The 68606-nt window shown below is 55.5% G+C and overlaps 3 protein-coding genes across 7 annotated transcripts; 2 read left to right on the plus strand and 1 right to left on the minus strand.

Annotated features, from left to right (window-relative positions):
• Positions 1-1478: 1478 nt before the first annotated feature.
• On the minus strand, positions 1479-27478 carry Nadsyn1 (NAD synthetase 1). 5 transcript variants are annotated; one of them, XM_090347175.1, is made up of 21 exons: positions 27315-27478; positions 26280-26340; positions 24546-24662; positions 19743-19796; positions 19408-19497; positions 19080-19131; positions 18230-18318; positions 17983-18100; positions 17002-17133; positions 15099-15173; positions 13637-13761; positions 13221-13269; positions 12069-12171; positions 11247-11415; positions 10564-10699; positions 10264-10370; positions 8208-8339; positions 7453-7522; positions 3824-3952; positions 3127-3236; positions 1479-1624 (listed from the first exon to the last, which is right to left on the minus strand). In XM_090347175.1, the coding sequence occupies exons 1-21, from the start codon at positions 27397-27399 to the stop codon at positions 1504-1506; spliced, it is 2124 nt and encodes a 707-aa protein (XP_090203301.1). In that variant the 5' UTR covers positions 27400-27478; the 3' UTR covers positions 1479-1503. The 5 variants fall into 5 exon arrangements, with proteins under 5 accessions (XP_090203301.1, XP_090203302.1, XP_090203303.1 ...); XM_090347176.1 differs by having other exon boundaries at positions 3060-3236; XM_090347178.1 differs by lacking the exon at positions 1479-1624 and having other exon boundaries at positions 3206-3290.
• A 2683-nt stretch (positions 27479-30161) lies between these two features.
• Positions 30162-42363, plus strand: Dhcr7 (7-dehydrocholesterol reductase). Its single transcript, XM_090347180.1, has 9 exons — positions 30162-30226; positions 34697-34788; positions 36937-37040; positions 37615-37837; positions 39285-39375; positions 39942-40155; positions 41013-41217; positions 41312-41443; positions 41885-42363. Exons 2-9 carry the CDS (start codon positions 34783-34785, stop codon positions 42347-42349), a joined length of 1440 nt encoding a protein of 479 aa, XP_090203306.1. The 5' UTR covers positions 30162-30226; positions 34697-34782; the 3' UTR covers positions 42350-42363.
• A 2287-nt stretch (positions 42364-44650) lies between these two features.
• On the plus strand, positions 44651-60089 carry LOC150052247 (actin, aortic smooth muscle-like). Its single transcript, XM_090348643.1, has 10 exons — positions 44651-44824; positions 45946-46024; positions 49393-49529; positions 50243-50371; positions 52920-53030; positions 54213-54297; positions 55647-55805; positions 57044-57232; positions 59001-59182; positions 59848-60089. The coding sequence occupies exons 3-10, from the start codon at positions 49413-49415 to the stop codon at positions 59989-59991; spliced, it is 1116 nt and encodes a 371-aa protein (XP_090204769.1). The 5' UTR covers positions 44651-44824; positions 45946-46024; positions 49393-49412; the 3' UTR covers positions 59992-60089.
• The last annotated feature ends 8517 nt before the right edge of the window (positions 60090-68606 follow it).

The raw sequence follows: 68606 nt of genomic DNA on the forward strand, positions 1-68606 counted from the left end.
CCCCAGGGACCGCAGACCCTCCACTGGGCCCCACCTTCTAGAGGCGGAGTTGGGCTGAGCCCTAACACAGGTCTCCTTCAGGGCCCAAGCTATCTGCTCCAGGACCAGGAGTGAAGCGAGCTTTTGGCATCCTGCACGCTAAAGGCCCATTTTCTGCCTCCCAGGGAAAGTCCAGATCTTAGCTAGGTGTGCTGGGCCTCTCCCCTGCCCACCCCTTTCTGTCTCTCCCAGTCTGGACTTGTGTCAGGTGCCCATCTCCTGTGGCCAGAGGCGGGCAGAGCGACTTCCCCATCTGTGGTCTCGGGCCATGGGTGTAGGCGCTTGGATCCATCCCACCTAAATTCAGCAAGGGAGCTTTCTCTCCAAAGTCTGGCTCCCTGGAAGCACTTTCCAGGAAGACAAGAGGACGTGGAACAAATGCAGGGCCCGCCCTTCCCTGTCCTCTGCTGATGCTGGCCACTCCTTCCCAGATGCTGAGGGTGGTTCTGCAGGCCCGGGTCCCCAGAGTGCCTTCTGTCTGGGTCTGAATTGGGCCCTGGCTCCTTGTTTACTCGGTAGAATGGAGAACGCTGGGATGAGGGCCATGGTGGGGGCTTCACAGACACGCTCACCCGTGGATGCACTGTCACAGCCTGACCCCAGGAGGTGGGCAATTCACCAGTCCATTTCTTAATACCATTCAAAGCTGTTGTGCGAACATACAGGCCAGAGCCCTCCATGGCTCCTGACTCCCGGACTCAACATTGAGGGCCTTTGTGCTCATTTGCTAATGATAGAAGGTGGAAGTTCCTCTTCTTATCCCCTCTCTCTCCCTTCCCGGAGTCCGTGACTCCACTGGTGACAACTCCCATCCCCAACCCTGCCACCAGGGGCGCTGTTTCTGCACAGCAGAGCCACACACCACCAGATGGGGAAATGGGGCAGTAATCCTTAGCCAAGGGCAGGAGCCAAGATGGGGCAGACAGGCACCGGGTGGTGAGGCCACACAGGCTTTGCCTGTGCAAGAGAGAGGAGGCAGAGCTTGGCACAGCCCAGCGGGGAGCCGGCGCCAGCTGGTCCTGGACCAGCTCTGGTCCCACACCCCGCTGGGGCCCACGGAGACTGGGGCCCCAGTGCAAGGGGGTGGTGCCACGTGGCCTGGGCAGAGCTGGGCACAGTCCGTAGCCTGGGGCCTGGTGCCAGGACCTTGGGAACCTGAGAGGCCTCCCCTGCCTTCTCCATCCCAGCCAGGAGGGGCTGGGGACCTGGCGTGGAGTCCCGTGAGCAGGAGCACGAGCTAGACCCGAGGACAGCAGCTGCCGAGGGCGTGGGGGTGGGCGGCCATGCCCACCCCACCCTGTGCCCTGTGTGCAGCAGGACATCACGTAAGGCACAGCCTGTCCGATGTTGGAAAGGAGAAAGAGCACTGGGGGACAGCAGCCATGCAGCCCGGGTTCTGCGGGGTGAGGAGGCTAAAGGACGAGGACGTGGAGGGCCGCTTCCAGGCAGGGGGAGCAGATCACTTTATTTTAGTTTACTGAAGGAGCCAGCACCACACGATCTCTCTCGCTCGTAAAGAAGATCCTGTCCCACCTCAGTCCAGGTCGTCCGGGTCCTGCTGCGCTTTCTGCTCCAGCTGCAGAACCTGGAGAGAGAAGCCATGAGAACCGGAACCAGCTCCTCCAGAGCTCGACTGCTCAAAGACTCAGGCAGCTAGGCGTGGCTGGGCAAGCCAGGGATCCAGCAGCTACAAGGCTGGCTCCAAAAACAAAACAGAAAAGGTGACAGAGAACAGAAGGCTGCCTCGGGCTGGGTGAGCAGAGCAGGGGGAGGTGCCAGCTGAAGAGGCTCACTACCCCCCAACAAGGTAGATGCCCGGAAATCACAAAAACCCTGAGCCCGAGTGTGCCCAGCCCACCAGGGGCAAGCAGCCAGGCCTGTCCCAGATGAGTATTCTCCCCTCAGCATGTGAACTCAGGGTCTGGCACTTTCTCTCCCAGGCTGGTGGTCTACCTCCTGAGCCCCCCTCCCTCTCCCCCAATGTGTATTTGGAGTATCACACAGCACAGCATGGAACCTACACATCATTAGGTGTGTGTCTATGTCAGTACTGGGACTTGAACTCGGGGCCTTAGCTAATAGCACTCCATCACTTGAGTCACAGCTCCACTTAGGGCCGGAGATAAGAGTCTCACGGAGGGCTGGAAGTTTGGCCTAGTGGTAGAGTCCTTGCCTAGTATGCATGAAGAAGCCCTGGGTGTGATTCCCTGGTACCACATACTCAGAAAAAGCTGGGAGTGGTGCCATGGCTCAAGTGGCAGAGCGCTAGCCTTGAGCAAAAAGTGTTTGAGGACAGTGCCTAGGCCCTGAGGTCAAGCCCCAGGACTGAAAAAAATAAAAAGGCAGGGGGGGGGGGGTTGGGAGTTTGGCCTAGCTGTAGAGTACTTGCCTAGCATGCATGGCCAGGGTTCAATTCCTCAGTACCACATACATAGAAAAAAGCTAGAAGTCGTATAGCATTAGCCTTGAGAAAAAAGCCCAGGGACAGTGCGCAGGCCCTGAATTCAAGCCCCTGGACTGCCAAAAAAAAAAAAAAAAAAACCACAAAAAAACAAAAATCAAATGCAAGCATGTGCTGGCTTTGAACCACAATCCTCAGGCCTCAGTCTCCTAAATAGTTGGGATTACAGGTATGCAACATTGGCATCCAACAAAATTTTTTTTTGCCAGTCCCGGGGCTTGAACTCAAGGCCTGAGCACTGTCCTTGGGCTTTCTCAAGGCTAGAGCTCTACTACCTGAACCACAGCACTACTTCCAGCATTTTCTGTGTATGTGGTACCAGGGAATGGAACCCAGTGCTTTGTGCATGCTAGGCAAGCACTCTACCACTAGGCCAAACTCCGGGCCCAGCAACACAATCTTTATCATCTTTATCAATTACAGTAACAAGACCTCCAGGCAGAAGCTTTAGATACAAGTCTCTTGGCAGAAAGAGCTGGTAAATGGAAAGCTACGGACACAAAGCTTTCCCTCCCAGGGAGACAGGCCTGTGCCGGGGGCGAAGGTGGTACCAGCCCACCTGGGAGTTGATTCTCTGGAACTGCCAAGGCCAGGCCGCGTTGTACAGGAAGGGCCGCAGGTCAAACCTGTTGTCCTCGGGGCTGTAGTCTTCTGCGTGGTAGGCAGGCGTGAGTGTGGTCATCTTATGTCTGTTCATGGAGTACTTGGAGAAAAACCTCTTCACCTTTTCAGCCACCTAGTGGGTGGGTGAGTGATACATGGGGTCTCAAGATGGCAGGGCCAAGAAGTCCTGAAGTGAGGTGTTTAAAAACAAAACAAAAAACTCTGGCTCTGGGACTTGAACCCAGTACCTCACATTCTCTCCTGGCTTTTTCACTCAAGGCTACCACCTCCACTTTCAGCTCTTTGCTCGTTACTTGGAGGTAGTCTCAAGGACTCTCCTCACGGAGCTGGCTTCAAACGTTGATCCTCAGATCTCAGCCTCTTGAGTAGCCAGGATTACAGGGGGAGTCACCAGTGCCAGGCCAAGGCTAGATTCTTACTCCGGGAAAATCCTTTAAATGATCAGCCTGCTCAGGCCTTTTCTAGCACAGGGCTACTGGGGACCAGAGTCCCTGGCTCCATCCCCTAGCGCCCTGCACCAGGCAGCCCAGAGCCGCCCCATGGCTCCGTGGGAGAGGCCCTAACAAGCCTGGGAACCAGGAGCAGGGCAAGGTAACTGATCCAAGCTTGTGTGCCGCCCCCGGCAGGCTGCGATAAGTCTGCGGTAAGTCAGCGGCCCACGCACAGCAGGCTCGGCCCTTGGCCCCATCCCGGCCTCACCTGCCTGGGGGTGCAGGTCTCACTCCACATGTGGAGAAGCTTGCAGAACATGCTGTAGGGCCCCGCCTTCGCGGTCTTCCTGAGCCTCCCGAAGATAGACAGCTCTGTGTAGGTCAGGCCCATGTCCTCCTGAGGGCGTGCAGATGGGACAGGTCAGCTGGCACAGAGCGGCTCGCTCAGCACTTGTTGGGGAAGAGCGGCTTCCTTCCAGGGCTCAGGGCAGAGGGCAGCCTCATTTCCCAGCGCCTCGCACTTGGTGTGACTTGGTGTCTGGGCTGAGGGCTGCAGGGAGAAGGGTAGCCCCTGAAGGGGCCATCAGAGAGAGCTGACTTGAGCAGCTCCTCTGCAGGGGCTGGTAAGTTAAGGGCCTCAAGACCTAATAGCTATGGATGTCAGCAGATTCCGATCAGGGGACAAGGAAATCTTGAAGGACCAGAGGTCAAGTGAGACAGAGGTGGGTGGGAAGGACGTAGCCCCGGGACAGCAGACACAGAGCCTCTGGGTGCTAGGGAGGCAAGCTGGGCCTCTCTGGAGTCCCTTGGGGCATCTGGCATGTGACCCCTGTGGTCACATCCTGTTTGTCCCCTTCCCTGTCGTCACATCCTGTCGGTCCCCTTCCTTGTCCCATATGGTCTCTCCCCTTCAGGTGACTCTCATCATCAACCCCACACAGATGCCTGGACAGCAGCTTCTGCAGTTTCATTTGCATAAAGTGGTTATTTTCACATATACTTTTCTTGTGTATGTGCCAGTCCTGGGGCTTGAACTCAGGGACTGGGTGCCATCCCTGAGCTCTTTTGGTTAAGGATAGGACTTTACCATTTCTGGTGTTTTGCTTATTTCCTTCCTTAGAATGGCTTTGAGCTATGATCCCCAGATCTCAGCCTCCTGACAGGCTAGGATTAGAGGCATGGACCACCAGTACTAGACTCTGGTGTCATTTCATATTAATAGGTAGACTTAACCCTCCAGTTTGTCCTTCTCAGGCTTGGCTTTCTTGCTGATGACTGGTCTTCTACCACTTGAGTCATACCTCCAGTCTGGCATAGTATACATGGACTGTGTGTGTTTCCAGGAGAGTGGAGTGTGAGTTGGAGGCTGGGAAAGACCAGTGTCTTTGTGGCGGCACTCTCCAGTCAGGTGAGGGCCTCAGGTGTGGGTGGGCACCACGGCCCTGGGGGGAAGCCTTACTGTGCCTCCAGCTCACCTCACAGGTGACCTGAGCAACTTCCCAGCCTCCAAGTCCCCAAACAATTCTCTCATCCATCAACCTACACATGTATGCGTGTATGTGTGTATATGTGTATGTATGTATCTATCATCTATGTATGTATTCATCTATGTATCATCTACATACTTATCATCTACGTAAGTATGTTTCTATCATTTATCCATTCCCCATCATCTACACACACCTACAGCTCCTCCCTCAGGAGGGACTGACGGAAACAGATCTTATTACTAATGCAAGCACGAGCTGTCCACATCAGATCACACCCTAGGATGCCTACCAACATTTCTTCAAACTCTTCCAAACCCCAGAAGAGCAGGGAATACCTCTATTTCATCAAGAGAAGAAAACTACAGAAAAAATACCCTTGTGAATAGAGAGCAACAGTGACTACACCACGACCAGGGTGGATTTGTCTCAGGAATGCAAGGTTGGTGTAACACCAGAATGTTATTGAAAGAAATTTGGTGAGGGTCAGAGCCCTTTTATGACTTGAAACTAGAAACACAAGGGGATGTCATCAATATGATACAGGTGATTAATTATGCACAATCCACAGCAAATGCCATACTTAATGGGGCTTGGCCCCTAAGAGGTAAGACAAGACCCGCTGTGCCAAGTCACCTAGCTACCGCTCGCAGGGCCACACCAAGGCTCAGGACCCTGGGCAAGGGAGCCGGACATGCTGGGGCTTCAGGACCTGAAAGACGATGGCAGCTGATGGGGCCCTGTATGGAGCCCTCTCTGTATACCAACACCCTGGGTGAGGAGACTGGAGGTTGTTCATGTCTATTCATGGCTATACTGCAGCACTAGCCAGGAACGAGAGAATGAAACAGAAGGTATTTGGCAAGGGAAGGGAGATGCCAAACTATCTGCATGTGCAGACAGCATGACCTTCAAAGACCCCAACATGCTCACTAAGAAGCTACTGGAACTAACAAAAGACCTCAGAAATGTGTGGGACCCAAGATCAATATATAAAACTCAATCGTGAATCTACTCTCATGACAAACCATCCCAAAACAAACGTATGAAACCATTCAATTTATAATGATATGCAAAAGAATAAAGTAGGCCTGGCGCCTGTAATCACAGCTACTCGGGAGGCTGAGATCTGAGGATCACAGGCTAGCTTTGGCCAGCATGGGCACACAGGTCTATGAGACTCTTATCTCCAATTAACCACCAGAAAACTGGGAGTGGCGCTGTGGCTCAAAGTGGTAGAGTGCTAGCCTTGAGCTGAAGAGCTCCGTGACAGCACGCAGGCCCAGAGTTCAAGCCCTATGATGGCCCAAAAAATAAAAAAAAAAGGCAAAATACTTTGAAATAAGCTTTTAAATAGAACTGAGAACCAGAAAATATGGCTGAAATGCAAAAAGTTAATTAATGAGAAGACACTTGGTGCTTGTGGATCAGAAGTCATAATACTGTAAAGATAGGATATGCTCACGGATCGACAGGTTCAAAGCAATCCTTAGCAGGACCCCAGCTGGCGGGGTTTGTTTTGTTCTGCTGGAATTGACAAAGGGATCTCAAAATTCATAGAATTCAGGGTCCAGAAGAGCCAAAATGATTTCAAAATAAAAAACAAGGGCTGGGAGTTTGGCCTAGTGGTAAAAGTGCTTGCCTAGCATGCACGAAGACCCGGGTTCGATTCCTTGGTACCACATACATAGACAAAAGCCAGAAGTGGTGCTGAGGCTCAAGTGGTAGAGCTCCATCCTTGAGAAAGTCCAAGGACAGTGCTCAGGCCCTGAGCTCAAGCCCAGGACTGGCAAAAAAAAAAAAAAAAAAAAAAAAAGTGAGAGCATACACTATTCCTAACCTCAGAACCCATTACAGAACTGCAGATCCATGGAATATACCCCGAGGCCCCCCATTTTCTTACAGTTAATCGATTTTCCACCAGGCTCGCAACACAACTCAATGGGACACATAATCTATGCACATAGAATTAACTTGGTGAGACCACAGATCTAAGTGTGGAGCTAAGATTGGGGGAAGAGAGACAGCAGCAAGTTTCTGGGACCCTAGCCGGGGGGAGGGTCTAAAATGAGGTCACTGAGCCTCCACTGAGCCAGCACCACAGCAGAGGACTTAAGAGTCAAAGGTCAGTATGACCAGGGCAGGAATGAGGCTTCCCACAGGTGACTCTGGGGCACTGGGGAGATTCCGTCGCCAGGAGCCTTGTGCTTCTCAGTCAGCCTTGCTCTCCCCTCCCCAGCCATCTCCTCACCCTCTTCCGAGGCTCCCAGCATCAGAGGACCCACGGAGGCTGACTCCACGGGTCAAAGGCCAGCCATGACACTGACACAGTGGGGCCCAGGTCCAGAGCCCAGATGGCTCCTAGGTGCAGAAAGGTCAGGAAATTGCCCAGTGCAGGAGAAGCCGTTACCTCATCTGTCTGGGACACCTGTCCGTCAACCAAGGGCTCCAGCTCTGCAGTGGCTGGCGCCGAAAGAATGCTGTGGACAACACACAGAGACCAGTCACCAGGGCCACATGCACGGCTTTCACAGAAGACCCCAGACCCACTGTGCCAAGTCATCTAGCTGGCAGAGCCATACCAAGGCTCAAGACCCTGGGCAGGGCAGCTAGACATTGCCAGGGCTTCAGGACCTGAAGGATGATGGATGGTGATGGAACCACCTCTGCACACTGCCGTCCTGGGGTCAGGTGACTGGGTGTCCTAGGAACCACAGGCCCTTTGGGGCATACCCTGGCTCTGCCCACTAGTGGACGGACACACATGTCATGACGGCTAATCATGGCCACACAGTGCCAATGTCCCTGGGCACACAGTTGCCTGTGTGACAGTAAGACAAAATGTTCCTACTTCTGAGAATGATGCAGCAAAAACCCCGGTGGGCTCAGGGACCCAATGTATCCAGCAAATGCTACCTGGAACTAGTCCTACTCTGCACTGCCCGGTCCTTCCTGCCTGAGGGTGGTAGCAGGGCAGCCAGGCATCGGGGAGGGGCCACCACTGCTCATCGGGAGCCGAGTATGGCCCGTGGAGCTGCCCACGGAGGGCCTCGTGCCAGATGGGGGCCAGGACTGTGTCTCCCAAGCAACAGGGAGCTGCAGGGGGTGGCTGAGCAGGCACAGCTGTGCCTGGCCACGCGAGGAGAGGGGTGTGTGCTCACTCACCCCTGCAGGGCAGGAATGTGGAAGCGCTCCATGCAGAAGTGGATGAAGGCTCTCAGGTCGGTCTTGCTGATCCCGCCTATGGGGTTGATGTCCGCACTGGAGCAGTCATACTTGGTCAAGTAGCCGAGGAGGCTGCAGAGGAGAGAGTCTGACATTCCCCAGGGCCTGACAAGGCCCCACAACTCATGCCAACAGTGGGTGACTGAGGTCTTGCTTCCTCCACGAGTCCGGAGGTCTGGTGAGATCCAGTTCCGGGGAAGCTGTAGGGCTGGGGAAGACTACGAAGGGGATAGAGCTGCAGGGCTGCAAGGAGAGGACTGGGCACGCCAGGGAGGCACTGGGGTCAGAGCCCCCCCTGAAAGGCACCAGCACCCAGCCGGAAGCAGCAGCCTGAGCGGGAGGACACGGGTCCTGGAGGGGCAGCCACGGTACCCATCCTGGACAGTGGCAGCAATCCAGTGTCCAGAGTCACAGGCTCTGTTACCTTCCAAGGAGCTGGAGGTGAGCAATGGGACTGGATTACAGGGGACACGGGTCCTCCGAGGGGACACAGGCCGGGAGTGAGAGGGCGGTGGCTGAGCAAGGCGCCTGGATGCTGCTGACCCCGGCACAAGGCGCAGGGGCTCCATGGCTGGAGAACATGAGGAACGGGGCTCGGCCCAGTGCCCAGGGGACTGCAGAGCAGAGCCAATGCAACAGAGCCAGCGCTGTGGCTCAGGCCCTTGCCGTCACCTGTGACACACGTCAGGCACAGGGCAGGGCTGGGGAGGCCCCGCCCCGCCTGGCCCACTCGCTGTGGCTGGAGCCCAGGCCACCACGTTATCTGCATGAACACCCACTGCCCATAGCATGAGTGCAGAGGACTGGAGCACAGCCTAGGACTTGCTCCTCTGCCAGGCAGGTCCTGGCTGGCATCAGGCACTTGGGAGGGGGAGGTTTTCCACCACTTCCCAACTGATCAGAAGTTTCACAGTGCCTCAGCTGCCGGCCCACAGAGCCTCACCCCCTACCCGGACAGAACAAGACCACAGCCTGGTCACAGACTGAGCTCAGTCCACTGACACTGTGCCCCACTTAGAACTTCGTTCTCTAGTTATTTCTGAGATAGGGTTGGGCAAAGGACTGGGTGGATGGATGGGTGGACGAATGGATGGATAGATTGGTAGATGGATGGGTGGACAGATGGATGGTGAATGGTGGAGGATGGACAGATGGATGGATAGATGAACAGGTGGATGATGGGATGCATTGGTGGGTGGTTGATGGATGGATATGTAGTGGGTGGATAGATGAATGGATGGATACACTGATAAATGACACACTAACAGATGACTAAAGGACAAAGTTTATCGTGACCAGTGATGACAGTGCTCTGAGACCTCTCCACAAATAAGGTCTGAAGTAATAGCCAACCAGGTCCAACCCGCGGCTCCAGTTCTCTATCTGTTTAAGTTTATAGCTCCTATCTGAAAGTGCTCTTCCCATGGCAGGCCTGTGCCCTTCAAAAAAGAAGAGTTGCCAGATGCCAGGGGCTCATACCTATAATCCTAGCCACTCAGGAGGCTGAGCTCTAGGGATGGAGGTTTGAAGCCAGCTGGGGAAGAAAGTCCAATTAACTAGCAAAAAGCTAGAAACGGAAGTGTGGCTCAAGTGGTTGAATACCAGTCTTAAGTGAAAAGGGAAAGGAGAGTGCTGGACCAAGCCCCAGGACCCGAACAACAAGTACAAATGACAACAACAAATAGCTACATGGTTTTGAGGTGAAACCTACATGCAAAGAAAAAAAAAAGCACAGTCCAATCACCAAACAGGCAGGCGGGGGGCTGGCTCCTGGGGGGACCAGCACAAAGGCGGCAGAGGATGGGGACACGGACAGCAGTGGGACAGCAGGAGCCCAGAGAGCCCAGTCCACCGGCCGCCTTCTCCGGTGTGCTGGAGCTGCCCTGAGGACACAGTAGCCACACTTCCACCCGACACCCTGATGGCCCTGCTCACACCCGAGGACGGGCAGATGCTGGGGGAACAGCCTGACCCCCGCCCGAGGGGCCCCACGCACCTTTCATCCACATTGGTGGTTCCGAGAACAAGCAGACCCCCACGGGAGCCCCGGGACCAAAGGCTCAGTTGTGCAAACAGGTATGCAATGACCATCCTGACCCGAGCCTGGACGAGATGGGGATGGGGTTACCTGGGGAAGGGCCCCGGAGACGAGACATGGGGAAGAGCACGGCAGCTCCAAGACCAGAAAGTCAAATTTGGGAGCTCTGCTGCCCCCCTGGCCCCCCCGCCTCTCCCCTTGTGGTCAGCGTGCCCAGCGTGGCGCCCCCGGGCAGGGCCTCGCCGAGGCGGGAGGCACCTGCACGTTCTGCAGAGCCAGGTTCTCCCTGCTGCTCCCTCCTCGCGCAGTGAACTCAGGCCTCTTCCCTGTTACCAGGCTGAAGAGGCCCACAATGGCCTTCACGGCTGGGTCGATGCTGAGGCCCACGTGGTGGCTGGAGAGAAAGAGAAGTGTGTCCACATGTGAGAAAAAACCCACAGAACCCCCCACCCTGGGCGCACCCCACCCCTCCTGTGGCGCTCTGGGGCTCTAGGCACATGCAGCGTGCCAGTTCTAGAACCTTCCTCCCTGAGAGGGCGCCCTGGCCCAGTAATGGCCACTCCCTCCACCTCAGCCAGCCAGACACTCATCTCCTTTCCAAACCTCTGGTCTGATGACCTGGCTGCTTTCTTTCAAGAGAGTTGTCCAGCATAAGGGCACAGGACAAGTGTGGGGTGCCCATAAACCCACGTCCTGCTGGCCCATTCCTCCCCTCGCCCAGCAAGCCCGACCTGGCTGGGTCTCAGGGACAGGGTTGGTACAGTCTAGAGTAGGGGTGTGCAGGCCTCCCGTGCAGTCTCCCTAAAGTCTGGCTCAGACCCAGCAGAGGGGGAACCACCCCGCTCCCAGGTGCACCCCCAACTCTGAGGTCACCAGGGCATCCAGAGGGCTCTACGCTATCATGGCCACCTACCCAGGCTCCCAGACCAGGACTGTGCTACCTTCCAATCTGCTGGGCCAGCTCTTGGGCCCTGAGGCGCGTCTCCTGGGAGGAGTTCTCGCTGGCCATGTAGCAGGTGGTCAGCAGGCGCCCGCAGAGCTCCCGGGGGTCCTGGGGGGTGTAGCTTCTCTGGTCCACCATGACCCGGACATCAGCCAGCACGTCCTCATCTGAAAACCCGGAAGGACACAGAGCATGCAGGACGCTCCTCCACGCTAACCCCACCTGGGCCCAGAGGCCGCGTGGCTACCCCGCCCCCTCCTAGGCACCGGACGGCCTGCCCTGCCCAGTGTTCAGGGCTGCAGGGCTCCTCTGGGTCTGCGTCCTTGGCAGCCTTGTCACGAGCCCCTGGGCACGCTCTCCTATGCACCCTAAAGCTACTGGCAGCTGGGGGCCAGTGGCTCACGACCATAATCTTAGCCACTCAGGAGGCTAAGATCCGAGGACTGAGGTTCAAAGTCAGCCCAGGGAGGAGAGTCAGTGAGACTCTTATCTCCAATTAGCCCCCAAAGCCGGAAGGACTGTGGCTCAAGTGACAGAGTGCCAACCTTGAGTGAAAAGGCCAAGAGAGCAGAATTCAAGTCTCCAAATAAGCACAAGGAGAAAGCTGTCTGCAGTGCCATCCGCACACTGTGCCAGGGGCTTTGGCTCCACCATCACGGGCTCCCAGCCCAGGAAGGGGCTCCCTGGCTTTGTGGTCCCCACGCTCTGGCCTGGGGCATGGAGGACAGGTGAGCAGAGCCACAAAGCCTCCCTCATGCCATCTGGTTTTTATTGGGCTCCCCCTGGCTCGAAGCCTCCTCAGCCCCACAGTGTCACCTACTTCCTTGGGTCACAGCCTGGCACACCTGGCAGCACATGGAGTAGACGATGCAGGCGGAGGCCGCGCTGTCCAGGCCGCCACTCAGGGGCAAGAAGAAGCCGGCCTGCAGCAGAGGACCACGCATGAGGACCCACCCTCCACCAGCCCCACCCAGGCCCAAGAAACGCCCAGGCTTGTCCACCACCCCTGGGCGCTGGAAGAGAATGCCCACGCCAGAGGTTCCCTGGAGAGAGGAGGCCAGTGCAGTCCTAGTACTGAGTTTCCACAGAAGAACTCCCAACAGGCCTGGCCACCAACTGCAGCAAGATGGCGGGGCGGCAGCGTGCACTCACTGGGCATGTGGCTAGTGTGGGTAAGCTGTCCTCAGAGGCAGCTCGGCCAGCTCTCTGTATGCGTCAAAAACACACACCTGAGGCCAGGCTCACGTTTGTTACCGAACTACTTGGGAGGCGGAGATCTGAGGTCTGAGGTTCAAAGCCAGCCCACGCATTAAAGTCCATGAGACTCTTATCTCCAATATGCAAAAAAAAAAAAAAGTGTCCAAATCAAAGCTATGGCTCAAGCAGCAAGCTTTAGCCTTGAGGACATGAAGCTCAGGGATAGTGCCCAGATCCTGAGTTCAAGCCCTGACTAGAATCACCCCAAGATTGGCACCACATTCACACACCTCCTCTACTTCTGCCAAAGTCAGGGGTAGTGGTTCTGGCCTAGAACCTTGGCTACTTCGGGGCTAACAGGAGATCTGTGGTTTGAGGCCTAGCACAGTGGTGCACTCCTGTCTCCCTAAGCTCAGGAGAAGCTGGGATTGGAAGGATCACAGTTCTAGGCCAGACCTAGACAGGGAAGTCTGTGAAACTCCATCTCAACAGAAGAAGCTGGACAGCGGGCACACGCCCGCCATCCCAGCAACTGCAGGAAGCCTAGACTAGGTGAATGGTGGTTTACACGGGCACCCGGAGGAAGGGAGACAAATACCTCAGAAACGACCGGCAAAAACCAGGGCTGGATATGTGGCTCGGCCGTGAACACCAGCCTAGCAAACCTGGCTCTAAACAACAGTACCACAAACCAGTAAGTGAACGAACAGGTGGGAAGTCCCCGAGCAGACTCCACCTAGAACACGTTGAGCTGGCTACAAACAGGGGACCTTACCTGTCGGCTTCGTCTTAGAAAGTCCCAGAGCCAGCAGGCAGGACCAAGGCTGTGGGGAGATCAGAGCACGTGTGGAATGGGCCAGACTGGCTACTGTGAGCGGGGCAGCTGCCCTGGGCAGGCCCCCGGTGGCCAGCGCGTTTCAGCTCTCGAGCAGGTCTGGCAGTTACCCTCAGTGAGCATGCTCACAGCACAGGGACCCAGCTTGCCAGGACCTACGCTGCCAAGCTCAAGGAGACAATGACTCAGAGGCTGGCAATGGAGAATCAAGACTTGAGGCCTGCCATGTTAGAAGTGTGACACAGTGTGAGTCCAGGGTCCTCCTGGGAAGGTGCTGAGGCCCTGCTGTGCCCACTTAGTATCCACAGAAGCCCCTGGGAGGAAGCCCACAGCCACGTGACCATTGGGACACCCACCTGATCTCCTCCTGGGGGCTGTGGTACCTCCATGGCACGGGGGCAGAGACGGGTTGCAGCAGGTCATCACAGCTCGAGAGGGCAAAGTCCACCTTGACCCGGGGATAGGGGCTCACCCTGCTGGCCTAGGAGTGGACATCAGGAGGGACACATGACATCCGCGTTGCCACGCCCGCATGGCGCCTGGGGCCCACCTAGGAGCCAGGCCCTGGGCCTGTGGGAAACTGAGCAAGCATGTGGGGAACTGGAGGCCCCTCGGAATCACAGCCACAGGCCAGGGCTGCGGGAGGCTGCATCGCAGCCCCGTCCTGCGGCCAGGATGCTGCACAGCTCTGGGAAAGGCAGCCTGGAGGCACGGACACAGGCCAGACACGGGGACACCTCCTTCTCCTCCTGGACACAAACCAGCAAGCCCCCAGCCTTAGTGCAGCTCCTGAGACAGCAAGGATGGGGTTCTCGCTGCCCAGTGGCACAGGGATGATACGTGCTCTGTGCCGCCCCCTCTGCAGAGCACTATGGAGCCATGCCAAGGACTAGAGCTCAGACGTGGGCAGCCTGTGCAGGGAGGGCAGCTGGACACACGCTCACCATCTGCAGTGGTCCAGAACAGGTGAAGCTCTAGCATGTGCACACATGTGTGTGCACGTGCATGAGGGCTGCGGGAGGGAGGCGGGGTGCACACAGCTTGGGGTGTGTGAGTCTCATCCTGACTCAGGAAGGCCTGGGAGGTGTGGAAATACCCGACACCTGTAACCCTGGCTACTCCGAAGGCTTGAGAGCTGAGGGCCATGGTTTGAAGCCAGCCTGGGCAGGAAAGTCCTTGAGATTCTTATCTCCAATTAACCACCAAAAAGCTGCAAGTGAAACCGTGGCTCAAGCGGTAGAGCGCTAGGCTTGAGAATAACGCTTAGGAACAAGGCCCGGTCCTACCTGAGTTCAAGCCCAGGACTGGCACCAAAAAATAAACAAAGAAAAAACCCAAAAAACAGTTCTAAAGAAAATGCCTGTGGGCCAGGAGCATGGCCTAGTGGTAACATGCATGAAGACCCGAGTTCAAGTCCCCAGTACCACATACAGAGAAAAAGCCGGAAGTGGTGCTGTGGCTCAAGTGGTAGAGCTCTAGCCTTGAGAAAGCCCAAGGACAGTGCTCAGGCCCCGAGTTCAAGCCCTGGGACTGACCAAAAGAAGAAGAAAATGCCTGTGTGACCCCAGGCTTCTCACCTCAGTGCGCTCCCTCGATCCAGGCCCGTGCCCGAGGCCTGCCAGACTGCGGCTCTGCAGGGATAGGGCTTACAGACGGGGTTCTGGGAGCTGGACAGCATGAAGCTGGGCACCGGGGGTCTCTATGCACAGACCTAGCCCTGGACCTCCGTGTGTGGGCATGCTCCCTCCCAGGACAGGAGCCCAGGTCTGTGTGCGGTCCCTCCTCCTCCTCACCACCCCCCCGCCCCGCCCCCCTCACCGCCAGGTTCCGAGACGAGATCTCCGCCCTGTAACTCCTCACGTCCTCCAAGTCCAGCGTGGCTGTCAGGACCTCCTGTGGGGAGAACAGAGGAACAACGTGGACTGCCACATGGGGCATGCACATGAGCCACAGCCCAGAGACCGGGGACACGGGACGGACCACACGGCTGCATCCTAAACCATCTCCCCTCTGTGGCTGCTCCACTGCATTTACATGTTCTGGAGAGCCAGCAGCCACTGCACAAACAAAATTCCTGCACTAAGGGTCTGCAGCAGCTTCCGGGAGAGCTGCTCTTACTTAAGACATACAGAAAGCAAGGCTCCTTTTCTGCTTATGAATCTGGCTGTGGAGACAGGATGGCTGGAGGTGCTGCAGCCACCCTGTGACCATGAGGAGAGGCACGCTGAGGGGCTGCAGCTAAAGGAAGGCTAGAGCCACGCTGCCGGTGGTACAGGAGGTGACACCAGCCCAGCTCTGAACCTGCCCACAGCGGGAGGATTCTATCACATAGAGCACAACAGGAAAAAAGGCTTTCCCCTACAGTCACCATTACGATTACTGTTCTTATTTGGCAGTGCTAGGGTTTGAGCTGGCCCCTGCACTTTTCAGCCAGGTGCTCTACCACTTGAGCCATACCTCCAGCCCTGCAGGTCTTGATAACTGATCCTCCTGCCTCTGCCTCCCAACGAGCTGGCACTGACATTGCATACCAAGGTGACTGACCCCGGGCCACCTGGCTGCCCTCTAGGGCACACCATCCTTCCAGCTGGCCCAGTGCAGGTTGGGAAGATCATGATGAGCAGCCAGGGCCCTGCCCCTGCTTTGGATTTTGTTTTCACTTAGCTGGTGACGTGGTGGTGGGGTTTAGTGCAGCTCTTCCAGAGCCGCAGCCCTTACGCTTCTCACTGTTTCGGACTTGGGCTTTTGTTTTCCAGCCCAGGACCAACCTGGACTGTGCTCCTCCAGTTACGGCTTGCTGTACCGCCAGGATGACGGGCGTGTGCTCAGCCCAGCTTGTTATCAAGCTCCAGTCTTACCAGCAGTCTGCCCTCAACCTGTGATCCTTCCCGTCTCTGCCTCTTAAGTAGTGAGGATTGCAGGCAGCTTACTTCAGGTTTTTCTCATAGCAGCAGCGACAATAGCAAAAATCATCAAATATGCCAGGCGCGGGTGGCTCAGCCTGTGATCCTAGCTACTCAGGAGGCTGAGATCTGAGGAGGGAGGGCCAAAGGCGAGAAAAGCCTGTGTGATTCTTATCTCCAAGTGACTGCCAGAAAGCTGGAAGTGGCACTGTGGCTCAATGGGTAGAGCACCAGTCTTGAGCTGAAGAGCTCAGGGACAGCGCCCAGGCCGACTTCAAGCCCCATGACTGACCAAAAAACAAAACAAAACAAAACCAAGTGCCACTATTTCAAAAACAAACATGGGCTGAGTAGCCTTTGTCTGAAGTGCTCGGGACTCGTGAGTTAGGCGAGTTCAGGCCACAGTGCTCATTGTAGTGCTTGCTGAATGCAGAGCCTGAGGACTCTGTGTGAACCCAGGGGCTGGAATGACAGACATTTCTACCACAGCTCTGGTCAGCCTGGCCTCCAAAGGCCTCCCAGTCTCTTCCCTTGTCCTGAGGCTGGGCTCTGCACCTGCTCAGCCTGAGCCCAACTCCCCTGCCAGGCCCCAGAACAGCTGGCAGGAGCTGGGCAGCACCCAGCACCAGTCCCAGGACTCTGCCCATGCCCACTGTCCACCACACTCCCATGAGGCTTGGGGCTCTCATCCCCAGGCTGAGTCTGTGCCAACTGCCGGCTCCTCCCCACACGGGCCCACAGGACGGGACCACAGGGCGGGGACCCCTGGGAGGGGAAAGGGGGGAGAGCACATGGCGCCCATCAGCAGAGCCCATTACCACATCATCCAGCGAGAACTGCACCCCCTGGGCGAAGATGCTGCCGTTCATGGCGATCATGGCACAGCCGTCGTAGTAGAGCCGGTCACCGTCGCAGCCCTTCTGGTTGGCAAGCAGGTAGATCCCGCCGTTCTGCACATGACAGTGGTGGCACTGTTAGAGTCATGTCACTGTCACGTGACATGCATGAAGCAGGGACACAGAGCCCAGGAGCTCTGATCTGTGTCCATCTTGGAGCTGGTGTTCCACGGAGCTGCCAGACACGCTTACCCCAGTCCTCTGTGTGGGGCCTCCACACAGGGTTTCCACGGGGCCCCTCACCCCAGCCCTCCACTCACCCCAGCCCTCCACTCAGGACCTCCACGGGGTCCCTTACCCCAGTCCTCCATGTGGGGCCTCCACTCAGGACCTCCACGGGACCCCTCACCCCAGCCCTCTGCGCAGGATGCTGACCTCATGTGAGGAGATTCAGAGTGGAGTGGAGCTTTGGACCAGCTTGCCACACCAGGGACACACAAAGGACCCCAGCACTGTCCCTACTGCACCCACACAGCCCAGGGCCCAGGAAAGCTGTGTCAGTGCTGGGGCTCACACCCGCAAACCCAGCTACTCAAAAAGCTGAGATCCAAGTTCAAGGCTAGCTCAGGCAGGAAAGCCCTTGAGGCTTATCTTTGACGAACCACCAAAAAGCCAGAAATGAAGATGTGGCTCAAGTGGTAGAGCACTTTGAGTAAAAATGGTAAGAGACAGTACCCAGGCCCTGAGTCAAGCCCCAGGACTGGCACATACGCATATCTACACCCACATGCACACATACATGACACCCAGGGACAAGGGGATAGGTAACCTCACTTCTGGCCATGTGGAGTGGCCACGTGGCTGCAGGCTGGTGGCTGAGGTCACCCAAGGTGTGAGGCTGAACCCCCCCACAGTGCGTAGGCTCTCCCGACAACCCCCCCCGGCAGTCCACTCGGTGCCCACCTTGGTGGTGGCCATGGTCACCAAGTCCACCCTGGCGTGGGCCTTGCGCAGCACGTGGTGGCTGCCCGAGGCGTTGGTGAAGACCTCCACGCCGTCCAGGCCCATGTCGATGTGTGGGCTGCAGATGGAGGCCGGGGCTGAGGAGACCGCTGGGCCCCCAGCCACTCCCGTCCCCCGTGGAGTCTCCGAGCCCCAGTGTCAGCACCCCGGAGCCTCTGCTGGCTGGGCCCCACTGACCCCGGCTGACCTGTGCGGCGTCCAGAGCTCCTCACAGATCTCGCTCCCGATGCACGTGTCCCAGGTGGCCAGCACCGCGTCCCCAAAGGGCACCGTCTCCTGCAGTTGAAGACGAAGGTGCTCAGGGGGCAGTGACCACCACACCTGGACCTTGTGCCCACCCTACAGCCAGGAGGCCTCCACACAGGCCAGGTGCCACCCCATGTCTGCAGGGGGACCCTGTGCCTGCAGGTGCCACGGGGAGAAGCCACCCCGTGCCTGCAGGGACAGAGGCACCTTCGTAGGCCATGGGGGTGAGGCACACAAGGGGAGGCCCCGTGTCTGCTAGGGCGCTGAAGCAGGCCGGTGGGGCACAGCAGGGGTGGACCACGCTAGCCAGCACAACTTAGCTTGATCGTACTTTGTCCTTTTCTCTCAAGGCCAAGGTTACGTTGCAGGGTTGCGACGGCAGTCCGGAAGTCAGCCCAGGAGGCCTGGGCCCCGTCTCACGGTCATGTTAGCCCTCCACCACCTCAACCACCACAACTCTACTTTGAGCTTTTTGCTGATTCGTTGAAGATAAGACTCACAGCCTCTCCTGCCCAGGCTGGCTTTGAACCTCAATCCTCAGGTCCCAGCCTCTGGAGTAGCTAGGATTATAGGAGTGAGTCACCAGCACCAGGCCAAGTTCAAGTTCAACTGATACCAAGAGTCCTTCCCCAGGCTCCACCTGCTGCCGGCATGGCAATGGCCACTGAGCACTGGCTAAGCGCCTGTTCAGAGAGCTAGCCCTCAGGTCACTTCCAGAGCCTTCTGCACGTCTTCCCACCCCCACCCCGTCATGGAAGAAACGTGGAGGCACCGTGGTTGGCAGAACGCACCTGGTTGGTCACATCCTGTAACATCCGAGGAAGGAAGTATTCCTCTGTCTGCCTGGGGAGAGGGTGGCATGGTCAGGGACGACCCTGCTGGAGACAGGACTGGAAAGATCCCACCACAAGCTCACGTCCATACTCCTAGCCACTCAGGAGGCTGAGATCTGAGGATCAGGTTCAGGTTCAAAGCCAACCTGGGCAGGAGAGTCTGTGAGACTCTAATCTCCAGTTTTGAACTGGCAAAATGCTGGCGCTGGAGCAGTTGTTTGAGTAGTGCCAGCCCTCATGGAGGCAGCTCAGGCAGGGCCGCTCCTCCCAGAACACCCGGACTCACCGGCTCCTGGCCCAGGGCGCGAACCAGCGCAGCTCTTGGTAGTTGGCCTGGTTGGCCAAGGCAGTCTTGGGCCGGATCAACAGGATCCTCCTACATCAGGAAAGGCGTGCTCACATGGAGCCCCATAGCCCGCTCGGGAGGCAGCCCCGGCCAATGGCCGCCCCTCCTCGAGCCTCAGCGCGCTGTCTGCACGCCCGTGCGTCTACTGTGGCTTGATGTCAGCTGAGTACTGACTTCCCCGCCCAGCCCTAGGGTGCCCGGGTCAAGACATTGGCCTCCCTAAGGTGTCCCGGAGGAGGGCACTGCTCGGGGCAGAAGCACCGATGCTCACCCACCTGTTGAGAAAGATCACCCTGCAGTTGTAGCGGACATTTCGATGCATCACAGGCCTGTGAAGAGAGGGGACACGTGTGTCTGCCCCGGGGCAGCCCACCAGCAAGTGCATGCTGGGGGGTTCTGCGTCCTCAGCGCATTTGAGAAGCCCGAGGCCCTTCTGTGGCATTCTCAAATCAAAGCATATATTTTTAACTTTTTTTTTTTGCCAGTTCTGGGGCTTGAACTCAGTGCCTGAGCACTGTCCTTGGGATTTTTCCTCAAGGCTAGAGCTCTACCACTTGAGCCACAGCACCACTTCCGGCTTTTCTATGTATGTGGTACAAAGTAATTGAACCCAGGTCTTTGTGCATGCTAGGCAAGTGCTCTGCCACTAGGCCAAACTCCTGGGCCCTCAAATCAAATTTTAAAATGCTCATGTTGCCAGGCATGCTCGCTCACGCCTGTCATCCCAGCTACTCAGGAGGCTGAGATCTAAGGATCAAGGTTCAGAGCCAGCCTGGGCTGGAAAGTTCATGAGGCTATTAACAATGAACCAGCAAAAAGCCAGAAATGGAGATGTGGTTCTGGTGGCAGAGTACCAGCCTTGAGGGAAAAAGCTTAGAGACAGTGCCCAGGCCCAGAGTCCAAGCCTTAGGACCAACACAAGCAGGTGTGTGTGCACACGTGCACGCACACGCACGCACACACACACACACACACAAACACACAGTACTGCCATTCGTCAGGTAATAAAACTCAAAGCAGAAAGACAGTCTCCAGATGAAGTGCGTCAGCCGGCTGTCCGCCCACCTCCTCGCAGGAGTCAGGATCTTTCCTGTGGCCATTTGATGTAGGCACTGCCATTTTAAGGATCGTCACCATCTCACAGGGAAGGATTTCAGTTAAGCCGCATCCTGCTCCAAGTATTGTTTCTGGGATCCAGAGGCGTGGCTCAAGTACCAAGTGGGTACGACTTGTTTTTCTGATACCTGTGTGCTCTGAGGCAGATGTCCTGGTTTGTGGATTGCTATGGCAGGCTTTTTTTTTTTTTTTTTTTTTTTTTTTTTTTTTTTTTTTACCGGTCCTGGGCTTGAGCTCAGGGCCTGAGCACTGTCCTTGGACTTTCTCAAGGCTAGAGCTCTACCACTTGAGCCTCAGCACCACTTCCAGCTTTTTTCTATGTATGTGGTACCAAGGAATCGAACCCGGGTCTTTGCGCATGCTAGGCAAACACGCTACCACTAGGCCAAATTCCCAGCCCCATATGGCAAATTTTTAACTCCTTAGCCAACTGACCAACTGAGCAAGACTGTGAACCCCAGTGCTGATCAACCAAAGGGCAGCGACATGGTAAGAGTCAGAAGCTCACCTTCCATATGCAGAAATACACCTTGCCAAGTTGAGTTCCTGCCAAGTTGATGTCCCTATTTCCAACGACACATAACACATCATCTCTGGTTTTTCTAGAGCTCCAGACAACTGCTCCTCTCCTCTGTACACACTCACCTCCCTGTGTGCTGGCAAGCCACCTGCAGCTCTTGCCCTGATCATATCTGCAGGTATCACCTCTTGGGCAACCTATTATCTGGCTCTCTATAAAGCTGAAGAGGTCAGGCCAAGGTCAGGGCCCTGGGCTGCCTCAGGAAAAGCTAGGTAGATGTGGCACCAGACATTGCATCCAACTCCAGAAAGTAGCCAGGAGGCTCAGGGCACAGCTGAGCAGAAATCAGGAGACAATGATCAGCAAGGCGAGCACATTAAGCCTGCTAGCACAGGCACAGGAACAAAGCTCCCACAGGGTTTGGCCCTGGCTACCTATCACTGGCCTAGGTGTTACCTCTCAAAATGGGGTCAAAGATCTGGATGTAGGGTGCCCAACCCTTTGCAGAGCCAAGTTCTGCAACCATGGCATCTTACACAATTGGCACCTACTTGGATTGAGCTTTTCCACACAGTAGCAGAAGACCAGATGGGAGCTATCCACCCATAGAAACTGAAATGCTTCACACACAAGCAGAAACATGCAGCCAGCCACCCACCTACAGGGAAAACACTTATCATCTGTGGGGACAAGGTGAGACCTTTCACGCATGGCAGGGCACCAGTGGCTCACACGGTCATCCTGGCTACTCAGGAGGCTGAGATCTGAGGATCACGGTCAAAGCCAGGCACTAAAGTTTGTAAGATTCTTATCTCTAATTAACCACCAGAAAACCAGAAGTGGTGCTGTGGTTCAAAGTGGTAGAGCACAAGCCCTGAGTTTTCTTAGGAACAGTGCCCGGGCCCAGAGTTCAAGCCCCATCACTGACATGCACAGGTGTCAGTGGGCAGTGCTTCAGCATGAACTCACCATACTGTGTGTTGAGTGGGAGTGAAGGTTAGGAAACTCCAACCAGAGGTAGGCCGAGACCTGTCCCTGCCTCTTGGAGGAGACCAGCTGTAGGAATTCAAAGTCAGGATGACACCATTGTTTCAGCTTGTCAGTTCAGACAAGAGTCCGGCTTCCAAAGAAAACTACCTTCTATGGGAATACGGCATTCTAAACTATCTTGTATGCAATTGTGACATTTTACAAGAGAATTATAATAATTTGTGAGCTGGACAGGCATGAACCAGTGACTCATGCCTGTAAACTCAGCTACTAAGAAGCTGAGATCTGATGTACGCAATTTGAAGCTAGCCCAGGCAAGAAAATCCATTAATCAGCAATTAACTGCTATTTTGTAAGTAGTGGAGCTGTGGCTCATGTGATAGAGGTATAGTTTTGAGTAAAAATCTAAGGGACACTGGTTAGGCAGGCCCTGAGTTTGAGCCCCGACACACACACATTTTGCAAGCCAGGGAGGTCTGAACAGAATGAGCATGGCTGGGTGACTTGTGAGCAGTCCGGCATCCTCACATTGGATTCTACATCTGGAAGTAGGCCAGGTCAGGGGCTTTTCAGGTGGGGTGAAGCTGAGATCTTGAACTGGGGAGACAGATTTCCCGGTCAGTCCAATGTGAGGAGCATAAAGGTCCTTCCAGGAGGAAGAGGATGAAAACTGGGCCTGAAGAACCCAGGAGTGGGAAGAGCTTTGGCCTGGGAGAGCTGGGAAAGGCAGGCCCGTGGGAACCAGACATGTAGCTGGCCCATCTCCCCTGACCGACAGGCCCCCATGTGGGACATCAGGGCTGCTTCTGTGTTTTTGGTCTGTGGTCTTTGTCACAGCAACCATGGGGAACTGGGGCCACAATTCTACCATGGTAAGTAGACGACGCTAGAGTGCCCTGCTGCTCACAAATAAAACACAGTGGATACCGCTGAAGCACAGGGCCTAGGTGACAGCAGGAAGCTTGGGCTGGTGGTGGCGGGTCAGTCTACCAGCCAAGCACTGGTGGCTCACGCCTAGCAACTCAGGAGGCTGAGATTTGAGGATTATGGTTAGAGGCCAGTCCTGGCAGGAAAGTCTGTGAGACTTTTCTTTTTTTTGTGGGTCATGGAGCTTGAACTTTGGGCCTGGGCGCTGTCCCTGAGGTCTTCAGCTCAAGGCTACCGCCCTACCCTTGAGCCAAGTCCCACTTCCCATTTTCTAGAGATTAACTGGAGATACATCTCAGGTCCTTTTGTGCCCGGGCTGGCTTTGAACCTTGATCCTCAGATCTCAGCCTCCTGAGTAGCTAGGATGACAGGCGTGAGCCACTGCACCACCTGTGCCCAGCTAAGTCTATGAGACTCTTCTCTCCAATTAACCAGCACAAAAGCCAGAGGCAGAGCTGTGGTTCAGATGGCAGAGCACTCGCCTTGAACAAAAAAGCTAAGGGAGACTAGGAAAAACCTCTGAATTCAGGTCCTGGTCACTGGCACAAAAAAAGAAAGTATGGAGGGGAAAGAGGGAAGAGGAGGGCGAGTGGGGGAGGTGATGGGAGATTTGTATGCATGTATGGAACTGTCACAAGGAAATCCCCTTGTTCAACTAAAATTTTCTAATACAAAATGCAAAGAAGACAAAAAGAGAAGAAAGACACCTTGCTAAACAAATGTCTTAGCAGGGTGGAAGATGAAGAATGAGAGAAGGCACACAAGGCAAATAACAAGAAACACAAGCTGGGTACAGTAGCTTAGGACTGAAAAACTAGCTACTCAGGAGGCTGAGATCAGGAGGATCACAATTTGAGGACATTTCCTAGATTCTCTAAAATAACCAGAAAAATGCCAGGCTGGAGACATAGGTCAAGATTTAGAGTGCCAGCTAAGCCAGCACCAGGCCCTGAGTTCAAACTAGAAAAGAGGTTTCCCCCCACCCCGCCCATCATGGGGATTGAATTCTGGGCCTGGTCATTGTCCCTGAGCTCTTCAGCTCAAAGCTAGTGCTCTACCACGTGAGCCAAAGCACCACTTCCAGTTTTCTGGTGGTTAACTGGAGATGAGTCTAACAGATTTCAGTGCCCAGGCTGGCTTTGAATCGTGATCCTCAGGTCTCAGCCTTCTGAGTAGCCAGGATTATAGGCATGAGCCACCGCACCCAGCTCAGAAGAGGATCTTACACCAGTATCTATCTACCATATGGTGCTACATCGTCAACGTGTCCTCAGGCAGCCAGCCCTGCAGCCCTCAAGGAGAAAGTAAATCTGAGTGTGATGTCACAACCCCACGTGTACCAACCATACTTCTACGCCTGGAAGCTTCCAGAAAAATCTACACAATCTGTTTCCAGGAGCTGCCTCCTGGGTGTATTTGGTGGTCACAAGACTGGGAGGTGGGCTGGAAAGACATGCCCGCAGTGGGGGAGGCCTGGACACAGCATGCCCATGAACCCCCCACACCTGTCCACGCTGCCACTCACATTCCCACGTCACAGATGATGTCCTGTGTGACCGGAGACTCCAGGAGGGCCTTCAGGACCTCAAGTGAGTGCAGGAGCGTGTCGGACTCATAGTAGTGATCCCAGCACCCGTAGCCACTAGAGAAAGGGGGAGGGAGGGAGAGAGAGGCCCAGGCGGGCAGTGAGGATGAGGCAGGGTGGGTTACTGATTTGTTCCAGTGTCTCTAGGGTGACTCTGAGGTGCAACCTATCAGAAGTCGGGGCTACAGCACACAGATGTAGAATTTTACAGAAGACACAATGGGCCCTGCTCTGATCTTAGCTACTGTGAAGAATTCTCTCCAGTTCACCAGTGCCTGCCCTTGGATTTTATCTTTATTTTGGTGCCAGTCTTGGGGCTTGAAGCTAGGGCCTGGGAGCTGCCCCTTAGCTTTTTCTGCTCTAGGCTGGTGCTTTGCCACTTGAGCTAAACATCTACTCTTGACTTTGGAGTGGTTAGTTGGCGATGGACTGGCTTCAAACCATGACCCTCAGATTCCAGCCTCCTGAGTAGGCCTGTGGGTATGAGCCACTGCGCCCAGCCCACCTGAGATTCTTAGTAACCCTCACAGCTGTTTTCTAGGTCCATACAGGTCATGAGACACTTCTACCACAAGAAGCTCAGTTCAGGGCTGGCGTAAAGGTGGTATTTGAATGGTCATTAGTGATCGTTCTGGCCCCCAAATGTTTGCTGTGGGTCCAGCATTACTGCTTTGGGATCTATGTAGATAAGTGTGATTGTGGCTACACGAAGGCTCAGGGACAGTGTCCTCATCAGAGGCGGCAGGAACAAAGTATGCAAAGATGGAAGCAGATTGGAGTGACTCGGCCAGGAGCCAAGGACATTGAAGGGCCTCAGGCAGAGGATGCAGGAAGCACAGTGCCCTCCAGCTTTCAGAGGGGGAGCAACACCTGGCTTTTGGACTTCTAGACACTCAAGCTAAAGACAAGAGACCTGCACTTTCCTAAATGACTCAGTTTGTAGTCCTTGATTCCAGCAACTCCAGGGATTCTCCCACAGTGCTCCATGATGTCATAAAACAGGAAGACTCAAAAGTCGGTCGGGTGGCTCACGCTTATCATCCTAGCGACTCAAGAGGCTGAGATCTGAGGACTGAGGTTCAAAGCCAGCCCTGGCAGGGAAGTCCATGAGACTCTTCAACTAACCAGCAAAAAGCCAGAAGTGGAGCTATTGCTTAAGTGGTAGAGCACCAGTGATCCAAAAAGCAAGGGGCATCACCTAGCACTGGCATAAAACCACAATAAAACAAACCGAGTACCATAAAGACCCAGCTCAGAGCCAGCTCCTGGTGTTAAGGGGGAAATGGTACTGAGGAGATGTCCCACCCATGAGCAGCTCTGGGGTTCCCTTCTCCCCTGTTCCCAGAGTCCTCGCTCCCCCTTAGCTCTTAGAGCCAAGTATGACACAAAATGGAGGAATGACGGAGGACAAACATTCACACGGCAGCGCAGGGTCAAGGCACTGATGTAGGAACAGATTTGCCCAGCCTTCCTGGGCCTGCTCTGGTCATAAACCAGGTCTGATGTCATCTTGCTGACCACCTCCTAAGGGGGCTGGGCTTTTCCACAGCTCTTGGATCCACACATTTCCCACCCTTCCAGCTGGAGAAAACTGACATGGCCACTACTACATGCCTGCCACAGGCACTACCCTGTGCCAACTACCACCTGAAGTATGGATGGGTGTCTTCTCACCATATTTCCAGTTCTGGTCCAAGCCTATATCTTGCTCCTTTGCTCTTGGCAATTTCAATACCTACATGACATAGAGAAAGGTGGTGGGGTAATTTCAGTATCCAGGACGTGATCATAGTTGTCAAGGCACCATGTTGTAGCGGGTACGATAAGAATGCTCAGAGAGTTGGGCACTGGTGGCTCACACCTGCAATCCTAGCTACTCAGGAGGCTGAGATCTGTGGTTTGATGCCAGCCTGGACAGAAAAGCCCACAAAACTCTTATCTCCACTTAATTGCAGAAAAAACTGGAAGTGGTGCTTATAGGTCAAATAGTCAGGGAAAGTGCCCAGGCCCAGAGAACAACCCCGTCCCCCTGATGCTCCACGATGTCCCCTCCTATTGCAGTCAGGGCTCCTGCCAATTGCCAAGCCTCAGAGGACATTGCCTGTATGTACACACAGGTGTGGAATTGATCAAGAAGTTTATCAACAACTAGCTGCTAAGACTAGCTCCAGGGAAAAGCTGTGGGTGGACCTTGAACAAGAACCGCCTGTAGTGGTGCTAGTACGGGGAACCCACTTCCTAATGCAGGCATGTAGTTTGGGCATGTTCCCGAAGCTGGATACAGTTAAGGAAGGGGAGAGACAGCCCTATTCATTTGCTCTGATGCGACGACACAGGCAGATGGATGTACTGGGATTTAAAAAGCACTGGAGTATGGCTGCTGGCAGACCCTCTTGCTGCTAAGCAGACCAGGTCAGGACAAGCTGGGGTGACACTTCATGGTGGTCCCACACCAGGAAGGCCCAGTCTCCGGTGTCTACGGCCTCCTCATCTCCCTCCACGTCTGGGGATGGGCAGCTGGGCCCCAGCTCCTCGCCGGGCTTCAGGGCCTCCACCCTCTGCAGTCACGTGTCCCCAGCCAGTGTCAACAGTGCCCGCACCGGCCCGGGAGCCCAAGGTCAGGGAGCCCGCGGAGCCCGCGCGCCCCTCCCGGGCCAGCCCGGGCCTGCGCCCCGACGAGCCGCCGCCTCCCGCCACCCCCGGCCTCACTCCTTAAGATCCGTTGCAGGTTGCCCTCGAAGTCCAGCGCCCACTGGTTCAGAGCGCACGTAGCCACTGTCACTTTCCTGCCCATCTTGCCCAGTCACGGGGCGGGAATCCAGCTCTACCGGCGAGTCCAGTTCCCGGCCCACAGTGCCCGCCGGCGCCCGCACTTCCGGGTCACTCCGCCACGGCCCCGCCCCTCCAGCCCGCGGATAGGCTGGAAACGCCCTCTCCCCGCCCATCAAGAAGGCCCCGCCTGGAAAGGGCGGGACCTCCTCGTTCGGCCCCGCCCACAGACCAGGAAGGGGGGGAAGCACTCAGTGCGCCTGCGCACCGTGGCACCATTTTCTCACACATTTATTACACACCCTCTTCCTTCACCACCGCGCCTGCACAACGGCAGAGCACTTATTTTACACCATTTGTTTCCAGTTGTATGTACTTTCCAATGCTGCTGTCAGATAAACACTTTTTTCACTTTTCCTTACATTTTTTTCCATTTATGGAGTCATGTTTGCGCATAACTGACAACTTGAAAACAACCACGCCTCGGGGCGGTTTCAGCCCCTCAACATGGAGGGGTCTGATCCCTCCACCAGAAAATAAATATTTAGAATCAAGTGCTTGCTGGCTGGGCATCTACCAAAAGAAGGGCCTGCAACTGTAAACTTGTATCTTTGGCAGCTCAGAGGCAAAGGGCCTTGAAGCCACACTTAGAAATTTAAGATAAACCATGATGTTACAAAACACCAGGACCCAAAGTCCAGTGCAAGTAGCTCGTGCCTGTAATCCTAGCCCATGCCTGGAGGTCATGCCCCAGTAGGACCTACTTGATCAAGGTTCAAAGCTAACCCTAACAGAGTCTATGATTAGTCAGCAAAAGGCCAAAAATAGAGATGTGGCTCAAGTGGTAAGAGTGACAGCTTGGAGTGAAAAACCTAATGGACAGGAATTCAAGGTCCTGAACAAATAAACACAAGACACACACACACACATACAAAGAAAACTGCCTGATACTTCATAATATTAGCAAATTAGTAATGCTGAAGCAATGCTGAAATTTCATAAACAATCTTTTGCACCAAGAAGGAGATTAAGGTAAACATCATTAAATGCTAAGTCATGGAGTAAAAGGCCATTTGCAAACAACATATTTACACAGTCTCAAAGAATCATGCTAGTTATTTAATCCATGAAATCAAAAATGAAGACTTCTAAACAAACCACCTGCAACCTGTGATCAAACTCACCCTCTATCCTGGCACAAAAGGAGATTGTATGGCCTCCTCACTGGACACTGAAAGACACTACACACTATGAAGTTCGTTATCCTGACCAAAAAAATACAGAAAAATGGTATAACCGTGTCAGGAGCTAGTGGCTCAAACCTGTAATCTTGGTGACTCATGAAACTCAATTCTGAGGATTGAGGTTCAAAGCCAACGCGGGGCAGAACACTTTATGAGACTCTTATCTTCAACTAGCCAGCAAAAAATGAGAAGTAGAGCTGTGGTTTCAGGGGGGTAGTGTACCAGCCTTGAATAAAAAAGGGAACACAGGCCTTGAATTTTCAAGCCCAATTTTCAAGCCCACACACACACACACACACACACACACACACACACACACACACACACACACACACACACACAGGTACAGATACAGTGTAGCTCCCTGGTTTCTGGGTTTTTAAAAAGAGCTCCATTCAGGCACTGGTGGCTCACACCTGTAATCCTAGCTACACAGGAAGCTAAGATCTGAGGATAGCAGTTCAAAGCCAGTCAGCCAGGGAAGTCTGTGAAACTCTTCTCTCCAATTACCCCCCCCCCCCAAGAAAACAAAAAGCAGAAGTGGAGCTGTGGCTCAGTCTGTAGAACGCTAGCCTTCAATAAACCAACAGGGACAGTGTCCATGCCTGGAGCTCAAACCCCAGGACTGGGCACAAAACATGAACACAACACACGCTCTGAAACCTATGATGGTGGCAACTGAGGGAAACGACAGGCTTCCAGCATGTGCTTAACCCTGCTTTGTCCCCGGGGAAGCACACCGTCTTCAGGAGGCTCGGGCATCCGCGTAGACGGGACACCAGGTCGGGCACAGGGCAGGCCCGGAGGGAGCCGGGGCGGAGCGCACAGCCGCGGCTTGTAAGTACACGTGTTTACCACCGTATCCGTCCGGCTCGTGGACGGCGAGGCTTTCCCCAGCCCGCGGCTCCAGCCTGCTGGCTCCGATCCCGGCCGCGCAGGACGGCGGGACTCCACACCAGCCCAGGCGGGAGAGTCCACATGGAGAGGGGGCTCCAGGGGCAGAGCTCCCGCCTCGACGGGGAGCACCGGGCCCTCCCTTCACCCCACGCCGCCTCCAGGCCGCCTGGCCCCGCGGGGCCGGGCCGGGGCTGACCTCCACCCCCGCGGGCCCGGGCACGGGTCGCCCCTCCGCGCCCCGGCGTCCCCGGGGCCGGCGTCCGGGGCGCGGGGCCGTGGCCTGGGGACGCCGCTGCGCTGTGGGAAGCTCCTCGTGGAGAAGCCACCCGCGGCACGAGGCGCCCACGCTCACCCAACGGGCGAGTGGACAACCGCACCGGGCACGCAGGCTGCCCCTGCCCAGCCCGGCCCCAGGACCTCCGGGAGCCCCGGGCCGCGCGGGCCGCAGGGGGCGCCGGGTGGGACCCGGGTGGGCGGGACGGACCCCCACTCGGCCGTCAATCTCCAGAGCCGCCGCCGCAGAGTGGCTGGCGCAGTGGGGCAGAAGTCAGCTCAGGCGCCTCGACCAATCGCGAGGCGCGGACTCCCAGGCCGGCCTCCGATTTGTCAGCTCCAGCCCGCGTCAGCGCGGGGCGGGGCTTGGGCGGGCCCACTCCGCGGCGGCCGGCGCTGTGGGTCTTTGGCGCGCTGCGGGGAGCTGAGGCGGGCGAGGTGAGGAGCGCGGCGTGCGGCCGAGGCCCGGGGGTGGCGGACCCGGCGCGCCCGCCGCCGCCGCGGGCAGGCGGGCTCCGGCGGGAGTGGCGAGGCCGCGGGTGGGGAGCCGGCGGCGCGCGGGCGCTCCCGGCACCCCAGCCCGGCGCGCGGCCCCGCCATGGGGTTCTGCGTCCGCGTCCCGGGAGGACCGCGTGGCGGGAGCGCGGCGCGGGAACGGCCTGGACCGCCGCCAGGTCCCGAAGACTCCGGCCCCGGCCAGGGCGGGCACCCAGAGGGCCGGAAACCGCGCCGTAAACCTGGTCCCCCCCGGGGGTGGGGCTTCAATTGTAATTTTGGCTGTGATGATGGGGGACCCAGGTCCGTGGAGGACGTTTCTGCCTGGACAGTGTTCCTCTTCTCTTTCCTAGGGATGCCTTTCCACCCGCCCTTTAAAATGTTTGGTTTTCTTCTTCTTCTCTCTATTTTAACTTGCCAGTCCTGGGATCCAAACTCCTGGTCTGGCCACTGTCCCTGAGCTTTTGCTTAAGGCTAACCCAGCGCTGCGTGCATGCTAGGCAAACCCTCTACCACTAGGCCACATTCCCAGCCTGTTTGCTTGTTTTTTTTTTTTTTTTTAAGGAGCAAAGTGAATGGCAGGAGAGTAAAAGAGGCTTCTCACTGCGTGGCGGGGAGGACAGGGAGCCAGTGCCAAGAGAAGAGCCATGGAAGAGGGTGGAGGAGAGTGAACATTTCCGATCCGGGAGTTTATTTGCAAATTGGAAATTAGTCAAATGAAACTTGTTGATGTGGAGTGGTGCCAGGGAGGTTGATGGTGTGGAATGACACCGTGAACCCCTCCCTTGTACCACTAGTGTAGGCAGGTAAAACAATACCAGTTAAGGTAATAGTAGTTATATAGGTGGTGAGCTTCCTGTTGGGAATCCATGTACAAGAGGTGGCCAGGTGGAGCCAGGTTTTAGAAGATTTTGATTGATACCGATCGATTTTGGAGTAGGGGAGATTAGACGTGTAAGACATGCTAATGACTTGTGGGACAAATACAGTCTGGAAGAATGGTGGTGCCTCAGAACGGATCTGAGGAAGGCTTGGCTGCACACTTGTCTTACAAACCTCAGTGCTGTGGTGAGGGTGAGGGTGTACCAGTGAGACATTCCTCTCCCTCCCCCAGTCCTGGGGCTTGAACTCAAGGCCTGGGCACTGTCCTTGGATACGTTTTGCTCAAGGCTAGCCTTCTGCCACTTGAGGCACAACACCACTTCCAGCTTTTTCTGTGTATGTGGTTCTGGCGAATCAAACCCATGCTAGGCGAGCATGCTACCACTAGTCCCCTGTGAGACTTCTGAAAAGCGGAAAGCCAGTTTACCCTCTGGGATGAAAGGAGATCAAAGTCCCTGGCAGGGCCTCCAGCCCTCCCTCTCTCCCCAGGTAAGCTGAGCCCCACAGAATCAGGCCAGAGCTGTGCTGAACAAGAGTTTAAAAGGGCCACAGTGTGACTTTGCAAGTCTCCTGTGGGACTCCAACAGGTGATAGTGATTTGGATGAGGACCCTGGGCAGAAAGGCCCCAGGTAAACCCGGGAACCCCTTCTCCGCTCTCAAGCCAGTGTCAGCTTTAGGGGTGGTAGGGTTCAGGGGACCTCACCAACTACAAAAGCCACAGTTGTTTCTAGGAGATGTGGTTATTGTGATCGTCACAATAAAAAGTTAAAAAAAAGTTAATTATTCTATCTTGCAAATTCATACTCACTTGAAAAATTAGAAGAAAAGGGAGGAAGCCCAGAAGACATGGCTGTGTTTTGGACATGATTTAAGGCATCAGTGGAGAGTTCTGAAAAGCCATTTAGAAGATGTGCTTCATTGCTGGGGCAGGACGGTCTGTGCCCTGCTGGGCTCTGCAAGGCCCTTGTTTATCTGATTCTCCCTGAACTGTGGGACTGTCCTCAGACTTGCCTGTGGTGAACTCTGCAGATGCTCCTGCACCTGCTGTATGTGCAGCCCTCTAGCTCCATCTGGGGTGGTTTCCCATCCCCCTCCCCAACACCGGCTCTTTCTCCTCCCTCAGTCCAGTAGCACTCCTGAGATGTCACAGACTTTCCAGCTTTGTCTCTCTGCTGTTTCCATAATCACCTCCAACTTAGAAGAGCAGGCAGCACAGCCCAACTCCCTAGCCCGCAGTCCCCTATGTGTGGCCCTCACAGGAGGTGGGGGTCCCCTAATCCAGCTCCGCCCACAGAAGCCTGTGTGTGCAGTGATGGAGTCAGCCTGCCTTCCTGAGCCTCCTCTCTGTTGAAGGACAGGTCTGCAGGTGGAGTGGCAGGCACACCATCAGTGTTGGATGTGTGGTGTCTGTCACCCCACAGCCAGAGTGCTTGCCACTCCTGTCATCTTCACCACATGGTGACAGGAGGGGTGGGAAGACCCCGTGACTGGTCACAATGGCATCCTGACTTCTGACTGGGGGACCACTCGCTGCCCTGAGCGCCCCTGGCTGTGGGGAGGCCTGGGCCAGCCCACACAGGATAGGAGGGTGTCCACTACCTGCCTGGCTCACGCCCACACATTAGCGACTCAGCCCTTCTCCACACGGATTCCTGGCTCGTAGAAACATAAGGCATGGTTTTGAAAAGGGCTTGTTTAGGCAGTAGTCTGGGGGTTTGCTATACGACGTGTTAAGCCGCAGGTCAGGGGCTTTTGTGGCTGGGCAGCATTGGCTTTTCTGGCCACCTCTGCTTTCATTCCCCTTGATGGCCCATCCCTGGGATCTGCTTCTGTGAGGGCTGGGTGTGTGTGTGTGTGTGGCTGTGAGTACTGTGGCAGGAGATGCTGTGACTATGGATAAAACTAGGCTGTCACTGTGTGGGTAAGGCCAGACTATGATCATGGCAGTAACAGCTCTAGCACCCATACCTAGAACTGCCTGTGTTAGCAGCCGGAGCAGGCCATCTGACTTCCTGCATTCTCTGATGACGGTTGGCCTGGCCTCTGTCTACCCTCATGCACCGACCCTCTCCCACACCCCTAGATCTCCAAATCTTCAAGATGCTGAAAGTCTGCAGTGGATTCAGTCACCAGACCCTCAGGACCACGTCACTTTAGCATGAATCTCCAGGACTCATAGACAAATCTATAAGGCTTACTTGGCTGCTGACGAGCCTTCCTCTCCTCTTGCCTGTGTGTGAGAGAAAGAGAGATCCAGGAAGAATTCTGGCCCAGGAGGCTCACACTTATAATGTTAGTTACTCTGGAGGCTGAGATCTGAGGATGATGATACAGAGATTTGAGGTCACCTCAAGGCAAGAAAGTCCAGGAGACTCTTATCTCCAAGTAACCATCAACAAGCCACAAATGGAGCTGTGGCTCAAATGGTAGACCACAGCCTTGAGTGAAAAGCCAAAGCAGGAGAATGTGAGTACCTGAGTGTCAGCACATACACAAAAAAAATCCCAACCCTCCCATTACACACTCCAGCCCCACCGCAGGGCTGTGTGCTTCCCCGTGCCTGCCCTAGCACTTACGTCCAGATGGATTTGGAGTGAGCCCTTCCATTTCCTCTTCTTAGAGCTCTATTCTAATTGGAGCCCATTTTCCTGGCACACTGGTGGCTGAGGAATGTCCTGGGCCCATATCACCTTTGGCTGGTGTCTGATGGCTCCGTAAGCCTCTGTTTCTGAGACTGCCAAATCTCAGCACTTTGATTTAATACATGGGACATTAATTCTTGAGTCACCCCCCCCCTTTTGTGTGTGTGTTAGCCCTGGGGCTTGAACTCAGGGCCCAGGTGCTGACCCTTAACTTTCTTTTGCTCAATGTCAGTGCTCTACCACTTGAGCCACAACTCTACTTCTGGCTTTTTTGGTGGGCAACTGGAGATAGGATTCTCACAAGACTTGATTTCAAACTGTGATCCTCACATCTTGGCCTTCTGGGTTGCTAGAATGACAGGTGTGAGCCACCAGCACGTGGCTGCGGCCACCTTTTAATGGCAGGTACCAGACAAAAACATTCACAGCACAGGGCACTCGGGAAGGTCAGCAAATCCAACATGGCCCAGGGAGCTGGGCTCCAGCCCATCTTGTTGTCTGTGCTGTTGTACGTTCTTGGTGTGGAAGGTGCTCAGGCAGCGTGCTGGTTGGAGGGGGGCTGAGAGTTCTGGGGAACCCCCAGAGAAACCTTAGATACGAAGGCCGCTGCTCAGCATCTGTGGAGAAAGCTGGTTGGGCCTGCGTCTGACCTGCGTCTCCCCCGGACCTCTGCCACTCTGCTAGGCGCCACAGGGAGGATTTACTCCCCCTGCAAAACACCCCCAGTCCCCCTGTGTGCCCTTCTTTGTCCAAATTCCCCAGCATTGCACTTGTCCTGTGGTTTGACCTTCAGTGGTGGCCCTGACTTTCAGACGAAGCTCCTCATCAGCCCTTGGGCTTGACGTGCAGGCTCCCCAAGTGACATGTGCGTCCTTGTGTCTCCCGCAGGCCTTGAGTGTGCGGACTGAGCAGGCCGTGTGGAGCTCAGATCTGGGAAGGACAGCCTGGTTCTGCCTGGAGGCCACCTGGCGAGGATGAAGGTGAGTGCAGTCTGGCAGCCTCTGGTAAGGCAGGCATGCACTGGGTTTATCCATACCAGCTTGGAGGAGATATGGGGGGATGAGCAACAAGGTGGGTGTCCCCTCCGCGAGGGGCAGGCTACAGGACCTGTCTTCCTAGAGCCTGTCTTGTGCTGTTGGGAGTAAACACACCAAACACAGATACCTCACAAGAACAGTGTTCTGCCAGCGCATGGGCATGTTCAGGATGGGTGACCGTGGGGATCCGGGTAGGGAGACGACGTCACGGCTCAGATCTCCCTTCTCTGTAAAGTCCTTTTCCTATACATCATGTTGCATCGGGACTTCCTGTAACCAGAATCTCCTAGAAAGTTCCACCCCAAATACCCACCCTATGAACACCTTGTGCTGGGGGAGGACGCCGACAAGCACATGCGATACAATTGCGATTGGGTTCTTTTTCTCCTTGTGTAAATGCTTTTCCTAGAGTTAGCAATTATCTTGTTTTTTCTAGTTGGTCCCATATTTGCCTTCTAGAGCCTAGTTTCATCTTGAGAAATGCAGGGTTCCCATGGCCCTGGAAGACCCTGGTTTCATGTGTTTCTAAGAGAACCTTTTTAAAACTCCTGATGTTAAACTGGGCACTCAGAAGGCTGAGATCTCCAGACCCCGGTGGAAAGCCAGCCCAGGCAGAAAAGTCCCCACTCAAACCAAAAGTGGTGCTGTGGCTCAAGTGCTAGAGCGTTGTCCTTGAGCAGAAAGAGCTCAGTTACAGTGCCCAGGCCTTTAGTTCAAGCCTCATGACCTGCAACCCCCACAAAAAAAAATTCCCAGATGCTTTACATTTTAAAGTTCTACTCTCTGATCTTGTTTTGGAAATACAGTATTTGCTCATCCTAAATTTTAACCATGGAAAGCAGTAGTGGGAACCTAAAGAAATTTTGTTCTTTCCCACTTTCTGGTAGGGTAATCTTTGGGGAAGCAAGGCAGTACTGGGGGTTTGAACTCAGGACTTTAATGCTTGCCAGACAGGTATTCTGCCACTTGAGCTGCTTGCAACCCTTTTTAGCTTTAAAGGTCTCTCATTTTTTTTGCTCACTGTGGCCTCAGGCCTTAGTCTTATTCTCTATCTCCTGCTTAGCTGGGACGGCAGGCTTGTTGCACCACACTCAGTTACTGGTTGAGATAGTGTCTTGTTTACTTTTTCTTGTTTCCAGTTTTGGGAGTAGCAGAGATTACAGGCATGAGCCTTTGTGCCTGGCCCTGGGTAATTATTTATGGAGTGTTCCTAGGATTGAGGGCTGTGTAGGACACTCCATGCCTGCTCCTGGTGGGGCTGTCTTCTCATAGACACAGATAGCACACACACGCACGCGCGCGCGCACACACACACACACACACACGAAACATGTGGCCTGGACCCTGGGAAGGAACCACTTTCTATTCACTAATAGATTGTGGAGAACACTTTTTTTTTTTTTTTGCCAAGAGCGGAGAGTTCCGGGGCAGGGAGTTTGGCCTAGTGGTAGAGTGCCTGCCTAACATGTATGAAGACCCGGGTTCTATTCCTCGGTACCACATACATAGAAAAAAAGCCAGACGTGATGCTGAGGCTCATGTGGTAGAGCTCTAGCCTTGGGGAAGTCCAAGGACAGTGTTCAGGCTCAAACCCAGGACTGGCAAAAAAAAAAAAAAATTTAAAAGAGTATTAAACAAGGACAATGGTGAACATGTTGGGCTTTTTTGTTTTTGTTATTTTTGCCATTCCTGGAGCTTGAACTCAGGGCCTGGGCACTATCCTTGGACATTTTTTGCTCAAGGCTAGCACTCTGCCACTTGAGCCACAGTGCCATTTCCAGTTTTTTCTGTATATGTAGTGTGGAGGAATCGAATCCAGGGCTTCGTGCATGCCAGATGAACCCTCTACCACTAAGCCTGGAGCAATGGGGACCAGGCGGGGTGTAGGCTGTGGTGCTATTTGGAGAAAGGGCAGAGATGGGTAAGAGAGGAGGTAGGAAGGCACACGGTTGGGGACAGGAGCAGAGGGTCATCAGGAGAGAGCCCAGGGCTGACCATTTCTTCTCCATCTCTAATTGCTGTCAGGATTAGGGTGGCCATTCCTGGGAGGCCAGCGGGCAGAGGTACTGAACACCTGTCTTCTTCCCTCAGGCCTCGATGGCTTCAAAATCTCAGGCCAGTATCCCTAAAGCCAAGGGTTCTGCCAGCATGTCCAACGGCAAGGCTGCGTCTCAAGGACAGTGGGGCCGCGCCTGGTAAGAGCATTCCCTTCCCCGGGGCAGAGTTTGTGAAGGGCATCCTAGAGGCTCTCACGGGCGGGGGATATGTAGCTAGGATCACAGGCGTGAGCCACTAGCACTCCACTTTGATCAACACCTTGTACACATCACCTGAGGGTATTTGGGTTTCTGTTATTGCACATGTATTTCCCATGTGAGATAAGCCAGGGGTGGAGTTTTCCACTTGACATCTTGTCAGAGCTTGAAGTTGGACCTCAAGCCTGAAAGGCTCCAGAGGTGGCGAGTTGCTTCCCTGTGTGACTCCCCACATGTCACTGTGGACACTGTGGAGAGGATTTGAAGACAGAGCAGCCGGGCTAGCAGCATGAGCACTCACAGTCCTGTCTGGCCCGGGACTGGGGAAGCCGCTGGGACTGGGCCTCCGAGATCTGTGTCCCAGGCTGAGCCCTTGCTGGGGGCAGCCGTGGATGTGGTTATGGTGGTGGACCTTACATAATAGACAGTTATCAAGATACTGGCTCAGGTGACAGACAGGCCTCCCTCGCCAGGATCTCTGCCCCTCCCTCCATTGTCTTTGTCTTTCTTGCAGGGAGGTGGACTGGTTCTCCCTGGCCAGCGTCATCTTCCTGCTGGCCTTCGCCCCCTTTATTGTCTACTACTTCATCATGGCCTGTGACCAGTATGACTGCTCGCTGACCGCCCCTGTGGTAGATCTGGCCACTGGCCGGGCTCGACTTGCAGACATCTGGGCTAAGACCCCGCCCCTGACGGCCACAGCTGCCCAGCTCTACGCCGCATGGGTCACCTTCCAGGTCAGGCCCTGCCCTGGCTGGCCCCATCGTTGGCCTGGGGTTTGGGACCCTGAGTTGGGTGGCACTCACTCTCTGTGCTTGTGGGTGACTGGACATCAGATACGTTATTAGAGTCACCACCAGAGACAGGGCAGGATGCTCCTGTGCCCCTCAGCCCTGCAGCTGTGAGCTCAGCTCCAGCCGTGTGTGAAGGCACAGGCCCATCCAGGGGAGCCTACATAGCAGATGTGCTGGGTTAGGGGGCCCCATGGAACACCCCCTCCCCACCCAAGGCGTGGGAGACCCTGCGCAGCAAAGCAGGACTGGAGTTTCCCAGCAGGTTGTTGCACAGTTTGAGTCAGTGGTGTCCTTGGCTCTGTTGGAACCCTTCCTCTAGACTCCCTCAACATCTCCATCTGGCTCAGGGGGTCACAGGAAGCATTCACAGTAGGCCTGGCCGACCCTAATCATGGCATCTCTCCAGTCTGAAGCAGGACATGGCTGCCAAGGGAGCAGTGTGAGGAGGGCAAGCTGGCTTTCCTGCTCTGGAGAGAGCCTCGCACCCCCACACCGTTTCCCTAGGACCCAGGTTTTTGGATTTTGGGGTCCCTGTTCTTTCAGGTCCCTGGCCCTTTGGTAAAAAGTGAGTTACAATAGCCAAGGGATGGGAAGACCCAGTTGTCTGTGAGCAGAATATTGTTAGGCCAGAAAGGAAGAAGCCTCTGCTGACCCCACTGCGCTGTGAGCGTGGCCGTGGAAGCTTCCAGGCTCCGTGGAAGCAGCCAGTCACTCGGCTAGTTGTGGCTGGGCAAAAGCACTTAGTCAGCCCACAGAGCAGGAATGTCCAGAAGCCTTGCTTCAGAGGAATGCAGGATTAAATGACACTTGTCTTCAAGAGGCACTGATGAAAGTTGAACAGACTCCATGGCGGAGGACTGAATGTCTTAAACTTGAAAAAAAAATTGCTTAGTGGAATGTCTTGCTGTCATAAAAATTCATACTACATTAGTTTATTTCGTTTCACTTCAGTTGGAGAAAATAATGACCAGATATTCTAAACAGGTGACTCTGAAAATGTTGAGTGTCTTGAGCTAACTGGAAGCCAGGGGACTGGGAGGTAGACTGGAAAGGGAGGGAAGGACAGGTGACTGGAGGAAGGAAAGGAGGCGAGGTGGAGGAAAGAAAGAAGGGGAGAGAGGGAAGAAAGGGGGGGAAGAGGGAGGGAGATTTGACAGATGAGAGAGATGGGAGGGAGGGAGGGAGGTGGGCAGGACCATGGCCAGAAGGCTTTTGTGTTCTGAGGGTGAGGTTCTGGCGGAGGAATCCCCGGGTCAGCCTTCTGGCAAGGACATGTAAATCCGTGTTCAGTGTCTTTCCTCACTCTGCCCGTAAAACCAGGCTGCTTGGTCACACGCAGCTGGGCTCTGCAGGCAGGCCTCCGCTCATTTGGCTTGAAATTCTGTTTCAGGTTCTTCTATATAGGTTTCTCCCTGACTTCTGCCACCGCTTTCTGCCAGGCTATGTGGGGGGAGTCCAGGAGGGGGCAGTGACTCCAGCAGGTAAGTTCTACTCAGATGGGTTTGAGCCCCATCTGCTCTGTGCCCTCCTCTGGGCCTTGCCCTCCTCAGATAAGCATGACTGGAACTTGGACATTTTCCACAGCACCAAGTCTCAAGGTGCTGGAGCCTGACCCAGTCCCATGGTAGGAGGATACAGCAGGCTCTTCCTAGCCCTATCCCCACGCACCCACCCACCCACCAGTGCAACCATACATCTGCTCACCCACTTGTCCATCCATCCATCCACCCACCTACCCATCCCCTTACCATCTACCTACCGTTCCACCCTGGAGTCTATCCATCATCCATCCCTCCCTTCCTCATCCATCTACTCATTCATTGTTCCCATCTCCCCCACAGACACCCTGATTTAGTCGGGGGCTGAGGCCCTCCTGGCAGTCACTATGGAGCCTGGGACAGCAAACTGTTCACACACCCCCCCCCCCCACTGCCTGGCCTGACCTCCCAGTCACCAGCTGCAGGCTCATCACCCAGGTCAGCAGCGTGAGACTCCACACTGACCGTCTGCTTCCTCCTGACTTTTCCCACCCTCTTTGCCTCGGCAGGGATTGTGAACAAGTACCAGGTCAATGGCTTGCAAGCCTGGCTCATCACACACATTCTGTGGTTCGCCAACGCTCACTTCCTGTTCTACTTCTCTCCCACCATCATCTTTGACAACTGGATCCCGCTGCTGTGGTGTGCCAACATCCTTGGGTACACCGTGTCCACCTTCGCAATGATCAAGGGCTACTTCTTCCCCACGAATGCCGAAGACTGGTATGTTCCCTGGAGGCTCGGCAAGCGTGAGCAGCAGGTGGGTGCCTGTCCTTGCGCTGTCTGCTCCCTGCAGCAGCCTGGGAGGCCCTGCCAAGTGAGACCCCTGGTGGCTTCCACTGCCTCCGAAAGAATTAGCTGATGGCAGGCAAGCTTGCTTTTGGTGGCCAAGTCGTAGCTTAGAGGGTATCCTGGAGCAGGTAAGCCAGAAAGACAGCTTTTGGCTGGGGTTGAAGCCAAGCTTTTTATCCGTCTATCTGACCATCTATCCATCCATCCACTTAACCATCCATTCATCCATCTATCCGCCTACCCCCACTCATCCATCCATCCATCCATCATCTACCTATCTACTCTGGCTAACCTTTTATCCACCCACCTGTCCATCCACCCATCTATTCATCTGTTCATCCACTTATCCATGCTTCCATTCATCAAACCATCCACCTACCCCTCTAGTCATCATCCATTGTCCACCTACCCCCTCATCCATCCATCTACCCATCCATCCATCCACCCATCCATCCACCCATTTACCTACCTCATCTACTCACCTGTCTACCCACTCACCCATCCACCCACCTGGGCCTACATTGAGGGTACTGGATGGGGTGAGGAGAGACTTGGTGCCAGCCCACATGCAGCCTCTTGGCTTTCCTAGGGAGGCAGTCTTTGGATGTCTGCCGAGCACAGCTTCCTGGGGGTGGAAGGAAATGAGTGAGGGCCCTGGGCAGAGCCGATGTGGACCTCTGCAGCCACAGTGAGCTGAGCGAGGCACTTGCAGGCCTGCAGCCCTGGGCCCTGCCGACCATGTGTCCCAGTGCCAGGCGGCTCAACAGTGTCTTCTGTTACAATTTCAGCAAATTCACAGGTAACTTCTTTTACAACTATATGATGGGCATTGAGTTCAACCCTCGGATCGGGAAGTGGTTCGACTTCAAGCTCTTCTTCAATGGACGCCCGGGGATCGTTGCCTGGACCCTCATCAACCTGTCCTTCGCCGCCAAGCAGCAGGAGCTCCACGGCCACGTGACCAACTCCATGATCTTGGTCAATGTCCTGCAGGTAAGGCCGTGTGCTGCGGGAGGGCACTGTGTGCCAGGGGGGTGGGCAGAGCTCCAACGCAGATCTGGGTCACTGGGTGATGGCTGTCTCTCAGGCCATCTATGTGGTGGACTTCTTCTGGAACGAGGCCTGGTACCTGAAGACCATCGACATCTGCCATGACCACTTCGGGTGGTACCTGGGCTGGGGCGACTGCGTCTGGCTGCCCTACCTCTACACGCTGCAGGTGAGGAGGAGACAGGAGGCAGGGACTGGCCCCAGGGCCGCGGCGGGGCACCCTGGGGGATCCATGTGAACTCTGATCCCTGAGTTTTTACTTGAGGTTAGTAGTGATCTGCCACTTAAGCCACAACTCCACTTCCAGTTTTTTTTGAGAAGTTTATTAGAGATAAGAGTCTCACACACTTACCTGTCCTGCCCGGCTTTGAACTGAGATCCTCAGATCTCAGCCTCCTGAATAGCTGGGATCACAGGTGTGAGCCACCTGCACTTAGCTCTAGAATAGTTTTTCTTAAAAGCTGAGTGGTATCCATGCATGGATGGACGTGCATGACACAAGTGCAGAGGTGGAGAGAGGCCCAATCACCCTCCTGGGCAGGCGTATTGTTTCACGGGAGGGGAAACTGAGGCGGAGCCGGGTCTGGCTGAGCTTTACCCTGGCCCGCAGGGCCTGTACTTGGTATCCCACCCCGTGCAGCTGTCCACACCACACGCCCTGGGCGTCCTGCTCCTGGGGCTCCTGGGCTACTACATCTTCCGCATGGCCAACCATCAGAAGGACCTGTTCCGCCGCACGGACGGGCGCTGCCTCATCTGGGGCCGGAAGCCCAAGGCCATCGAGTGTTCCTACACATCGGCCGACGGGCAGCGGCACCACAGCAAGCTGCTGGTGTCGGGCTTCTGGGGCGTGGCCCGCCATTTCAACTACACGGGTGACCTGATGGGCAGCCTGGCCTACTGCCTGGCCTGCGGCGGCGGCCACCTGCTGCCCTACTTCTATGCCATCTACATGACCATCCTGCTGACCCATCGCTGCCTGCGGGATGAACACCGCTGCGCCAGCAAGTACGGCCGGGACTGGGGCCGCTACACCACTGCCGTGCCCTACCGCCTGCTGCCCGGGCTCTTCTAGCGAGCGGCCAGGCAGCTCTGGATGGCTGTGTGGATCTGTGGGGGCTGGTGCCCCAGGTCCCCCTCCAGGAAACTGCTTCCTCATCTGTAACACAGAAAGAGCTGGCCCCGGGCCGAGCTGGCATGGGCAGGTGTCTTGTCCAGGCGGTCACTCCCTCTCTTCAGGTTCCCCCAGGGGATCAGAGTTTACACCAGCTGTCTTCCCAACCAGCAGAAGTGAGGCTTTCTCTGTTCAGGATGCCAAGGTGGAAGGGTGACCCGGACACCTCCAGGAGCCCCTGGCAAAGTTGTTTCGTATGTATGGAGAACAGGCCTCTATGTGGCCCAGACAGACGGGTGCCTGGCAGTCCTCACGGCCCGGCTGGCGGAGGCCAGCTCCGGTATATGTGCACACGTTTTCGCTATCTGCACTGGCTGTCCAAGCCCACCCTTCCCCACCTGCTCTGCAGTGGTGAGGTGGACCTGAGCCCTCTTCCTCTTCCCGTGTGCAATGTTGGCCAGCCAGCAGGGGAAGCCAAAGGGCATTGCGGTGGGGTCACTTCTGTTTCTAGTTCAGGGGCTTCTCAGTTCTCTGGCTCCCAGGGGTGTGGCCTGCCTGCCTAATGTGCCAGCCCCAGTGGCGCCCCTTCCGGTGCCCTGTGCACCCCTCCCTGGCCTCCTTGCCACCCCACCCCATCCCTAGTCCCCAGGTATTCTGTTTGTCCCCTGAAGCCTGGCTGGAGTTGGAGCTATGGGGAGAACCCCATCTCGAGGCTATCTGCCTAGGCTGCCCCTCTCATCCCCCCTCTGAGAGCCTTGTGTAAGGCTCTTCAGATCCCATTCCGTGGAGAGGTCTTTTCAATAAACTCTGTCTGAGATGACTGGTGTGCTTTGTCTCTTGAGCTGGCTGGGCTGCACGGGAGGAGGGCTCAGTGTGTGACGGGGATGCCCAGGAAGCATGTGGGGCCATGGCTGCTCTGCATGGGAGGGCATTGCCCTGTCTGTAACGGGGTGAGTGCTGTTTCTGGGCAGATACCGGGAGATAGCAGTCAGTAGATAACAGGCGCGGTGGGATGGCAGAAGGGAGCTGGCCTAGGGTGCGAGGCTGCCATGCAGCTGTGCTGTTCTGGGAGAGGCCCAACCCACGGGATGCTGGGGCTGCAGGGTGGACGTTATCCCACTGCTCTAGAGCCTAAGCACAGCCATGCCGTAGTCCCAGCTGCCACGTCTAGGGAACTGCCCGGCTGGCCCCACCTCTTACCTACTGGTACCTGATGGCTGGAAAAACTGCAAGTGCTCCTGGAAGCCTACTCCCGTCTTCCCAAACTCCAGGTACCTCCCCTGGGGTGAGCCCTTCATCACCACAACATGGAAAACCCAAAGGACTGTACCAAGAAGGCATGCAAGTTGACGCTATGCTGACGCTGTCGCTATCCTAGCAAGAAATAATTGGGAGTAAAGATTTTTACACACGATGGAAGATTTGTTATACACTAAAAGCAGCATAATATTTCCAGAGAAGTTAAGGAGAATGGACAATCCATGTGTAGGAATAGAAACACAAATGGAGAAAAAGGGGGTTTTGATGCCAACTTATGCCACATACTAAACTGAGGCAGTCTCACCAACCTGAGTGAAGAAAATAAGTCTTTGTCAGTGCTAGAGGTTGAACTCTGAGCCTCTTGCTCAGCTTGCTTGCTCATGGCTGGTGCTCTACCACTTGAGTCACGCCTCTAGCTCAGCTTCTTACAGGTTAATTGGAGATATTGTCTCATGCAGATTTCCACCTGGAACTGATGAAAAAGGATGTTACCTTTTGACCCAGACGGTGCAGTGCCCACTCTGCCCAGCCAGCCCCATGTCTACCATATCTGACTGGCCCACAGTTCCAGCCAGGGCCAAGGTTGGCCACGTAAAGGGTTAAGATCCTCAATGCTTCCTGTGGAGGACCTGGCCTCTTCCCAGCCAGCATGCCCTGTCCCTTCCCCTGCCCCACCCAAGGCTGACTGGGGGCCCAGCTTCCTGGCTCTCAAAGCCCCCTCCAGCCCTCAGGAGAGCAAGCCCTTGACCCCTGATCCTGAAGCAGCACAGGTCTGGGGGGATTGCGTGTCCCAGAGTCACTGGCACAGGTGGTCAGAGAGGGAACGGTGGGTTTTAAACCAGAAGCTCCTTTTGTGGGGCCTCTAGGCCAGAAGCTGAGCCTTGCCTGGGCGAGGCCAGAAGGCCGGCTATTACAGCACAGTGCCATTGTTGTGTGCCCTGGGTGACTACCTTGGAGGCCAGCCCAAGCCCTCCTTGCCCTCCCCCCCCCCAAGTTCAGCTATAGAGGGCATAGGGTTGGGGGCTCTGGCATTCCAATCTTCCATTAACTGGAGAACTTGGTTAGAAGCTTGACCTGTCAGCTGGCAGGGAGAGGGGAGGGTGGCGTGGTAGGGGCCGCGGGCTTCCATAAGAAAAACTGGTGGCAGATACCCCATCTCACCCTGAGGAGTGCGAGGTGAGCAGACTAAGGTTGGGGGGGGGGTGAGGGGTCAAAAGTTAGGAGTGAGGTGAGCTTTGGGAGTTTTTAGTTCCCCCTGAGTGAACGTGGATGGATAATGCTTTCGCGGTGCTTTTTCATCGCGTCTGCTTTACATGGCTGGTGATTCCCACCATGGATCTAGCAAGGTTGAAACCCCTGGAAAGATTCACCATCTACGTCGGGCACTGTAGTGTGTACTATAATCCCAGCCATATGGGAAGTGGAGGTCAAAGGTCAGAGGATGGTGGCCCAAGGCTACCAGGCTAGCCCCAGGTGATTCCATTTCTGGCTGTATTGGTTTCCTGGGGGACGGGGCAACTTCATGGTGGAACTAGAATCACAGCAGTAGTGGGGACAGGCGCCGGGTCCATGGCAGCCCAGAGCCCAGGGCTCTTGATCCTGGTGCCTGTGGCCAGGTGTACTTCCAGGGCCCCTCGCTGGGCGGGGCACTTATTGTCCATCCACTGACCAGTGTCCTGAGCCCAGGCACCCAGGATCCCGCTCAGCTCTGTGGGCCATACATGCTGGCTTGGTCCGCACCCACACCTGACCTCAGGTGCTTGGCTTTCAGGAAGGAGCACAGCATTTAACCCTTTCCTGGCCTCACTGCTCAGCCTCAAATCCTTACCAGCTGGACCCACAGTGGAATGTCTACAACCCCGCTCAGGTCGGGTTGTCCTGCCTGCGTCAGGCAGTCTGCACAGACCTTTGGTGGCTTGCCTGCCATCGGTCAGTGTACCTGGTCAGTCTGTCAGCAGTGGACTCTCAGGCACTGTTCTTACAATTGGAGGAGCCTGGCAGAGCTTGGTTCCATTCTCCACTAATGCCTAGCCAGCCCTCAGCTCCAGGGGCCATGGCGTTTTGCTGGGGGTCTTGAAGCCAGATCCTGCTGGAGGCTGAGTGTGTCTAGGAATGTCTTGATGGCCCTTCTCCACAGGGCTGCACCTCAGAAATCCCCGACCAACCACACCAGAGCTTTAGAAAGATCACATCTCTATGATTGTGGGATTGAGCGCAGGGCTTGACCCTCGCCAGGCAAGGTACTCTACCACTTGAACCACACCTCAGCTCTTTCATTGCTCTGATTTACTTTTCAGATAGGTCTTGAACTTTTGCATGGGCTGGACTTAGACCTCGATCCTTCTACTTCTGTTTCCTGAGTTGCTGAGATTACAGGTGTGTACCACCATGTCAGTCCTAAATAATCACACTCGATTTAACTAAAGTTGTTGGTCTTGCCTTGAAACCCTGGGCCTTAGCACCACCTGGTGGGCTCTTAAATTCAGATCATTACCCCTCAGACCCTGCACTTAAGATTCAGAGCATCTGTGGTCAGGTCAGGGCTAAGCACTATGTCTGTGTGTGTGTGTGTGTGTGTGTGTGTGTGTGTGTGTGTGTGCGCATGCGCACGTGCACATGTGCCAGTCCTGGAGCTTGAACAAAGTTCTGGGTGCAGTCCCTAAGCTTTTGTGCTCAAGGCTGGCACTCTACCACTTGAGCCACAGCTTCACTTTGGCTTTTAGTCCATCAACTGGAGATGAGAGTCTTGAGGATATTACTGACCAAGTTGACTTCAAGCCATGATGTTGAGAGAGGAGCCTCCTGAGTAGCTAGGATTGCAGGTGCGAGCCACTGTGTCACTGTGCCTGGCTGCACTGCTTATCTATCTATCTATCTATCTATCTATCTATCTATCTATCTATCTATCTATCATCTATTTATTTATTTTTGCCTCCTGGGGCATAACCTCAGGGCCTGGGCACTGTCCTTGGGCTCCCTCCAGGCTAGTGCTCTACCACTTGAGCTGTAGCATCACTTGGCCTTTTCTGTGTATGTGGTACTGAGGAATTGAATCTCTGGTTCAGACATTGCTGGAGACCTATAACAGTATTCCAGTACTGTCTGCATTTCCAGCTCTGTCCTGGAGGCCATTTGGTGTGGGGAGTGTGGAAAGGTGTATTGATCGATAGATGATTAATTCTCATTAGCAGCTGTCATTCATTTCATGTTGATGTGGATGCTCTCCTCCTCTGGCTGTTCTGATTTCACCTATGGACAGGAGGCTTGCCCTGTACCCTCTCCCTCTCCCCCTCCCCTACCCACTAGTACCCAGGCCCTTAAATGGCCTGCTTTATATCTTGTCTGTCTGTCTGTCTGTCTGTCTCTGTCTCTGTCTCTCTCTCTCTGGGGCCTGTGCTTCCTCAGCTTGCTTGCTTGAGCCATGCCTCTAGCCCCAATTTTTGCTGGTTAACTAGTTCTAGGTTGGAATCTCTTGAACTTTCTGGGCTGACTTTGAACCGTGACCCTCCCCCAAGTAGCTGGGATTACAGGTATTGTGAATAATAGAAGGGTTACATTGTATTCACCAGATAGAAGCTGCATAACTTCACAAACATTGATACCCTTTCTCATGACATGGTCCCCATTTCCCTCCCACCCTCCCCCCACTTACCTTGATTTCCCCTGTTCCCTAGCCAATTTCAAATAACCAATTAAGCACATATAAAATATATCAGATAACACGTTGAAAAATTGTAACAATATGAGATAACCAAGGGATGGCAAAAGAGATGAGCAATAACAGTACATTAAGGACAACAGTCACTCATTATATGGCTTTTGTTTCCTTATCCTGGAGGTCCTTACATTTAGTGTCATACTATTTGGTCTAATGTCTCTAGATTTTGTTCTATTGTAAATCTCTGCTAGTAGAGCCCAAGGTTTCTACTGATTATGACAAATGAGGGAGACTATTGGGCCTATGTTCCTTTGAGTCTGGCTTACTTCACTTAATATGATTTTTTCTAAGTCTTTCCATTTCCTTACAAATGGGGTGATGTCGTTCTTTCTGACAGCAGCATAGAATTCCATTGTGTATAAATACCGCATCTTGTGGATCCACTCATCAACTGAGGGACATCTGGGATGGTTCCATATCTTTACTATGGTAAATAGTGCTGCAATGAACATCATTGTGCTAGTGGATTTAGTATGCCCTTGTTTCTGGACGATTGGGTAAATGCCAAGTAGTGGAATTGCTGGGTTATAGGGGAGCTCTGTTTAGTCTTTTGAGGAACCGCCATACTGCTTCCCATAGTGGTTGAATGAGTTTGCACTCTCACCAACAGTGTAGTAGTGATCCCTCCTGGCCACATCCCCTCCCTCAGTTCTATTCCACTGGTCTTCAGGCCTGTTCTTGTGAGGCTGGTTTTATAGACAGAAGCAGAGCCATAAGCAAACTGTTCATTTCCCTGGAGGTGTGGGGAAACAGAACAATGGAAAAGTCAATGAGGGCTAATTCCAGTTTCCTTCAGGTTGTTGTTTGCAGGGATTAAGTGATCAAAGCCAGGTAGGATTGAGGCCGAGGAAATTTCATCATAAAACACCATCCTTGGAGATGAGAATGTGGCTTAGTAGTAGAGTACTTGCCTAGCATATGTGAGATGCTGGGTTTGATACTTCGGTACTATAGAAACAGAAAAAGCTGGAAGTGGTGCTGTGGCTAAAGTAGTAGAGTGTCAGCCTTGAGCAAAGGAAACCCCAGGTCAGTGCTCAGGCCCTGATTGCAAGCCCAAGGACTGGCAAAAAAGGGGGGGCTTTCCTATTATCTTCAGAGATAACAGCTTCTGTCAGAGGGGAGGAGGCTCAGCAAGAGGGGTTTCTCTCTGTCTTTAGCGTGGTCTAGGGGCTACTATGGGTGCTTGGTCCAAAGCCAAGGCCTCGGGTGAGTTTGATGTAATGTGAGTTGGTATTCAGTGATGGACAGACGGATTTTACTAAGCATACCGTGGGGCAGGTCATGTCCCAGACTGACCTGGACATACTGCTCCTCCAGACCCCTGTCTTGATGGGAGGGAGCTGGAGTGGACCAAGCACAGGGTCTGGCTGTAGAGCTGTGCTGGTCTCTGGAGAAGCTGTCCGTGTAGTTGGAGGCCTGCGCCCTCAGCTTCCCTCCGCAGCTGTGTGCACTCCACGCCATGGTGGCTCTCAACCCAAACTGTGTGAAAACCTCTTTAGATGAAGGAGGCAGTTGTCATGGGCAAGCTTTAAGTAAAGCACAATATTAAAAAGAGAAAATGGATGTCTTTGTTTGGGTTTAAAAACTGTATACAGAAAATGGGTTGCCTGCGGAGCAGCTGTGGAGCAGGGTCGGGGTTCCCCTCGCCATTTCTTCATGGCTTCCAATCTTGCAGGAGCAAGGAGACTGGCTCCCAGCCAAACGCAACAGGGAGAGGTGCGAGAGTTGCCTAGAGGCAGTATGGGAGCTGGGAGCAGGTGTGAGGGGTCCTCACACCTGGGGAGGGGGGCTCTTGTTGGCCCCTCCCCCAGAAAATGGCCAGGGGAGGGGCCAAGGCCCAGCCCAGGAGCGGGCTGCCTCTGCTTCCCAGGGCAGCCTTGCTGGGAAGACCTCTTCCGCCCCCCTGAGCCCCAGGCCCAGTGGGGGTGTGGGGACCTATTGCCTTGCTGTGTCCCTGAGCCTGTGGACAAAGCCAGGGCCTACCCGAAGACCAGGGACACGAATGACCGCGGGGTCTCTCCCATAGCTGTGCCTAGCCTCAGCACCATGGACGGGATCCCTGTCGTCTGTGACTACGGCTCGGGCTTCAGCAAAGTGGGCTTTGCAGGGGACAAGGACCCGCTGGGCATCTTCCCCACCGTTCTCGGGAAGTTTCGGCATAATGTGAGTGAGCCGTCGCCCTCCCCACGCGGTGCCTGTGTCACAGGAAGGCTAGCTGCTCAGGCCCGTCCACCCTAGAGCCTCCATTCACAGGACTGGTCAGGGCAAGGACAGGCCACTCCCTGTGGCCATGCTGCTCTGTGGCTTAGAAGCACCTAGTGACCCCATAGGAACTCGACTGTCTGCCTGGATCCTGATTCTAAGTAGCACCCCGTCCTGGGGAGCGGGTCAGGGGCTCACACATAGCCTTGAGGGGAGTTGCACGTGGGCACTGCTCGCCGCTTGGTGCTGGGAAGAGAGCTGCCCATTTGAAGGTCAGCAGGTGGGTGGGGTATTTCCTGCTGTGGTTCAAGTGGTAGAGCACTAGCCTTGAGAAAGCCCAAGGACAGTGCCCAGGCCCTGAGTTCAAGCCCCAGGACTGGGGAAAAGAAGAGTTCTTACAGGGACTTTTCTGCCCTGGCTGGCTTTGCACTGCGATCCTCAGATCTCAGCCTCCTGAGTAGCTAGGATTACCATTGCCACTGGCACCTGGCGCTCAAAGCTCTTATTGAAACCGTGTGCAGAGTTGAAGAGGGGCCCCAGTTGCCCCCATGTAGGGCCCAGAGCCAGGCTACCAGCCACTATCGCCGCCTGGCATTCAGTCCAGAAAAGTGAAGGGCAGGCAAGTCCAGCCCCAGCGGCCTTTGAAGGCCACCACACTGACCTGTGTTTTCCAGAAAGCATTGGTGGGGCTGGAGAAAGAGGATTTCCTCATTGGCCACGAGGTCCAGGAGAATCTGGAGAGACTCCGACTGAACTACCCTGTCATCCGGGGAGCCATCAACAGCTGGGATGACCTGGAGAAGGTAGGGTGCAGCTCCCACAGGGGACCCAGCCCCCACTACCTCACGCTGAAGATGGGAGCCACCAGAACCTAGCACTTCGTTGCCTCCCTTAGCTCTCAGTCCCTCTAGACAGAGTCTTGGGTGGTGTCAACCGTCAGGCCTAGAGCTCGAGCCCTTCCTCTGCTACTTACAGTGTTCCTTGGGAAAATTCCTGACTCTGGCTGGTTGAATCTTTGGCTATAGAATCCTTGGATTTGTATTGCTCTTTTAGGTAGATAGATAGCTAGATTAGATGACAGCGAAAGATACACAGATAATATGTGATAAAGATGATGAATGTATAGGTGATAGATGAAGTAGATGATAATGATATGTAGTATATACATAGATACAGAGATGATCAATGACACATAGATGGTAGATGCCAATAGGCAGATACAAAAGATGGTAGATGGATGGGTGGATGGATGGATGGATGGATGGGGTGGATGGATGATGGAAAGATGGATGAATGAGTGGTTAGATGGGTGAGTGGATGGATGATAGATGGATGATGGGTGGATGGATGAATGAATGGTTGGTGGATGGATGGATGGATGGGTGGGGTGAATGGATGATGGAAAGATGGATGAATGAGTGGTTAGATGGGTGAATGGATGGATGGATGATAGATGGGTGATGGGTGGATGGATGAATGAATGGTGGGTGGATGGATGGATGGATGGGTGGGGTGAATGGATGATGGAAAGATGGATGAATGAGTGGTTAGATGGGTGAATGGATGGATGCAGACAGATGGGTGGATGGATGATTGGATCTTGGATGGTGGGTAGATGGATAGATGGATACTGAGTAGGTAGGTGGATGAATGGAAGGGTGGATGCATGCATGCATGCGCCATGGTTACATGAGTAGGTAGGTGGATGAATGGAAGGGTGGATGCATGCATGCATGCGCCGTGGTTACACGAGTAGGTAGGTGGATGAATGGAAGGGTGGATGGATGCATGCATGCGCCGTGGTTACATGAGTAGGTAGGTGGATGAATGGAAGGGTGGATGCATGCATGCATGCGCCATGGTTACACAAGTAGGTAGGTGGATGAATGGAAGGGTGGATGGATGCATGCATGCGCCGTGGTTACACGAGTAGGTAGGTGGATGAATGGAAGGGTGGATGCATGCATGCATGCGCCGTGGTTACATGAGTAGGTAGGTGGATGAATGGAAGGGTGGATGCATGCATGCATGCGCCGTGGTTACATGAGTAGGTAGGTGGATGAATGGAAGGGTGGATGCATGCATGCGCCGTGGTTACATGAGTAGGTAGGTGGATGAATGGAAGGGTGGATGCATGCATGCATGCGCCGTGGTTACACGAGTAGGTAGGTGGATGAATGGAAGGGTGGATGCATGCATGCGCCGTGGTTACATGAGTAGGTAGGTGGATGAATGGAAGGGTGGATGCATGCATGCGCCATGGTTACATGAGTAGGTAGGTGGATGAATGGAAGGGTGGATGCATGCATGCGCCGTGGTTACATGAGTAGGTAGGTGGATGAATGGAAGGGTGGATGCATGCATGCGCCATGGTTACATGAGTAGGTAGGTGGATGAATGGAAGGGTGGATGCATGCATGCGCCGTGGTTACACAAGTAGGTAGGTGGATGAATGGAAGGGTGGATGCATGCATGCGCCGTGGTTACATGAGTAGGTAGGTGGATGAATGGAAGGGTGGGTGGATGCATGCATGCGCCGTGGTTACATGAGTAGGTAGGTGGATGAATGGAAGGGTGGATGCATGCATGCGCCGTGGTTACATGAGTAGGTAGGTGGATGAATGGAAGGGTGGATGCATGCATGCGCCGTGGTTACATGAGTAGGTAGGTGGATGAATGGAAGGGTGGATGCATGCATGCGCCATGGTTACATGAGTAGGTAGGTGGATGAATGGAAGGGTGGATGGGTGCATGCATGCGCCGTGGTTACATGAGTAGGTAGGTGGATGAATGGAAGGGTGGATGCATGCATGCATGCGCCGTGGTTACATGAGTAGGTAGGTGGATGAATGGAAGGGTGGATGCATGCATGCATGCATGCGCCGTGGTTACATGAGTAGGTAGGTGGATGGATGGAAGGGTGGATGCATGCATGCATGCGCCGTGGTTACATGAGTAGGTAGGTGGATGAATGGAAGGGTGGATGGATGCATGCATGCGCCGTGGTTACATGAGTAGGTAGGTGGATGAATGGAAGGGTGGATGCATGCATGCATGCGCCGTGGTTACATGAGTAGGTAGGTGGATGAATGGAAGGGTGGATGCATGCATGCATGCGCCGTGGTTACATGAGTAGGTAGGTGGATGAATGGAAGGGTGGATGCATGCATGCATGCGCCGTGGTTACATGAGTAGGTAGGTGGATGAATGGAAGGGTGGATGCATGCATGCATGCGCCATGGTTACATGGTTGAGTGGAGGGTGGATGATGCATGGATGCAGATGGATGACAGCCTCTGGCTGTGGAGATGGTCTATTTCCCTCGCTAGAGCAGCCCTCCCTGCCCTCCAGATTTGGCATTACTCCTTCTATCACGTGCTCCACTGCAACCCCAAGCACCACCCTCTGATGCTGTCAGAGCCACCTTTAAATCCCCTGGAAGCCAAGGCCATGGCATCTCAGGTAATGGCAGAGGGGTGGGGAGGGGAGGGCGGGAGCCGAGCGAGTTAGAGGACCTTGTTGGTTGTTCCTTTGGGGCTGTGACTGATGCTGGAGCCCTGGAGGCTCCCACTGGTTCTGCTGGCCATGGAGGGGGAAGGTCATGGGTAGCATGTGTCCATGGGGTGGCCGAGAGCAAGGGTGGCGCCTGTCACAGGTCCCAGCCGAGGTGTCCAGCACCTACCACAGAATCTTCCTTTTCCCCTGGGAGGGCCAGCTGTGGGGGCTGCGTGGACCCAGCAGCTGCCCAAGTTTTCACGAGGATGCTCAGCTTTTCCCTACTGAGGACCTAGATAAACTAAGCAGGCCACAGGGCTCGCCTGTCCATCTGGCCCAGCTTCCCTGAGGCCCAGTGGCGAAGGCTGCAATAAGCAGAGCTCCAAAGGGCAGGCCGGAGGCCACGGCTTCACCCACCCCCGGGGCCAGAAACGGCCTCTCGTCCATCCCCCTGCACTTGGCCTGTAGACCCAGGAGCCACCTGTCTGACACCACCTAGCACCGATGAGAGCCCCTGGGGCTGGAGGATGCCCTGGCCCCAGGGTACCAGGCAGAACGCTCAGCAAGGCTCGCAGGTGCCAGGAGAACTGTGATGATGAACTGGGTCATGAGATTACAGAGTGACAAGCTCCAACTTTGCTGTCACCAGCCAGAGGCCCAGAGGCTTTTGATTGTTCACGCCTCAGGTCAGGTGAAGGCTGGAAGACGCAGGGCCCCTGTCCTTTCATGCCTCAGCCCTCACTCAAATGTCCCCATCCCTAGACCCACTCACTGTGGCCCGTGCCCTGACAGGCACCTGCACCCCAACCCTGGGTGCCTCAGCCCACCTCAGCGTTACCTGCCTCCCGCCCTGGCTCTTCCAGGAACACCAGGTCACGGGTCACGCTGCCCTAGTAGGAGCTCAGTGGCTGCAGGACCCCAGGCTAGTCTTCGAGGGTTGTGGGGGGGAGGCAGCTCGATGGACCAGGGTGTGCACTGCTCTTCCAGACTGGGAGTGCTTGGTGGCAGAATCTGGCGGTGCCTTTAGCCTTGGTCTAGTGGGCGAGTGAGGCTTTGGCCTGGTCCGAGTCCCCTGGAGCCAGGGTGGTAGGCAGAGCCCATGCCACCCCCGGGCCAGCCAGGCTGCAGCCTGCGCATGTTTCTCTCCAGATCCTGTTCGAAACCTTCAACGTGCCTGCCCTGCACTTGGCCAACCAGGGAGTCCTGTCCATGTATGCCTCGGGCCAGACCTCTGGTGAGTGGCCCTGGCCCCGGCCCTCCGGAGCCATGCAGCACCCAGGCCTCTCCCCAATAGCAGTGACAGAAGGGGTCAAAGGCCAAGCCCGCCCCCATGCTTGTCCTGACTCCTTCCTTCCATCCCTCCCACCTGAACAGATGTTCCCGGAGCTTCTCACTGTGCGGACCCCTCTTCCTCCTCCTCCTCCTCTACCTCCTCCTCCTCCTCTACCTCCTCCTCCTCTTTCCTTTCCTCTTTCCCTTTTTTGTGCCAGTATTGGGACTTGGTCTCAGGGCCTGGGCACTGGGCACCTCAAGGCAGATGCTCTACCATTTGAGATAAGAGTTATATTCAGGCCGGGAGTTTGGCCTAGTGGTAGAGTGCTTGCCTAGCATGCATGAAGACCCGGGTTCGATTCCTCGGTACCACATACACAGAAAAAAGCCAGAAGTGGTGCTGGGGCTCACGTGGGAGAGCTCTAGCCTTGAGAAAGTCCAAGGACAGTGCTCAGTCCCTGAGCTCAAGCCCAGGACTGGCAAAAAAAAAAAAAAAAAGTCTCGTTCATTTTTGCCCAGGCTACCTTCAAACTGAGCCTCCGTTCTCAGACTCCTGAAGGCATGATCCTGCAGTGCCCAGCTGAGCTCTCTTCTTTCCTGGCTTTGCTGAAGTGTGGTTGAAAGAGTAAAACACCCAAGCCCTAGGTGGGTGAGAATGTTGAAAGGGATGAGGTTGATCAAGACTCCTCATTTTTATAAATGGCTTGTTGAATGGCAATTCCTTTATACCATTGCTTAAAGACACACACACACACACACTCACACACACACACTCACCAGGTGTGTGGTTTTCCAGTCTACCAGAACCACTGCCCCATTCTGAACTCCTCTTCTGTCCCCAGATGACTGTCAGCCTGAACCAGTGGAATGGAGATGTAAACGCTATTTCATGCCTGTTTTCAATCCACACAGTGCTTGGAGACATGTCCGACTGCTTGTCCTTGTCTCTGGTGTTCATTCTTGTTTATTGCTGAGTAGGGCGTCCATGTGGGAACACCCCACTCTTGTCTGTGTATCCACCAATGAAGGGAGAGTTGGGTCATTTCCAGTTTGGACTGCCACGAATAGCACTGCAGGGCCATTTGTGTGCAAGTCTTAGGTGTGAAGAGCCCAGTGGGAAATGGCTGGTCTCCTCTCTGTCTCTCTCTCCCGCCACCCCCCTCTGTCACTCCCTGTCTTCTACCACACACGCATCGTGCTGGTTGGAGTTCAGGGTCTCCTCTTGCCCTTCCACTTTAGCCACATCTGGCTTAACCACGGACGAGGAATGCGTGTATCCTGCATTGTGACGCTGCGTGTTCTCTGATCTAGGAACAACCATTGAATCTGGAGAAGGGGTGACGTACTTGGTGCCTGTCATTGATGGCTGTCCCTTACATCGCTCTACCTGCAAGCTGGACGTTGCTGGCCAAGACCTGACCCTCTACCTCATGCAGCTGCTAGACAGGGACGACTTGCTCCTGGGCGTAGGTAGGAAATGGCTGCTATTAGGTGGACGTTGAGCAGGGCTTGGGGCACGTTCTGCTGGAGGTGCTTCCGCCTGTGCCTCGGCTGAGGCCACTGGACCAGCAGCCACTGTCCACAGCAGCCTGTCTGTGGTCAGGGACCTGCAGTGATTGGAAACCGTCGGAGGGCCATGACGACTTTGAGGATGGTGGTGGTGGTGGTGGTGATTCTGATACTGGTGACAGGACTGTGGATGGGGCAGTTTACCTGTCCCCCTGTGCACACCTTCCAGACTCAAGTCCTGGTCTGCATGAACTGCATGCTGCCCACTTCCAGGAAGTGTGAGCCCGTGTGTAGACCTTTTGTCCTCACTGGCAAGATGTCTATGCCAAAACCCAGGCCATGTGTGGCACCCGCAGAGACAGTTTCAAAACCCTAACATATGACAGTGATCTGGCTGGGCGCTGGTGACTCACACGTGAACCCTAGCTCTTCAGGAGGCTGAGATCAGGGGGTCACCATCTGAAGCCAGCCTGGGCAGAAGAGTCCGTGAGACTCCATTTCCAGCTCACCAGCAAAAAGCCAGGCTGGAGCCGTGGCTGAAGTGAGAGAGTGCCAGCCATGAGCAAGAAGGCTGAGAGAACAGAAAGGCCTTGAGTTCAAACCAAGGGACCAGCATACATGCATGCACATATGCATACACACATACACACTCCCACACGTGCACACACATGCATAATACACACAAACAGCAGTTGGAGGCAAGTGAGAATCGTCACGTGACAGGTAGCCCATCGTCACAAGCTCTTTAGATGCTTGTTCAAGCCATCCTTACGGTATGTTTGTGGGGGTGAATTCTAGTCCCACTGAAGAAGGAAGAAAAGGGCTAAGAAGATAACGGACCTGCCTACATCCCTTCACTTGGTGAATGGCAGAGATGAGATGTGAATCTGATGGTGTCCCCCAGACGAGGGCAGGTGGGAGGGAGAGACTCGGAGGCAGGCAGGGGTGAGTGGGCAGGCCGGCCTGGAGGGGGAATTGCAGGGCCCGTGGGCTCGGGGCCAGCACTGGACCGAGGTGGACGTGCGCAGCGGGCACCCTCTCCACACACACCCCGCCATCGCATGGCCCAAGACTCAGGCCTAACAGTCTCAGCCACACCCTGGCACCGGGATGGCCAGTGAAGGGACGACAGGGCCCGCAGCTGCCCTGGAGTGGACGGCCAGCTCGGCCCTCACACGCCACCCTCTCTGGTCCTGCAGCTGACCGAGAGTACGTCAGGGACATAAAGGAGAAGTGCTGCTATGTTGCTCAGAACATCAGCCAGGAAAAGCGCAGCACCGCCGCGCCTTCCGACCCACAGACCTTCCAGCTGCCCGACGGCCGCCAGATCAGCCTAGGCCAGGAGGCCTCTCTGTGCCCCGAGGCCCTGTTCCAGACCAGCCTCATAGGTGAGCTGCGCAGGTGTGTGTGAGGGGTGACAGTTCTTGGGAAACAGGGGGCAGTTTGTGGCCCAGACAGGAGACCAAGGCAGGAGGATGTGCCCGGGAGGCTGGCCTGGGATACATAAAAACCTGTGTCAGCTACCAGAGGGACCCGCCGGACCAGGCTGCAGACGCCCTGTATTGGTGTCTGTGGGTATGCATGCCCAGAGTGGCCAGTGGGGAGAGGCTCAGGTCACGGTGTCTGGCACCTGGAAAGCAGGATTCATTTTTCCCATAAGGAGACTGTCCTGCTGGAGCTGGCTTTAAACCGCAGTCCTCAGATCTCAGCTTCCTGCGTAGCTGGATTACAGGCGCGAGCCAAGGTACCCAGCTATTATGTATTCTTTTAAGGGAGGCAGATTTTCACAAAATTAAAGGCAGGGAAACCCAATTGACAAATCGTACAAGTTTTTTTTTTTAATTACTTGTTTCAATTTATTTATTTACCATGCTTGGTCAAAGTCATGTGGAATACTTCCTTGAATAGAGCAGACATATTTGTAACTCCACTTACTCAACAAAATGATTTGGAATTATCAAAAATTGTGACTCCAAGATGAAAGGGCTTGCGCCTCCTGCCTGAAATCCCAGCTACACAGAAGCCTGAGACCTGAGGACTGTGGTTCAGAGCCAGCCTGGGCAGGAAAGTCTGTGAGGCTCATCTCCAATTAGCCAGCAAGATGCCAGAAGTGGAGTTGTGGTTCAAGTCATAAAGCCACCAGTCTTGAGTGAAAAACAAAACAAAATGCGTAGGGACAATCCTGAGTTCAAGCCCCGGAGCTGGCGCACAAAAGTCTTGTATTCAAAGCAGAAAGCACTGCAGGTCTGAGGAGAGCTGAGCAATCTGAAGGCTGGTAGGAAAGTGCTGCAGGGCTCACACCGCAGCCTCGCTTCTGTGCGGGCTCACCATTCAAGGGCAGCCCTGGCAGGAGAGGTGGGGACACTCCTACCTCCACAGAAGGACGCTGGGCTTGGTGGGCAATGATGGGAAGCCTGAAGTGGCCAGACTGGGTCTTAGCACCCAGGACTCTTTTATGTCAATAAGGCCCTGGCCGCCCACGCCTGCCACCCCGCTCGGCCACTCCACGGGTCAGGGCCAGCCAGGCAGAAGAGCCCATGGGCATTTACTCAGCCTGGACCCTGCAGTCCTGCCTGGTACTGGGCCGGCCATGGTGGCGGAAGCCCAGAGGGGCGGGCAGGGGCGTGGTAAGCGTGCTCCATGGGTGGCATCCGTGCTGACTGCCACCCAAGTCTCTGTTGCCCAGTAACTGAGCTGGGGAGAGGAGCCCAGGAGCGTGCCCTCACCTCCTCACCCCTCCACAGTCCACACTACCTCCTCCTCCTCCTCCTCACCTCTACACAGCCCGCCCTCTCTCCTCCTCCTCCTCCTCACCCCTCCACACCCAGCCCTCTCTCCTCCTCACCCCTCCACAGCCTGCACTCTCTCCTCCTCCTTGCTCCTCCACAGCCTGTGCTCTCTTTTCCTCACCTCTCCACAGCCTGTGCTCTCTCTTCCTCCTCACCTCTCCACAGCCTGTGCTCTCTCCTCCTCCTCACCCCTCCACAGCCCGCCCTCTCTCCTCCTCCTCACCCCTCCACAGCCCGCCCTCTCCTCCTCCTCACCCCTCCACAGCCCGCCCTCTCTCCTCCTTCTCACCCCTCCACAGCCCGCCCTCTCTCCTCCTCCTCACCCCTCCACACCCAGCCCTCTCTCCTCCTCCTCACCCCTCCACAGGGAGAAGCAGCCAGGGGATCCACATGTTCACCCTCCGTACCATCACCTCCTGTGACAGAATGTTCTGGAAGGCCCTCTTAGGCCACATCGTGCTGTCTGGTGGCACCAGCTGCCTCCCTGGCTTGAAACAAAGGTTGCAGAAAGAAGTGGTCCGGCTGGCCTGCAGTTACTTTACTGTGAAGGTGTGCGTTCCCAGCCCGCTGCGGGCTTTCTGCACCCCTCCCCAGCCCTGCCTAGAATTCCTTGACCTGGGAGCACAGTGGCTCACACCTGCAATCCCGCTGTTCAGGAAGCACCACAGCCCCTGGGCTGGATCGGATGGGGCCCCAGCCAGCACCCGCTCTGCCTCGCTCAGGACAGCCAGCTTGCGTCTCGGTTTCCTTCTCTGGAGACTGGCAGGGGGCGGGAGGGGGACCATGGCATGACCCTGAGAGGCATGGATGGCCGTGCTGCAGCCAGTCCAGTGGGAGGCCCGGAGGCTCCTGTCTGCAGAAGTGGGGCATGGGGTGCTGGCTACTCATCCGCTTGTGTGTGCTTCCCAGCTCTGCCACGGAACGCCCCACCCCGTGGGTTCTCTTGGTAACTCAGCCTCCAGTGCCCAGTGCCCTCCGGCCTTCCGCCAGGCACAGTGGTGGGTCAGCCACCACTCGAGGGCCCAGTGTCTGCCCAAGGCCCACGCTGCCAGGCAACGAGGATCCATGTCAGAAGTGGCTGTGTGGTGATGTTAATTTCTTGCCCACTCTCCCTACTCCTCCCCGCCCCCTTCCTCCCCTCACTCCACCTCCCTTCATCCCTCCTCCCCTAACCCCATCTCCCTGTTCCCCTCCCCGTCCTCCCCTCCCTGCAGGTGGTCACCTCCCCCTATGCAAAGAATGGCGCCTGGTCAGGTGGCTCCATCCTGTGCTCACTCTCCACATTCAAGGACTTGTGGGTGACCAGGGGTGAGTATGATGACATGGGTGCCTCCATTGTCAACAGAAAAAGCTTCTGAGCTGGGGCTCCAGGCCCGTGCCTGGCCCTGGAGCAGCACCCAGCTGGCAGGTCCGCTGGACAAGCTCCAACAACATCCCCGTCTAGAGTATAATAAAAGAGATGAGTTCTAGCCGACAGCCCTCGGTTGGCCTCCTGCCCCCTCTCCCAGGACCAGGTCATGGTTCTGGCTGGTCCCGGGCATTAGCCAGGATGGCTCAGCACTGTTACATAACAAGCACCCCCAGCTGCAGTCTGCACCCCGGAGCTGCTCTCAGCCTAGGCGTCTCCGCCCTGGGAACTGGATGGCGGGTAGATGTAGTCTGCCCATGGTGGTCTCTCCATCTGTTTCCTGCCATTTGAACAAAACATGGCAGCCCAGGTGATTGGTTTGGTTCCCAGCTCTGGGTCCTGGGAAGTCCAGAGCATGGGGCTTCTGCCTACATCTGGAGGTTAAGTTCAAATGCTAGGACTGGCAGGAAAAGAGAGGCCAAGCAAGCACGGGAGATACTGATTAAAAAAATAAGGCAAGGGGCTGGGAGTTTGGCCTAGTGGTAGAGTGCTTGCCTAACATGCACGAAGACCCGGGTTCCATTCCTTGGTACCACATATATAGAAAAAAGCCGGAAGTGGTGCTGAGGCTCAAGTGGTAGAGCTCTAGCCTTGAGAAAGTCCAAGGACAGTGCTCAGGCCCTGAGCTCAAGCTCAGGACTGGAAAAAAAAAATAAGGCAAAACAGGTCTGGGGATGTGCCTCAAATGATAGAGCACCTGCCTACAAACTTGAGACTGAGTTCAAGTGCCAGAAAAAGAAAGGGGTGGGGGAGAAGGGAGGAAGGGGGGAAGGGAGAGAAGGGAAACAAGGGAAGGAGGAGGGAAGGAAGATGAAGGAAGGAAAGAAGCAAGGGATAAGGAGAGAAGGAAAGGAAGAGGGGGGCAGGGCTTGAGGACTTGCAGTTAAATTCGAATCTCAGTTCTCCAAGTTCATGGTCACTGTCAGATGTCCTGCAGGGCCTTGGGTCTGTCCTTGTGCCACCAGCAGGTGGGTGGCATGAAAAGCAGGGGCAGGGCCATGACACAAGGAAGAGGCCCGGGGCATTCTAGGCCATGGCAGTACAGTGGTGAAAAGAACTCGTCACCGTGTGTTCTCCTGAGATGTTGCTCCACTGGGATGCAAGAGAAAAGAGCACAGAGGCTGAGAAAGAAACCGCGGAGGACAAATTGCATCCAGACAAAGAGGGAGTCACACAGTTAGTAATAGGGAATTCAAGACGCTGGTGGCTTACCCATGGCTGCTCAGAAGTTGAGAACTGAGGATCGTGGTTCAAAGGCAGCCTGGGCAGGGCAGTGAGGTGGGGGGCGGGTGTCAGAAAAGGCCAGAAAGAGGCAAAGGGATGCGGAGGCTTAAGACAAATGGGATTATGCAGGTTGTTTCGAGCGACTGAGCCTTGGCTGCAAGGCTGGAGGATGGGCTGTACGGGCTGGGAATTCTGCCTGGCTGCTGTGGGCTGGGGCTGCTTGAGGGGCTGCTTTCACAGACAAGCCACGCCTGAGCACCGCCCCCTCGCCTCTTGCTCCCTTTACCTGTGGCACTGGCCTTGGTGACTCCATTTTCATGAGAGACATTCCTGCACAGATGCAGTGATGATTCGCCACAGGGAAAATGAATACGCATTGAATATTCCTGTAAGCCAGGAAGCTGCAGCATTACATGCATTCCCCGTGTCTGCATGCGTGCATTATGTGTGTGCTTGTACGTATGCATGGGTGTATGTACGTACATGCGTGTGTGTACTATATATTTTTGGTGGCCTGCGGTTTGAACGCAGGGTCTTGCATTGCTGGGCTGTGTCCTGGGCCTTTTGAGGTTGTTTTTTTGAGGTGGGGTCTCGCACCTTGGCCTTGCCTGGCCTCAGGCTGCAGTCCTCCTGTCTCTGCCTCCAGCCTGCATGGCTGGGATTGCTGCCCCCGCCCCAGCCCTCCTGTTGGAGGTTTTAAGGAGGGGAGCGGGAAGCCCTTCTGCAGGCCTGCCGGGGTCACGTGATGTGACGTCTGCTTGAATCCCAGTGGGAAGGCTCCGTTTCTGAACCCTGCAATTACGTTTCTGAGGGGGCCTTTTCACAGTGGGCCTTTGGAACAAGAGCAGGACTGTGATCTTCTGCACATGCTTCATTTCTGTCAAAGCCACTGCTAAGACAGTAATTTTTTAACACAAAGCGTGAGGCTGTGTTAAATTAAAGAGTCGGGGTTGCAAGACTGGTGGAACATACTGAAAAGACGATTTTCAATTCCGAAACCAATTTGTGTCTGAAACTTCAATGAACCGAACAATGCTCCCTTTCTGTGTTTCCAGAAAGAACTAGGCCAGCTGGTGGGGAGAACTTCACCCAGACCACCTGCAGCTGCTCCTGCACAGCCTTCCGAGGGAGCGAGCAGATTGTTTAACGTTAGAATACATGCCTATGATCCCAGCTCTCTGAGGGCCAGGATGGGAGAAAGCAGAACCCCATCTCAGAAACAAGCCATGGCGGCTTGCCCTTGTAGTTCTAGCTTCTTGGGAGCTAGAGGCAGAGGAAGGAGGATCCAAGTTCAAGGCTACCCCAGATAAAAGTAAGAAGCTATTTGAAAGAGAACGAAAACAGAAAGGGCCGGGGGTTGTGGCTCAAGTGGTAGCATACTTGCCTAGAAAGCACATGGTCCTGAGTTCAAATCCCAATTTCACCTAAAGAAAATGAGCACAAACCCAGACTCAAGCACGTTGCACAGAATTGGGAGGCTCAGCCAAACCCTGGGGCCCTCACTGGCTGGGCCCCAAGCTGGGCTCGGGCTGGCTAGAAGATGGGTAGGATCAGTTTAAACTCAAATTAGCCTTCAGGTACCCAGAGACAGGGCCACTGAGCAGCACAACCCTGGACGCAGTTCTGAGCTCTGCGGGGGCTAGTCCTGTTGGCCTGGACAGTGTGGACCCCCGGAGTCTTACACCAGCCCGGAAAATTTGGACACAGTTCACGCCTGCGGCCTGCTCCAGCCACGTCCTCCAGCAGTGCTGGAGACCACAGAGGGGGCAAGCAGGGCTCCCACCCCCGCCCCCTGAGTTAATCCAGACCCCTCACCCCTGATGGTGTTGACAGCAAATGCCCCATTCCTCATGCGAAGCCTGTTTTGCTGAGCACACACGCAAAAAATCAACTGCTTTTTAACTCATGAGAACCACTGAAGTTGCCACCACCTCAATGAGACAGCCACATGCTGGCATCCACAGCAGAACTGGCCATGTCCACATATTGCCAGCAGGGGGCAGATGGGTGGGGAAGCAAACTGTGTGTGTGTGTGTGTGTGTGTGTGTGTGTGTGTGTGTGTGTGTGTGTGTGTGTGTGTGTGTGTGTGTGTGTGTGCGCGCGCGCTTGGCCTTCCCTGTCAGAGCAAGAGGACATTATGGGGAGAGCACAGTCTGGGGTCCAGCATCCCGGGAACCCCAGCATCAGCTCCCATAGCCCAGCGGCCGGGGCTCCTGCTCTCTGCACTGTAGCCCCGAGGACACGAGGCAGCCGTGCATTTTTAGGGAGCAGCCCTACCATTTCCACCCGCTCCCCCGAAGGCTTCTCACCCACTTGTGGCCCAGGCGAAGTCCCACAGCACAGCGTGGCAGGGTCAGCGCTGCTGACTGGGCTCTGCTGTCCGGAGTTTCAGATCCAGTTCTGATGAGTGTGATGGTACTGCTTCAATCCACTCCACTGGTGAATGCAGTGGGGACTGCGAGAAATAGCACCTAGGACCCCATGGGCCCTCACCAGCCATGATGACTGCAGCAGAGCCGCCTGCTGGCCCAGCCCCAGCCCCCGCTGGGGCCTTGGGAGCCAGGAAGTGACTGTGGGGCTGGTGACCACGCTGAGCCCGAATCTCCAGGCGGTGGGTTCTTCTGGGTGAGGCTCAACGTCTGTTTTCCAAAGCTTTTCCCAGCAGAGGTTTGGTGCGGGGCAGGGCAGGAGAGGGCAGGCAGCCATTTGGACATTTGTTTGAGGATTTGGGGGACAAAGGGCAGGTTCTGGGTAGTCTGGAGAAGGGGCAGCCAGCCAGGTGAAGCCTATCTCAGGCTGATTAAGCCTGATGAGGATGTGGCAAACTCCCTCAGAGGCCGGCCCAAAGCTCAGTCTCCATTCCCAGGCCTCCTGAGAGCTGGAGCTTCTCCCTCCCCACACTGTGCAGGCAAGGGGGGTGCTGGGAGGGAGACACCCCTCAGAGCTGCAGGCGGACCTGGGGTCATGCTGCCCTTGGGAGCTCGTCTCCCGCAGGGCCTCCAGCCTCTGCCTGGCTCTGGAGGCTGCTGGCCGAGTCCACGGGCATCGGCGGCCTGGGTTATGGGTTCTCAGCTTCTGCTCCTCACTGTGAGTCAAGAGGATGCCTCAGGTGCTAAATGGGGGAGGGGGTGTCCCTGGGGACACTGATGTCATGTGCTACTTGTTTTTGAGGGACCTCCCAGGGTCCCTAGATCCTGTGTGCAGCAGCAGAGGCTCCGTCTGGAACCTGCAGAGACCCAGGGTCTAGACCCCAGCCCTGTGTGTGGTCTCCCTGTGATAGCCCTGTGTGCTGCCTGAGTCTCCCCTGAGATGGGCGCTAGGCCAAGCCGGCCCCCAGGTCTGCAGCGTTGGCCTCCCCCATGGGCTGGCTATGAGTTGCAGGCGTCCACCTGACCCAGGCCCACCCCTGGGGACCTCTGGGCCCCCAGGGTTCTGCACAGGAGTGGGGTGCAGCTGCGGCCAGTGGGACTCCTGTTCCTGCAGTTCAGAGCCGGCCAGTAGATGGCGCCCTGACGTCAGCCATCAGATCCCAGCCCAGTCCCAACTTGGCAAAGCAAGTGGGGGCCCAAGAGCGTCCTGGGGTCAGCCACCCCAAGGAGGGGCAGAGGACTTGGAGGAAGAAGAAGACAAGGAGGAAGAGGAGGAAGGCAGTGGAGCAGGAAGGAGGGGAGGAGCAGGAATCCTATCCTGGGACCAGGGCCCTGCCCCGTCCCATCTCCAGAGCCTGTGCAGTGCCACTCAGGTCCCCAGCTCATCCTGACCTCAGCAGGCAGTGTGACCCTGGCAGCCTGTGGTGAGGTCCAGCAGGGAGGGGCATTGCTGTCTGCTGTCTGATTACAGGAGGGCACACAGGCCTGTTGTGTCAGCCACTGTGTGCCTATGACCCCAGGAAATAGGGGTGGCAGTGGAGAACGGGGCGGGGGCCGCCTGCTGCAGGGCTGAGACCGGAGTCCTGGGTACTGGGCAGGTCCAGGGCTTCCCTGGGCCTCCGTTTCCTCCTCCTGGACTACTGAGGCCAACAGGCTCAACCTCAAAGAGCACTCCTGCTTTCTGTGACACTGGGGAGCTAGGGACAAGAACAGAAGGCTGTGGGGGTGCTGGGTGGGGGGCAGCTGAGCACCCCACTTGGGGTGCAGGTGCTGCATCTGCAATGTGGACAAGCCAGAAACTGGGGCCAGAGGGCCTAAGGGGATCACAGAGACCGGATTTGAGGAGGGCTCAACCCTAGAGCCCTGGGGTCCCGACCAGCTGGGGTCTGGAAGGCTGCTCCAGCTCCTCCTGCCAGGGCCCTTGCCAGCAGAACCCAAGCCCTTGAGCCCAGCGGCTGGAATAGCCCACCCCGAGTGGAGCTCAAGCCATGTGCACTGATCTTGGCTGGACTTAGCATTTCCACCTGTGTCCTCGGTGGTGAGTGAGGACAGTGGCACCGTGGAGGCCAGCAGTAGCCATCACTGCCTTTGGAGGAAGGCCTGGTCCTGGGCACTGGGATGCCCTAGCAGCTCTGCCTTGTTCACCTGTGAGGAGGCTGGCCTCTAAGACTGGGGTCCCCTGCTGTCTGTCCCCGGACAGCCCGGCCCTCTGTCTCGAGGGCCTGTGGTGCCAGGACTCTGTACAAAGCTTCCAGACATCCAGACACGGTGTGGGACTCAGGGACGTCTGGACATGGGGTGCTTGGGACAGCAGAGGAGACCAGGGCGCCAGTGCTTCTGCTTGGCTTAGAGCCACTGGTGATCCCACGAGAGGATCCATCTGCCTGTCTCCGTCCACAGGGATGTGTCAGAGCAGCTGCCAGGCAGCTCAGCCCAGCGGTCTCCCCGAGGAGCCGGCTTCCATATCAGCTTGGAGGCATGGCACCTGGGGAACTCTCCAAATGGCATCAAGAACTGGGATGCGGCCTCGAGGGGATGCACGGGCCTAAACCCGTGTTCTTCTAAAAGACAGGTGTTCTCATTACCACGACAGGACGCACACTGTGGGCTCCCCCGCCTGGCTCTCAGCGCAGAGGGGCTAGCTGCCTCTGACCGGCTTCGGCTGCGGTAGGGCTCTGGTGAGCGGCCCCAGTGCCCAGGAATGGAGGGAAGGGTGTCCCTTGTGCTCTTGGAAGCCCCTGCAGGCCGAGGGTGGCATTCTGGGAAGATGGACCAAAGTGACAGAGCCCATCTGCGGGGAGAGCCAGCTGCCGCCTCAGCTCTGCCAAGGTCTTGGGGCCACAGGGCACAGCCAAGAGACAGGCGGCTGTCGGGCAGGAGGAGAGGAAGGGACAGTCACCTGGGGAGCATCTACGTGTGTCTGGGTGCCATCCTTCCCGCCGCCCAGGACTGTGGCCTTGCTTGTTCCTGCTGGCTCCATGCAGCTACCCCTGTACCCCGTGCCCCCTGTGCTTCCCTGCACCCAGTACCCTACGCCTGTGCCTCCCTGCACCCCGCCCCTCCATGCTCCTGCACCCCCCCACGCTGTGCATGCCCCTGCAACCCCCCCACCCCATGCCATGCACCTTCCGATCTGCATCCCCCATTCTGTGCACCTTTTTTAGCTGGATGTCGCTGTTCAGTGGTTTCCCATGAGCCAGTGGGTGGGTGCCCGCTCTCCCACCAGCGTGGAGGCAACAAGCACAGGCACGGGAGAGGAAGGCCAGCAGGAGTGGGGGGCCACAGTCTGCAATGCCTTGGGAGCAGAGGCTGTCATCCAGGGTGATGTTGCCTGATGCCCCGGGGACAGCAGGCAGTGAATGTCTGGGTCACTTCTGGAAGGAAGCCAGTCATCAGGGGACAGCTGCTGTGTTCCAGGGCACATGGTAGCCTCCCTCTTGAGAAGGACCCACCTGCATCTGCGTGCCCATGTCAGGTGCCCATGGGGGGTGGACAGGGTTGGGGAGTCTGGGCCTGAAGGGGACTCCAGGCTGGTCCAAATTCATCACCAGCCGCGGTCTAGTCCCCGGTGTACCCGAGCCGGCCTGGCTAGGACCCTCTGGGGGCTTCCTGGGGAAGGAAAGGGAGCATGCCCTCTACTGTGGTGCTGAGCAAGACCTTGTCCTTAACAAGACTCCGAATGGGACTCGGCACCACAGGGTGGACTGCTGGCCGCTCACACCCTGGTGACAGCGGAGGGCCATGCTGGGGCAGGCCAGGTGGAAATTGTCTTCCACAGGTAGAAAAGCAGAGACATGCAGGCTGCTAGAGCTGACCTCGGGGACAGCACCCAAGAGGAGGGGACAGTCACCAACAGCTGCATGTGTGACCCCATGGAAGAGCAGAAAAGGGACCAGAATGGAGGCAGGTAGTGCCACAAAGCTGGCTTAAAACCGGGGGCTGGTGTGTCACCTAAAGGGAGCTTGGTTTCTGTAGAGAGGAACCTGTTTCAAAATTGACTGGAGATGCCTGCTCAGCCCTGAACGTTGTACAGCACGAGGATCACACCTCACGGGCCTGCCTTTAAATTGCTGCTGACCCATCGGAAAGAGGTGTCATTCTTCATCCCTCTCCCTCTTTCCTCTGACCTGGAATACAGATGAGAGGGTGGGCATTCTGGGAATGCTAGGGATGCTAGGATGAAGACGACTGAAGACTCTGGAAGGGAAACAGTGAGGACCCAGTGCAAGTGTCAGCTTCGCCTTCCTGACCTTACTCTTGCCCTCTCTGCTGCTTCTCTTCTCTTCCTTGATCCCACCCCAGTCCCGCTACTAATGATGAAAACCTAGAACAGGCACAGAAGACGATCTAGAGAAGTGAATTATCTGCTGCTGTAGATAAAACCCGAGGTAGCACAAGAGGGTGTCTCATGGCTGCTCACCTTGGGCTGGGCAGCTGCTCAGTTGTAGCCAGAAGGAGCGATAGCCGTCATGGCAATGTCCTTATGCAAATGAAGGACTGAATTTGCACCAATCCTGGTGTAGTATTGCAATGACATGGCAGTGTCCTTATGCAAATGAAGGACTGAGTTTGCACCAATCCTGGTGTAGTATTGCAATGACATGGCAGTGTCCTTATGCAAAGGAAGGACTGAGTTTGCACCAATCCTGGCACAGTCCTTCACTAGACATGGCAGCCCCTCATGCAAATGAAGGACCTAGCTTGCACCAGTCCTAGCACAGTCCTTTGTCAGTCATGGCAGCTGTCATGCAAATGAAGGTTTGTGCTTATACAGATCTTCTCTTGGGCCACAGGAAAATTCTGGCCTGGTTGGAAATGGTTGCATTTTCACTGAGGTGTGTGGCAGCCCAAAGCCCAGTGTAAGCTGCTTGCTGGAGTTACCTCTTGGGGACCCAGAGAATGGCTGGTGCTGCTGGCACTAGTGCAGACCAGCTGTCAGGCTGACCATTCTGAGCTGGAAGCAGCCAGGGGC

This window comes from Megascapheus bottae, chromosome 16 (genome assembly GCF_031878675.1).
Source record: "Megascapheus bottae isolate mThoBot1 chromosome 16, mThoBot2.hap1, whole genome shotgun sequence".
In the NCBI taxonomy this organism is placed as follows: domain Eukaryota; kingdom Metazoa; phylum Chordata; class Mammalia; order Rodentia; family Geomyidae; genus Megascapheus; species Megascapheus bottae.

Bases quoted from the DNA above. Each gene is read 5' to 3' on its own strand.
- LOC150052247 (XM_090348643.1), top strand. From the start codon at position 49,413: ATGGACGGGATCCCTGTCGTCTGTGACTACGGCTCGGGCTTCAGCAAA. The intron at 49,530-50,242 runs GTGAGTGAGCCG...TGTGTTTTCCAG, and splicing joins TCGGGAAGTTTCGGCATAAT to AAAGCATTGGTGGGGCTGGA. The intron at 57,233-59,000 runs GTGAGCTGCGCA...ACCCCTCCACAG, and splicing joins GTTCCAGACCAGCCTCATAG to GGAGAAGCAGCCAGGGGATC.
- Nadsyn1 (XM_090347175.1), bottom strand. From the start codon at position 27,399: ATGGGCAGGAAAGTGACAGTGGCTACGTGCGCTCTGAACCAGTGGGCG. The intron at 26,341-27,314 runs GTGAGGCCGGGG...TATGTCATGTAG, and splicing joins CCTGCAACGGATCTTAAGGA to GTATTGAAATTGCCAAGAGC. The intron at 8,340-10,263 runs GTGCGTGGGGCC...TCTCCTCTGCAG, and splicing joins ACCACCAATGTGGATGAAAG to CCTCCTCGGCTACTTGACCA.
- Dhcr7 (XM_090347180.1), top strand. The intron at 37,041-37,614 runs GTAAGAGCATTC...TCTTTCTTGCAG, and splicing joins GGACAGTGGGGCCGCGCCTG to GGAGGTGGACTGGTTCTCCC. The intron at 40,156-41,012 runs GTATGTTCCCTG...TTACAATTTCAG, and splicing joins CCCACGAATGCCGAAGACTG to CAAATTCACAGGTAACTTCT.